General features: G+C 35.8%; 3 protein-coding genes and 1 non-coding gene across 4 annotated transcripts; 1 reads left to right on the top strand and 3 right to left on the bottom strand.

Moving 5' to 3' along the window:
• Positions 1 to 32065: 32065 nt before the first annotated feature.
• Positions 32066 to 34246, bottom strand: LOC121211354 (uncharacterized). The gene is made up of 4 exons (XM_041084106.1): positions 34109 to 34246; positions 32582 to 33585; positions 32396 to 32525; positions 32066 to 32347 (listed from the first exon to the last, which is right to left on the bottom strand). The coding sequence occupies exons 1-4, from the start codon at positions 34244 to 34246 to the stop codon at positions 32066 to 32068; spliced, it is 1554 nt and encodes a 517-aa protein (XP_040940040.1).
• A 338-nt stretch (positions 34247 to 34584) lies between these two features.
• Positions 34585 to 35454, bottom strand: LOC121210836 (uncharacterized). The gene has a single exon (XM_041082541.1). The coding sequence runs from the start codon at positions 35401 to 35403 to the stop codon at positions 34585 to 34587; it is 819 nt and encodes a 272-aa protein (XP_040938475.1). The 5' UTR covers positions 35404 to 35454.
• A 925-nt stretch (positions 35455 to 36379) lies between these two features.
• Positions 36380 to 37216, bottom strand: LOC107887723 (uncharacterized). The gene has a single exon (XM_016811960.2). The coding sequence runs from the start codon at positions 37214 to 37216 to the stop codon at positions 36380 to 36382; it is 837 nt and encodes a 278-aa protein (XP_016667449.2).
• A 10651-nt stretch (positions 37217 to 47867) lies between these two features.
• LOC121211814 (small nucleolar RNA R71) lies at positions 47868 to 47974 on the top strand. Its single transcript, XR_005907032.1, has one exon. It is a non-coding gene; the product is annotated as a small nucleolar RNA R71 (small nucleolar RNA).
• Positions 47975 to 72089: the final 24115 nt, after the last annotated feature.

The following is a 72089-nucleotide window of genomic DNA, read 5'->3' as shown; positions in this document are numbered from 1 at the left end:
AAAATGGTGTAAGTGAAAGAAAGAACAGAAGCTTGATGGATATGGCCAGATGCCTAATGTTTGAAAGAAATTTGCCTAAGACATTTTGGGCAGAAGTAGTTAACGCTGCTATTTCCCTCTAAAATAGGCTCCTAACCAAGGCTTTGGCTCAGAAAACTCCATTCGAGGCCTGGTTTGGGTTCAAACCATCACTAGCTCACCCAAGAGTCTTTGGATGTATATGTTATAGTAATGTTCCAGCAGCAAAAAGAGACAAGCTTGATAAGAAAACTCAACTTGGTATTCTGATGGGCTACAACAGTATCAAGAAGGGTTATAGGATACTTGATCCTTCAACAAACAAAGTCTTTGTAAGTAGAGATGTAGTATTCAATGAGAAGTCAAGCTGGAACTGGGATAAAAATGAACCAGAGGCAGTCTCTGAAAATCTTGTAATAGATTAAGCTGAAGCTGATCAAAATGGTCCTGAAATGGACATTGATGACGAACCAGTCAGAGGCACTAGACCATTGACTGAGATTTATGAAAGAGCTGAAGTAGCCGCTATTGAACCATGCTGTTTTGAAGAAGCTGAAGCTCAAAAAGGATGGAAGCAGGCCATGCTCAATGAGATGAGCATGATTGACAAGAATCAAACTTGGGATTTAGTTCCAAGACCAACCAACAATAAGGTTATTAGAGTGAAGAGGGTGTTTTGAGCCAAGCAAAATGTTGATTCATTTGTTTTATGTGAAAATAACATATTGGGCTTCAATTTCATATTTAATCCCTCACCAAATTCGATTTCTATGATTTTTAGTAAATTTTCAAACTCACGTCAGTGTTGCTACAATGTTCTGTTTATGGCAAATTTCATCTTTTCATGAGTTTTTATGGAGTAGATAACCTATTAACTTTCCATGACATCAAACATGGTCTAAATTAGTCATTTCCATGACCTATCATTATCAAGCATTTTCTCAACCAAATCACTACCATATCACAAAATTATTTACACGAAATAGGTATATTTCTATACATGCCATACTTAAGTTTTACAAGCCATTTACCAAAAAGTGTCCTTCGGATAGTGTGATCGAACCTTCGACCTATCCCGATTCCCGAGCCGGCTTGTTCAAAACTACAGTGAATAAAAAGAAGGGAGTAAGCATAAATGCTTAGTAAGTTCATATGCAAATAACAAGTAACATAACAATACAATTATACCAAACAACCTTACCATAGTATCATCAAAACATATATCACATTTCTAAACATCATTCATCATCTAACCACCTTATCGTTGTTGTATTTATTTTCAACCCGAGGGTTAAGAACATACCTGTCCAAAGTATCCATTTCATAACACTTACCAAAACGTCACTTGCATCTTAAGTGTTCTTCCATTTAACTAGAAATTTTACCCGTTGAACACATCGGAATATAACTCGGATACATGGATAATTTGCACATAAGTGCCATATATATAATCAAGAAATCATGTAACCCGCCCCTAAGTGAACTCGGACTCAACTCAATGAGCCCGGGCGTTCGCATCCATAAGTGAACTCAGACTCAACTCAATGAGTTCAGATGCCTAGTTACATCTCACGAACCCGAACTCAACTCAACGAGTTCGAACATTCGCATCCGTAAGTGAACTCGGACTCAACTCAACGAGTTCGGATGCTCAACCATCCTAGTGACATGTCACTTGTATCCTAATCTATTCCTAAGGTTCAAACAGGATTTTCATCGAACACATATCCTTGCCATCTTTCGTAAAATACCGAACCAATACTCGGTAGCACTTTATATTTAACAAATAATACACATAATTTGCATTTTATTCGAAAATAACCACAAAGCATATATTTCATGATAAAAATCAGCATATCATATAATTAACATCAATAACTTATAAATAACATTTATGCTACATTATTCACACATGAACTTACCTTGGTACCAAAATATAATGATTTTGCAATTTAGTCCACAATCTTTTCTTTTCCTCGATTGGGGTCGATTCCACATCTTTCTTGATCTAAAATAATACCTTTAGCTTATTTAATACTCACATTATCAAATTAGTCTTTAATTCAAATTTTACCAAAATTACAATTTTACCCCTAAACTTTTGCATATTTACACATTTGCCCCAAATCTCGGGAATTAAACTTAATTCCTTATTCTTATGTTTTATAACATGCTGATCACTTTTCCCTTCTATGGCAACATCAAATTCTCACTCTAACATGTACTTATGACTATTAGGTATTTTTGCTGATTAAGCTCTTTTACTCGTTTTCACTCAAAACCGAGTAGCACAGGTTGTCTAACATAATTTAAAACCTCATATTCTATCACAAAACATCAAAATTCACAAATTTCACCTATGGGTATTTTTCCAAATATGAACTCTAACTCAAAATATTACTATTATAAGCTATACCGAGTACCGAGATTTCAAAAACGTAAAAATCATTAAAAACGGGGCTTGGAATCACTTACTAGGAAGCTTGAAAGTTGAAGAAACCCTAACTATGGAAAGAGGGAGCATTCGGCAGCAACTAAGGAAGATGATAACCAATTTTGTATTATTTTTCCCTTTTTATTTCATTTAATATCCAAATGACCAAAATGCCCCTCCTTAATAAACTTTTTAAAAAAGATTCCTTCCATGTCCTAATTTTGTCCATGAACTTAAAATTGGTCAAAGTACCATTTAAGACCTCCTAATTAATATTTTAAAGCAATTTCATACTAAAAACTTCTAGAATGCAAGTTTTGCAACTTATTCGATTTAGTCCCTAACTTTAAATTAAACTCCTTATGCCAAAAATTTATTCACAAAATTTTCACACAATTATGCAATCATATCATAAACCTTAAAATAATTATAAAATAATTATTTCTATCTTGGATTTGTGGTCACGAAACCACTATTCCGATTAGGCCTTAATTCGGGATATTACAACTCTCCCCTCGTTAAAGATTTTCGTCCTCGAAAATCTTACCGGTAAACAAATGTGGGTATTGATTCTTCATAGTTTCTTTGGGTTCCCATGTAGCTTCTTCTATTCCATGCTTTTGCCACAATACTTTCACAAGTGCAATACTTTTGTTCCTTAGTTGTTTGACCTCTCGAGCTAAAATCTTGATCGGTTCTTCTTCATAGGTCATGTCTGGTTGTAGTTCAATTTTCTCGGTGAAACCACATGTGAAGGATCCGAACGATACCGACGTAACATAGACACATGGAATACATTATGAATCTTCTTCAATTGAGATGGCAATGCTAATCAATAGGCTATCGGTCCAACTCTTTCAATTATTTCATACGGCCTGATAAAACGCGGACTTAATTTGCCCTTCCGTCCAAATCTAAGAACTTTCTTCCACGAAGACACTTTTAAAAATACTTTATCACCAACTTGAAATTCAATGTCTTTTCGTTTTAAATCTGCATAAGATTTTTGTCTATCTGAAGCAGCTTTCAAACAATCTCGAATTATCTTCACTTTTTCTTTGGTTTCTTTTATTTGATCAACTCCATAGATCAAATTTTCCTTGAGTTCAGTCCAATACAAAGGCGTTCGACACCTACGACCATACAACGCTTCATAAGGTGCCATCTTCAAACTCGTCTGATAACTATTATTGTAAGCAAATTCTACCAATAGTAAATATCTTTCCCAACTTCCTTGAAATTCCAATACACAACATCTAAGCATATCTTCAAGAATCTGAATTACTCTCTCTGATTGCCCATTAGTTTGTGGATGGAAAGCAGTACTGAAATTTAACTTCGTACCTAACGCGCCTTGCAACTTTTACCAAAATCGCGAGGTAAACCTCGGATCTCTATCCGAAATGATTGACAATGGTATTCCGTGTAGTCTAACAATTTCTCTAACATACAGTTCAGCTAACTTGTTAAGAGAATAATCCATACGTACCGGGATAAAATGAGCCGACTTAGTTAATCTGTCAACTATTACCCAGATTGCATCTTTCTTTCCTAGAGTCAATGGCAACCATGAAACAAAATCCATAGTAATCCGATCCCATTTCCATTCAGGAACCATAATAGGCTGAAGTAATCCCGAAGGTACTTGGTGTTCAGCTTTCACCTGTTGACAAATTAAGCATTTTGATACAAACTCGGAAATATCTCTTTTCATTCCACTCCACCAGTACATTTTCTTCAAGTCATTATACATTTTCGTACTACCCAGATGAACCGCCAAACAGCCATTATGTGCTTCATGCAAAATCTTTTGAATCAATTCATCATTTTTCGGTACACAAATCTGATTTTTAAACATCAAGCAACCATCAGAACCGATTCTGAAATCTGATCCCGTATCAGCTTCACACTCCTTTCTCTTGGCTTGCAAATCTTGATCATTTTTCTAAGCTTCAGAAATCTCTTGTAAAAACATTGGTCTTGCTCTTAACTCTGCTAGAATCTAACCATCATCTGACATTTTCAACTGAGTGTTCATAGCTCTCAAAGTAAACAACAACTTTCTGCTTAAAGCATCGGCAACCACATTCGCTTTTCCCGAATGATAATCAATAACAAGCTCATAATATTTCAATAACTCTAACCATCTTCGCTATCTCAAATTCAAGTCTTTTTGTGACATCAAGTACTTAAGACTTTTGTGGTCGGTATATACCCGGCACTTTTCACCATACAAATAATGTCGCCAAATCTTCAAAGCAAACACCACCGCAGCCAATTCCAAATCATGAGTAGGATAATTCCTCTCATGAGGTTTTAACTGCCTCGAAGTATAAGCCACCACTTTTCCTTCTTGCATAAGTACACACCCCAAACCATTTAGAGAAGCATCACTATACACCACAAATTCTTTACCTGATTCGGGCTGTACTAACACTGGTGCCTCTGTTAATAACTTCAATTCTTCAAAACTCTGTTGACATTCTTCTGTCCATTCAAATTTAACATTCTTTTGGAGTAGTCTAGTCATAGGAGCAGCAATTATAAAAAATCTATTTACAAACCGCCGATAATACCCAGCTAGCCCCAAGAAACTTCTAACTTCAGTTACATTTTTCGGTGGTTTCCAATCAACAATGGCTGAAATTTTACTAGGATCAACCCATATACCATCACCTGAAACAATATGACCCAAAAATACAACTTCCTGGAGCCAAAATTCACTTTTACTAAATTTAGCATACAACTGCTTATTTCTCAAAGTTTGCAAAACTATCCTCAAATGCTCAGCATGCTCTGTCTCATCTTTTGAATAAATTAAAATATCATCTATAAACACCACAACAAATTTGTCCAAGTATGGCCGAAATATACGATTCATTAAATCCATAAACATAGCAGGAGCATTTGTCAACCTGAATGGCATAACTAAAAATTCATAATGATCGTACCTTGTTCTAAAAGCAGTTTTAGACATATCCGACTCTTTTACTCGCAGCTGATAATACCCAGATCTCAAGTCAATCTTTGAAAACCATGTCGGTCCTTTTAGCTGATCAAACAAATCATCAATTCTTGGCAACAGATACTTGTTTTTGATTGTCACCTTGTTTAACTGCCGATAATCAACACACAACCTCATAGAACCATCCTTCTTTTTCACAAATAACACGGGAGCACCCCAAGGTGAAAAACTCGGTCTCACAAAGCCTTTATCAGTCAACTCTTGCAACTGCGACTTAACTCTTTTAACTCTATTGGTGCCATTCTTTATGGAGCAATCGAGATCGGAGTTGTTCCTGGTATCAAATCAATACCAAATTCTACTTCCCTAACTGGAGGCAAACCCGGCAATTCTTCTTGAAATACATTCGCAAATTCACACACAACCGGCACTAATTCAACTTTCTTTTCAACTTCTTTTGTATTAATTACATACGCCAAGTAAGCTTCATAACCCTTTCTCAAATATCTTTGAGCCGACATTGAAGAAATCACACTAGACAATGCCTCTGATTTATCTGATTCAACCCGCAGAGTTTCACCATTTTCACACTTTAATTCTATAACCTTTTATTTGCAATTTATAGCATCATGCAACGTCAACCAATCCATACCCAAAATAACATCAAACTCATCAAACGACAACAACATCAAGTCGGCCGGAAAGTAATGACCCCAATCATTAAAGGACATTTCTTGCATACTTTATCAACTATCACATATTTGCCTAACGGATTCGACACTCTAATCATAAATTCTGTGTTCTCAACAGGTATATTCATGCTAGACACCAGTTTCATGCATACATATGAATGAGTAGAACCGGGATCAATCAAAGCAATAACATTAACATCATAAAGAGAAAATATACGGTAATCACATTGGGTGAGGAAGCATCTTCACGCGCTTTAATAGCATAAGTTCTAGCCGGAGCCCTTCCTTCAGGTCTAACTGCTGCATCTCTGGCTACATTCTTACTGCTTGCTTCACTCCCAGCTTTTCTTGGATACCTTCCCTTCGAATCCGCACCACTTGCTTTTGTATACTGAAAATTTTCTTTCTCAGCTCTCTCTGGGCAGTCTCTAATAAAATGATCCGGAGAACCACATCGAAAACATTCATTTGCTCTGCACGGACCAAAATGATTTCTACCGCACCGCTGGCACTCAGGTTTAACAAATCTCGAGTTCCCTACACTGGCTACCGAAGTAGTCTGGGACTTAGGACTTACATTTTGCTTCTTAAAATTCCCATATGATTGCCCAGCTGAAACTTGGGGACGAGGATTCATATTTATTGACTTTTCGGGTTGCTGTGAGGGTGCATTACTCATTGGTCTTTTCTTCCAATTTCGGGTCTCAGATTCTACCTTTTTCTTTTCCTTAAGTAGTTCTTCAGCCTTGCAAGCTCGATTGACAAGTACCACCATTTCTTTTAGTTCAAGGATCCCAACAAATACCTTGATGTCTTCGTTGAGCCCGTCTTCAAATCGTCGGCACATCTTGGCCTCTGTAGGAACATATTCTCTGACATACTTACTCAATAGAACAAACTCTCTTTCATATTCTGTGGCTGTCATATTACCTTGCTTCAGCTCAAGAAACTCTTTACGTTTCTGATCAATAAGTCTTTCACTAATATATTTCTTCCGAAACTCTTCTTGAAAAAATTCCCAGGTTACCCTCTCTTTCGGTACCACCGTAATCAAAGTCTTCCACCAATTATAGGCTGAATCCCTCAACAAAGATACAGCACATTTCAAACATTCTTCAAGTGTACAAGATAATTCATCAAATACCCAAATAGAATTTTCAAGCCAGAACTCTGCTTTCTCGGTATCATCATCAATATTTGCCCTAAATTCTTCGGCCCCTTGTTTACGAATTTTGTCAACTGGAGTTCTGTGAAATTTTATCATATCCACACCCTGAGGCAACGGGGGTATAGGTTGAGGAATTGGGGGAGGTAGGGAAGGTCGTACATTTGGGTTCGTACGAACGAACTCAGTATACCATGCACTTATCATTTGGAGAAAGGCTTCCCGATCCCTTTCTCCTCCTCCCTGACCAACACTAGGGGGTGGATTTTCAGTCGGCACTGCCCCTTCAGCCGGAGCTGGCGCATTACTCTCTACTTCATCTGCCACAGCTGGATCGGGATCCATTTACTATATAAAAAAATCATTTAAAAAAGTCAGAAGTCGTCACACTATCACAATTTATACATATGGCATGTATAGAAAAATCCGTACATACAACACGTAGTCCGAGAACTGACTAAACCTACTCTGATACCACTAAATGTAATGCCCCCACGCCCGAGACCATCACCGGAGTCGAGCTTGAGGTGTTACTGAACATAATTTATCAAGTTAAGAACTTCGAATCATTAGTTTCTACATTCACAGCTTTATAGTTACCTGCATCACAGTTACAAGAAAAATAATATCTTGAGTTACGAAACTCAAAATCAAGATTCATAAATTTTCCATAAATTTAGACTGATATATCTATTTACTAGTTTTTTTCTAGAATTTTTGATTGGGCCAATTAGTACAGTTTATTAGTTAAAGTTACCCCTGTTTTAGGACTTGGCTGGACTGACCTCTATTTACTACAAACCATATATCTCTCTATGAAAAATTTATATGACTGTGCTATTTGTTTATACTGAAACTAGACTTAGTAAGGATTCCAAGAATATAAAATAAAACACCTAATTATTTTTTTACAATTTATGGTGAATTTCTAAAGTTGGAACAGGGGATCCAGAAATCACTCTGGCCCTGTTTCACAAAAATTCAAATATCTTCTAACATATAATTTTTTTTACCTGTTTCGTTTGTTTTATGTGAAAATAGGCATATTGAGCTTCAATTTCATATTTAATCCATCACTAAATTCGATTTATATGATTTTTAGTAAATTTTCAAACCCACGTCAGTGTTGCTGCAATGTTCTGTTTATGGCAAATTTCATCTTTTCATGAGTTTTTATGGACTAGATAACCTATTAACTTTCCATGACATCAGACATGGTCTATATTAGTCATTTCCATGACCTATCATTATCAAGCATTTTCTCAACCAAATCACCGCCATATCACAAAATTATTTACACGAAATAGGTATATTGCTATACATGCCATACTTAAGTTTTACAAGCCATTTACCAAAAAGTGTCCTTCGGATAGTGTGATCGAACCTTCGACCTGTCCCAATTCCCGAGCCGGCTTGTTCAAAACTACAGTGAATAAAAAGGAGGGAGTAAGCATAAATGCTTAGTAAGTTCATATGCAAATAACAAGTAACATAACAATACAATTATACCAAACAACCTTAGCATAGTATCACCAAAACATATATCACATTTCTAAACATCATTCATCATCTTACCACCTTATCGTTGTTGTATCTATTTTCAACCCGAGGGTTAAGTACATACCTGTCCAAAGTATCCATTTCACAACACTTACCAAAACGTCACTTGCATCTTAAGTGTTCTTCCATTTCACTAGAAATTTTACCCATTGAACACATCGGAATATAACTCGGATATATGGATAATTTGCACATAAGTGCCACATATGTAATCAAGAAATCATGTAACCCGCCCCTAAGTGAACTCGGACTCAACTTAATGAGCTCGGGTGTTCGCATCCATAAGTGAACTCGGACTCAAATCAATGAGTTCGGATGCCTAGTTACATCTCACGAACTCGAACTCAACTCAACGAGTTCGAACATTCGCATCCGTAAGTGAACTCGAACTCAACTCAACGAGTTCGGATGCTCAACCATCCTAGTGACATGTCACTTGAATCCTAATCTATTCCTAAGGTTCAAACGGGATTTTCATCGAACACATATCCTTGCCATCTTCTGTAAAATACCAAAACCAATACTCGGTAGCACTTTATATTTAACAAATAATACACATAATTTGCATTTTATTCGAAAATAACCACAAAGCATATATTTCATGATAAAAATCAGCATATCATATAATTAACATCAATAACTTATAAATAAAAATTATGCTACATTATTCACACATGAACTTACCTTGGTACCAAAATATAATGATTTTGCAATTTAGTCCACAATATTTTCTTTTCCTCGATTGGGGTAGATTCCACGTCTTTCTTGATCTAAAATAACACATTTAGCTTATTTAATACTAACATTATCAAATTAGTCTTTAATTCAAATTTTACCAAAATTACAATTTTACCCCTAAACTTTTGCATATTTACACTTTTACCCCAAATCTCGGGAATTAAACTTAATTCCTTATCCTTATGTTTTATAACATGCTGATCACTTTTCCCTTCTATGGAAACATCAAATTCTCACTCTAACATGTACTTATGACTATTAGGTATTTTTGCTGATTAAGCTCTTTTACTCGTTTTCACTCAAAACCGAGTAGCACAGGTTGTCTAACATAATTTAAAACCTCATATTCTATCATAAAACATCAAAATTCACAAATTTCACCTATGGGTATTTTTCCAAATATGAACTCTAACTCAAAATATTACTATCATAAGCTATACCGAGTTGCCGGGATTTTGAAAACGTAAAAATCATTAAAAACGAGGCTTGGAATCACTTACTATGAAGCTTGAAAGTTGAAGAAACCCTAACTATGGAAAGAGGGAGCATTCGGCAGCAACCAAGGAAGATGATAACCAATTTTGTGTTATTTTTCCCTTTTTATTTCATTTAATATCCAAATGACCAAAATGCCCCTCCTTAATAAACTTTTTAAAAAAGATTCCTTCCATGTCCTAATTTTTTCCATGAACTTAAAATTGGTCAAAGTACCATTTGAGACCTCCCAATTAATATTTTAAAGCAATTTCATACTAAAAACTTCTAGAATGCAAGTTTTGCAACTTATTCGATTTAGTCCCTAACTTTAAATTAAACTCGTCATGCCAAAAATTTCTTCACGAAATTTTCACACAATTATGCAATCATATCATAAACCTCAAAATAATTATAAAATAATTATTTCTATCCTGGATTTGTGGTCACGAAACCACTATTCCGATTAGGCCTTAATTCGGGATATTACAAATCTGTTGTATTATTACCGGATAAAGTATGCATACAACACATGAAGCAGCCAAGGAGCTGACTATGTAGATCAAGTTATGCAGATGAAGTATGAAGAAGCAGATCAAGCCGCACTTACAGCACATAAAGTACATGCAACTATTGAAGTTGATGCTGCTGTTCAATTTCGGTTTCATTTTGTTACTTTATGTAATATTTTGTAACTTAGTTAAATTAGAACTAAGTAGGTAGTGTATTTAATGTAATTGGGTGCTGATAAGATTGATAGATTAGCTAACCTAATTGTGCAAATTATGATTTGCAAGTTGCAATGTGCAAGTTGTGCAAGTTGTGCAAGTTGCAATGAAGCCTAAAAATAGTAAGTGAAACCTGTCAAAGCTGACTAGCTTATGACTGGTATATGTATTGGCATTATGCCATCTTTTTTAATCAATGAATTTCAACAGAAATCATTCAAGAAAATTACTCTCTCAATTTTTGTTTTCTTTCACCAAGTAAAATCCTATTTGTTTATCCTGTAAATATCGAGCGTTTTTTAAGCTCAATCTTCCTTTATTCTTTATCCTGATTTATTACGTTGTTGCTCAAGTTTTACACTGAGCTTCATACTTCCTCCGGATAAATTGTTCAAAAACCCAACAAATTTGATAACCAAGTAAAGAAGGGTCTGAAGTTGAACAAGATCTACTTTCTGATCCTTGCTTCCTTTTCCCGTAACATAAGAAAATTTTATGATTAACATAATATCAAATTAGCATCTTTTCATTGCCATCTTCCATGTGATAAACTGACGGGCGTGGAGTTTTTAATTTTTAGCAAGTCTTCCATTGTCTTCAGTGGGACAACAGGAATGCTGGCAGCTCACATATTGTTGAAGTTAGTTCCCATGCAACATATGCAGCAACAAAGGTGCACATGCAGCTAATGTAGATTCATGCACGTAAGAATGCATGCACATAAATTGTCTGGGTAAAGTACGTGCAATTGAAGATGTTAATGCTACTGTTTCGTCTTAGTTTCATTTTGATATTTTTTAACAATGTTTTTGTAATTTGGTTCATTTTGAATTATGTTTGGATGACAAATTGATGTAACTTGATGGTCAAAGAGCTGGTTACCAGCTTTCTTCAAGTGTGCAAGCAAAATCACCTAGTCCCTATGTAACTAGTGGAGTTAGGTAGTATTTAGGTGATGAATTTGTTGATTTTTGACTAGCCAATGTCTGGTATATATAATGGCTTTGAGCCAAAGTTTCTAATGGATGAAATCATCAGATTTTCTTTCCATATGCACCATCTTTCTTTTCCTTCAAAATTCTGTTTTCCATTCCTGGTAGAAGCTCAAAGTTTGAACTCCAAGCATTTTTCCTTCATTCTTTATCCGGGTATAATACACTACTGTTAAAGTCCAAATTAAAGTTCTTACTTCATCTGGTTAAAGTGTGCCAAATCCTCAACAATTGGTATCAAGAGCTGTTATATTAGAGGACCTGTTTCATATTCAATATAAAACAGAATGGCTTCATCAGTTTTTTCTCCTGCAGCACCACCAGTCTTTAATGGTGAAGGGTTCCACATATGACAGGTTAAGATGAGGACTTACCTGCAGGCCTTTGATTTGTGGGAAGTTGTCAACACAGATGCTGAGCCAGCTCCACTCAGAGCCAACCCCACAGTGGCTCAAATCAGACATCATGCAGATGAGAGGACTAAAAGACACAAAGCCATGTCATGTATTCAGAACTGTGTTTCTGATGTCATCTTTACTAGGATCATGGCTTGTAAGACTCCCAAGCAAGCCTGGGACAAGCTCAAGGAGGAGTTCCAAGGTACTGAGAGGACAAGGCAGCAGCAGTTGTTGAATCTGAGAAGGGAGTTCGAGAACTTGAAGATGAAGAAAGAAGAAACTGTCAAGAAGTATTCTGACAGAATCATGGCTATAGTTAACAACATAAGGCTCCTTGGTGAGCAATTTTATGAGGCAAGGATTGTAGAGAAAGTGCTCTCTACCTTACCAGGAAGGTATGAAGCAAAAATATCCTCCTTAAAGGATTCAAGAGACCTAGCAAGCATCTCCTTAACTGAGCTCATTAATGCCCTCTATGCTCAGGAGCAAAGAAGAGCTAGCAAGATGGAGGAGCACCAAGAAGGTGCTTTCAAAGCTAAGACCAAGTCTGTTTCAAGTTCCTCAGCCTACAAAGGCAAGAAGAAATGGAAAAATAGGCCTAAGCCTGATGTTGCAAAAGGAGGAGATCGACTCTGTAGATTTTGTAAAAGGCCTAGTCATCCAGAGACCAGATGCTGGTTCAGGCCAGATGTTGTGTGTCAACACTACAAGAAGAAGGCCATGTTGAAAGAGTCTACAAAGAAAAAGGCATACCTGGCCAAAACAAAAAACACAAGGGTGAAGAAGCTCGAGTGGCTGAAGACAGCAGTGACCATGAAGAACAGGTCTTTGCTGTGTCATGTCTAGCTGGTCAAAGCAAAGGCTCACAATGGTGGTTGCTGGACAGTGGCTGCACCAACCACATGTCACCAGATGCAACCATTTTTAAAACCTTGTACAGATCTTGCAAAACCAAAGTGAAAGTTGGCAATTGACAGTTCATAAAAGCTGAAGGAAAAGGGGATGTGCTGAGATGCACTCCTATAGGCAATAAAGTCATTCCAAATGTGCTGTTGGTATCTGAGATTGGCAGGAACCTACTTAGCTTCTCAACTGCTAGAAAAGGGTTCTTAGTTGTGTTTAAGGGCCAGGAGTGCCAAATCACTGATCCAAATGGATTAAGCCTCACGACAGTTACCATGAGTGACAAATGCTTTGAAGTCAACTGGTCAAGTGACTCACACTTAGCCCATGTTGCTTCAACTGAAGACACCAAGCTTTGGCATCAAAGACTTGGTTATGCCAACTTCAAATCTATGGCTCAGATGGTCAGCAAAGAAATGGTTGAAAACTTCACCAAGACAGTTCAGATTGAAGATGTTTGTGAGGTTTTTTAGATGGGAAAGCAAGCCAGGATTCCATTTCCTACAAACACTACCTGGAGAGCATCAAACAAGTTAGAATTGGTGTATACTGATGTTTGTGGCCCCATGAGGACTGAATCACTAAGTGGCAACAGGTACTTTATTCTCTTTATTGATGACTATACCAGATATTGTTGGATTTATTTTTTTAAGCATAAGTCTGAGGTTGTTCAAGTATTTATGAAGTTCAAAGCTGCAGTGGAAACAGAAACAGGCAGCAAGATAAAGACATTAGGTCAGATAATGGAACTGAATACACCTCTGCTCAGTTCCAAGCTTTATGCAAAAATGTTGGCATCAAACACCAGCTAACCAATGTTTATACACCTCAGCAGAATGGGGTTAGTGAAAGAAAAAATAGAAGCCTTATGGATATGGCTAGGTGTCTCTTATTTCAGAAGAATCTACCCAAGACAATGTGGGCTGAAGCTGTCAACACTGCTGTTTATATCCAAAATAGATTGGCAACTAAAGCACTTGAGCACAAGATTCCATTTGAAGCCTTGTTTGGGTTCAAGCCATCATTGGCTCATATGAAAGTCCTTGGTTGCCTATGTTACAGCCAAATACCAGCTGTAGACAGGGATAAGTTGTCCAAAAGAGCTCTTCCTGGTATTTTAGCTGGGTATAGTACGGTCAAGAAGGGCTACAGGATTTTGGACCCTGTAACAAATAAAATCCAAGTAAGCAAAGATGTGATCTTTGATGAAAAAGAATACTGGAAGTGGGAAAAAAATGAACCTGAAGCCATTTCTGAAGAACTTATGACAAATCAGTTTGAATATGATCAAAATGATTTAGGCATGGATGTTGATGATGAACCAATCAGGGGTACAAGGACCTTGGTTGATATTTATGAGAGGGCTCATGTTGCACAAGAAGAACCATGCAGTTTTAAAGAAGCTGAAGCTGATAAAGGATGGAAACAGGCCATGGCTGATGAAATTGCCATGATTGAGAAGAACCAGACATGGGAATTGGTTCCTAGACCAGCCAAGAGGAAGGTTATTGGAGTAAAGTGGGTCTATCGAGCTAAGCAAAATGCTGATGGATGCTTGAACAAATTGAAGGCCAGGCTTGTAGTTAAAGGATTCAGCCAGAAATATGGCCTGAACTACCTAGAAACATTTGCACCAGTGGCCAGGTTAGACACCATAAGGTTACTGGTTGCCTTGGCAGCTCAAATGCAGTGGAAAATCCACCAACTTGATGTGAAGTCTGCATTCCTAAATGGCTTCCTTGAAGAAGAGATCTACATTGATCAGCCTCAAGGCTTTGTTGTGTCTGGCAAAGAACAAATGGTGTACAGGCCTAAGAAGGCATTATATGGCCTGAAACAGACTCCTAGAGCCTAGTATGCTAGAATTGACAGTTACTTGGTCAGTTTGGGATTTAACAGAAGTGTTAGTGAGCCAACACTATATGCCAAGAAAAATGAAGCTGAAATACAGCTTATTGTGTCCCTCTATGTCGATGACCTTTTGGTAACTAGAGGAGATCAACACATGTTGGCTGAATTCAAAGCCAAAATGAAGGACATGTTTGAAATGTCTAACTTGGGGCTAATGACATACTTTTTGGGAATGGAGGTGCACCAAGCAGAAGGAAAAATATTCTTGGGACAAAGAACATTTGCCTTGAAGGTTTTGTCTAAGTTCTCAATGGAGAATTGTAAGCCAACAAGCACTCCTATTGCTGTTGGAATGAAGCTATCAAACCAAGGAAATCATGAACCAGTCAATGAGTCTACTTACAGGAGCCTAGTTGGTTGTTTCCTATATTTAACTGCTACTAGGCCAGACATTATGTTTGCTGTCAGTTTGCTCTCAAGATTCATGCATTGTTGCAATGAGAAACACTTTCAAGTTGCCAAACGAGTGCTTAGATATGTTAAGGGTACTTTAAGCCATGGGATGCTATTTAACAAGGCTGAAAGTTTGAAGCTTGTTGGATACACAGATAGTGACTGGGCTGGTTCAAGTGATGATATGAAAAGCACCTCTAGATATGCTTTTACCCTTGGCTCAACCATGTTTTGTTGGAGCTCAAGGAAACAATCAATGGTGGCTCAATCAACAGCAGAAGCTGAATATGTTGCAGCTACCAATGCTGTAAATCAAGCCATATGGCTGAGAAAAATTCTAGCTGATCTTAACCTGCATCAAAGGGAGGCAACAGAGATCTTTTGTGATAACAAGTCTGCTGTTGCAATTGCAAGGAATCCTATCTTTCATGGTAGAACGAAGCACTTCAGCATCAAGTTACATGTGATAAGGGAGATGGAACAAGCTCAAGAAGTGGAGCTGATTCATTGCAATTCAGAAGAACAGGTTACTGATATCTTCACAAAGACCCTTGGTGTATCAAGATTTATAAAACTGAGAAAGCAGCTAGGTGTTACAAGCATGGAAACTAAGGAGGAGTGTTGAAGTTAGTTCCCATGCAACATATGCAGCAACAAAGGTGGACATGCAGCTCATGCAGATTGATGCACGTAAGAATGCATGCACATAAATTGTTCGGGTAAAGTACGTGCAATTGAAGATGTTAATGCTACTATTTTGTCTTAGTTTCATTTTGATATTTTTTAACAATGTTTTTGTAATTTGGTTCATTTTGAATTATGTTTGGATAACAAATATAATGATGTAACTTGATGGTCAAAGAGCTGGTTACCAGCTTTGTTCAAGTGTGCAAGCAAAATCACCTAGTCCCTATGTAACTAGGGGAGTTAGGTAGTATTTAGGTGATGAATTTGTTGATTTTTGACTAGCCAATGTCTGGTATATGTAATGGCTTTGAGCCAAAGTTTCTAATGAATGAAATCATCAGATTTTCTTTCCATATGCTCCATTCCTGGTACAAGTTCAAAGTTTGAACTCCAAGAATTTTTCTTCATTCTTTAGCCGGGTATAATACACTGCTGTTAAAGTCCAGATTAAAGTTCTTACTTCATCTGGTTAAAGTGTGCCAAATCCCCAACACATATTCATAGAAATGTTTTCTGAGATATTCCAAGATACCAGTTGTGATGACGAGGCTCTATAATTCAACTTGGGAAAATTAAAGGTAGGTTTAAGTTACTGGGATTGGGGTGTAAGTTTTGGATACAAACATGTGCTGGATAAAAGTATTTTTCAAGTTTTTTCTTGCTCGTGGTTGAATACATTTGAAGAAAAAATTTACTGCAATCATTTTGGAAATACAACTAACTGATTTCACAAGAGGTAGAATTTTGAGAAAGAAGATTGTATAATCTTTGTATTTCTTTTCTATTATATAACCTCTATAAAATTACAGTATATATGTACAACTGCAATGCTAATATTTAACAGCTGATGATATTAAGAACAGTAACTCTAGTTTTGATCATACGCCTGGAGAGGGTTTCAAGGCCCTCTTCAAGATCTTGGATGCTCAACTCTGAGCTTTGAAGCTCCTTTTGCACGTTCTCGACATGCTTCATGTTTTCAGATTTGATGTAGGAACACACTGCAGCTTCAGCACTCAAAATTTCATTTGCTTTTTATTCTTCCTCGCACATTACTTTCTTCTGGTGCATTAGCTTCGAAACCAGTGACCAACGGCTCGATTTTGATTCTGCCTCTGGCCCTAAAATAAAGGACAATACGGATTCTAGCACGCTGATGGTAACTGCTTCTACATCTCTTAAGACGCTAATCACAGCTCCATTCTCGCCAGGAGTACTGAGTTTATTCTGTATATGCTTCATGTTCTTTAGGGCCTTGCAGATTGCCTTTTTCATGGCTTTCCTAGATGTCAAGTATTTCCTAAACTCATTAGCAAGCCCTTCGGCTCGACGTCTTCTGCGCAAAATTGATTGAAGCTCTTGTGTGCATTCCTTTGTCTGCAACAAGGCATCCTTAGCAGTGGTACATACATTCAAGAGCATGAGAGATCCATCCAAAGCTGTTCAACCATTTCCCTTTGCTTCTCTTAGGCAAGAGCTTGTTGGGTGAGGGGAAATTGAAGCAATACATCAACAAATTCATGCAAATCCTTAAGACCACTTAGATTGTGGCCTATGGATGATGATGTAGAGGCTGATTGAGATGCCCTCAATTAGTTCAAGTTCTCGTCGATTTGAATTGATGGGGTGTTGCCTTGAGGGCAAGCTATTTGATCGAGCATGGTAAGAGGCTGCCATTTTCTTGTTATGCAAAAGCGATATGTGTTTTCAACTCTGCTTAGCTATTTGCTGTAGTCCCCTTACCATCTGCTCAACATATATATTACAGGTAGAGGGCAGACACGAGGAATCTCAACCATTTTAAATATCAATTGGAAGCAAGCAACATGAACTAACATGATCTCGATCCCCATAACTATCGCCAAAATGTTTCTGCTGTGTCTCCTCTCCACAATCACAACAACTCATCACCCTTCGGTAGCAACAAACACTACTAGTTTTCAATGCCATAATATCCATATATACAAATATTATATAATAATGTGCACAGTGGTACTACATTCAATGCCTTGTATTAATGAATCATTTGCTTTTAACTTGTCTCGTCTTCTTCTTGTTATTGTTGTCTTGTTGATTAGGTTCTGCAAGGAGGCAAGATCCGCTTGCTTCTAAAAATTTATTTTTTTTATGTAGCAACACATGTATGGGAATGAAATTATTTCTTTATTATTATTACTACTGTTTTTTAGCCAATATGAGTCCTGTAGCTGGTTTTGCATCTCAACATGATGTGTTCATCTCCTGACCCGCAACCAGCATCAACATTTTCAAATTCATTAATGTCTCTTCCTGTTTGCTATTCGATTATGGAAACTAACAACCATCTGGTCTTCTTTCATTGTTATTTTGGCCCTGAGATAAGGGACAACAAATTCTCAAACATGGAACAAGTCACGGTTTCAATCTCCCTTACCAAGTTAACCATGGCCTTGCTATCATCATCATCTCAACAAGAGAAAAATGTTCTGTTGGCGAGCCCTTTACATTTTCAATGAATTTTGGATATGGATTCTACTAAATTTGGTGCTCCATTGTTGATCTATCTTTTACTATATATACAAGTACCAATTCTTTATATATAAATGTAAGTCCTATTACTGGGAATTCCAAACGTCCCTGACGTGATATCGAGTACGTCATGTGATTCGATTAAAATAATCTGAGATTGGGCTAAGATAGAAGGGCCTGAATGTAAGATGAGATTGTTTAATTTCATGCAAAATTTTGCATGTGGAGGTTGGAAGCCAATGATTTATTTTAATTTAGTAATTTAATTCTATAGCTTTTTTTGAAATTAGGTTTATTTATTATTTTGTCTTTAATATGTGTTATAATTGTGTCATTGTTATTACATGGTTTTAATGTGTCTTAGAGTGGTGAGTCTTAAATATGTCTTTTAATTTTATGTCTTTTTATTGCATATTTATTTAAGCGTGTTTAATGTGTCTTAAAAGTGTGTTAAATTATATCTAAATATACTATAGCTTTATTATTGCATTTATGGTGTCTTAATGCATGTTATAATTGTCCTAGGGGACTCCAATGACCGGCCTATTTTGAGCTTCAAAGGGCTGCTCGTTTTTGCCAAAAGTAATCAAATGTTTTCACACCATGAGGTTGTTCGGTTTGCAAGAGCATCAATTGTGTTCACTTGTAAAGTTGGTTGTTCATATGGGCATTGAGAGTGACCATTCAGTCAACAACAAAATTGAGTTACTGCATCATTAAGTTGGGAGCTGAATGAAGCCATGGAGAAGCCTTCTAGAAGCTGACTTTTTAAACTTCCCATACACAATTAAAGGCCACCGTCCATCATAGGAGGTGAATGTAACTACTAGAGCTTGCTTAACGTTTAAGGATGCATAAATTCGGTGCATACATAAATGAGCAGCCACCAACATTATTTCAAATGCATAGATGAAAGCGTGATCATCTTTGTTCTTAGCTAAGCTTGAATGAACAAATTTATGAAACTCCCTTAGATGTTCAATGAAGAGAACCAATTTAATAACTTTAAGAATATTCTAGAACAATATTAATGGTTGATTTGTGGTCGTTTGTGTTGCCTTTGTTTGCCTATAAGTAGTTTTGTTTAAACTTTGTAATGGTTAGACGTTGTATGATAAAAATTTATTTTAGTAAAGCTCTTTGTTCTTTAAGAACTTACTGAACTTCTCAAGAAATTATTTTCTGGTGGTGTTTACCACCCTAACCTTATCACTTTATTCTCCATCCCAAAGTGTGGTGATCAACCTTATCCACCAAAACTTTTGAGTGTTAACAACAATATAGAAAATGTGTCGCGTTGTTATATAGCGTCAGTTATTTTCTTGCTGTCTATATTCGTAAGTTATATCCAAGTTTATCCTTCATTTATTTATTTTCGTCATATTTTCTACTATTAATCGAGCTAGTATCTATTTAGACGACTGGGACATTAAATTGTGAATCAACTCGTATCTGAGTTCATGTCAGTCCCCACCTTTATTCCTTATTTCGTTTGTAATTTTCTTTCATTATTATTTTATTATGTCTAGTTAAATTTCAATCTAGGCTAAGGCTAACAAAAATTTGGTGTTTGAACTTTGAGACCTGAAACCGCACTTCATCTCATGTTTTCCTTTATATTTGCTTTTTTCTTTAAATTATAAGAAAGATAAAGGTAGTCTCTTAGTATCACTTTTGGCTTCATTTCAAGAAAGGCTCATTGTTTGATTCTTTGAACAATACATGATTGTTAAATTTAACTCGATCCGTAATTGTTATTTCGTTTTATTGAATAACAAATCGTATTGGTCTAATTGGTTATGAAATTGGATGACGTCAAAGGAACTAGCTATCTAATTTAAATGATCTGTGTAATTAAGAGTGTTAATTAGAGTCAGGTTTTTCTCGTTCACAAGGCTGTCGAATAATTTAAATGGTCTTGGCTCCTCAAAAACCTTGACAGAAATGAGAAACAACTATGAACATCTTTTGATTTTTCGATGGAGGAGTGGAAACAATCTGGTCGTACCCCGTTTACCGAAATCTTGAAGTTTCGATTTGGCCTGTTTCTTTTTGTTGCACATGTCATCCATCTTCTATGCTGTTTTAGATAAAACCACAAACATTTTCAATTCAAGTGCTACTACTAACATTCGTATATCTTCGTTCAGACCCCACACGAAATAGGTGCACATTTCAGCTTCTATTGGCACAGTGGAAAATTCGTCTAACTTCATTTTATTTATCAAAACCTTCTTTAAAAATTTTGTATACTTGGACATCTACGAAAGGACTTCAACAAAAGGTAAGTTAGTATGTAATTTTTTCAAAAGTTTAAGAAATTTTCCATATTGTTCATCAATACGGTCTTTTTTCATTTTTTTTTATATGAAATTGGTGGTTTGTACTCTCTAACCACTGGCTTATAGTCTTTCTTATAGCCTTCAACCCTATCATTTTTCTCATCAGCGTCTAGATTCAGCTTCTTTTAAGGCTCGACTAACCCTTTCACGCTTTGTACAGTGATTGTGTGAACTTGCTTTTTTAGGGTGGTTTCAGTATTACCAGGTAAACTAACTTGTTGTCTCTCCGAAATCAACTTAGCATGCTAACTAATCTGATTTTCCAGGCCCTGAATAGATGTTTGTTAATTCCTCAAAGCCGTTTCAATGTTCTGGAATTAGTTTAGAACATTGAAATGAATTTAGTCAACATCTTTTCCAGATTTGGCTTCTTTTCTCGTTGATAAGGTTGTTGAAAACCCGAAGGGGTTGTGACCTTTGATTTTCTTGACCCCCCAAGAAACATTTGGATGATTCCTCTATTCTGGATTATAATTATTGCTATAGGGGTTATTCTAAGTTCTAGAATTGTTACCCATAAAGTCAACTTGCTCAAACTCTATGTTAGAACTAAAGGTAAACATTTTGGATTGATCATCCCCATTCTTGTCGCATCAAATTGCATTGCTGGATTCATCTATTTTTTCTTACTTAAACCATCAATTTTCTTACTCAGGCCTTCCATCTAACTCGCTAACATAGCAACTGCCTCTATATTAAAAACACCAGTTGCCTTAGTAGGCTTCATTCTCATAATTTGCCACTGATAGTTATTCAGTGTCATCTTTTCAATAATGTATTGGGCTACTCAGGTGTCTTGTTATTCAATGTTCTGCCAGCTGTTGCATCAATCATCTGTTTGGTGAGGGGTTCAAACCATTGTAAAAAGTTTTAACTTGGAGCCACAAATGTAGTCCATGATGAGGAAACTTTCTCATCAAATCCTTAAATCTCTCCCATGTATCGTAAAGCGTCTCTATGTCAAATTGAACAAAAGAAAAGATGTCAGTCCTCAACTTAGTTGTTTTAGCCGGTGCAAAATATTTCAACAAAAACATCTTAGTCATCTGAGCCCAAGTAGTGATGAAACCTCGTGGAAGTAAATTCAACCACTAATTTTATCTTCCTCCTCATAGAGAATGGGAACAACCATAAACGTATGACATCACCTTGCAACCAATGAAACTAAGCATACTGTTGCACCATCTGAATTATGTTCAGATTAATATCAAAATTATTTGTAGCAATACTTGATCTAAGAATACTTGATTCAACCTCAATCAGAATGGGTTTAGAATAATCATACATAGTTCGAGGAGTAAGAGCTATAAGAGGTTGCTAATTACTTGGATTATTATCCATCTCAATAGTAATGTAATTTTGCTCTTGATCGTCTATTAAAATCTGTTGACATTGCCTCGCTTCTCTAACTTCTCTCCGAATTCTGTAAATAGTTTTTTCAATCTCATTGTACAAAATTAATGGTTCCAACGGGTTACCTTTAGTCATAATCTGAAAGAACAAAAAATAATAAAATTAAAATAAAATGGCTAGATTAATAGAAACAAAATTTTCCTACTATTCTAGTCCCTCACAACGACGCCAAAATTTGATGTCCACGGTACTAGCTAAAAATTTGACAAAGGCAAGTGCACCTATCAATTAATAGTATAGATACGGTGAGCAAAGATATCGTTCCCACAAAGATTAAAAGTACTAGTTAAAATTAACTAAATTAATTAACTAACAAACACATCAAAGAACAAATCAAGAAAATAATCGATTAACAACCAAGAAGTGAAGTAATACCTAGGAAAGAATCTGCATAGATTTCATCAGTCTCTATCAATCTAAATTATGCAATTTCTGTACTTAACACCTTGATCCGTAGAAATCTCTAAATTATGCAAATATCACTAGAAATATCAAACTAAATCTTAAGCACACATAATTGAGAACAAGAAACTAAGTATTTATTACATAAAATAAAAATCAAAGGTTAAAATCCATCATAGGGTTCATCTCCCTAGGTTTTTAGAAAATTAGATCATTTTTTAAAATAAAAATATCCAAGAGATAGTATAACTGAAAGAAATAAAGAAACTCATCATAATCTCCTAAGAAATCAAATGAGAATCTTCAATCTTGATAGAAACCTGCTTCAGAATTGACTTCAATGATGTTTTTCAAGTTGTTTTCTTGAATATTCTATGACAATTCACTCTTATCTTCTTATTTTGGTCAACCATACGTCTTAGAATGCCCGAAAAACCTAAAAATAATGATTTTTTGAAGTTAGGTGTGAAATCCCGTGAAAACAAGACGACTTACCACATGTCTGTGTGGGTCACAAGACCGGGTGGTCGGGTTGTGTGTAATGGGTCAGCCCGTGTGACTCTTGTAGCGTGCTCCAATTTTTTGATATTTGCTCATTTTTTCGCTCCCAAGTGCTCTATTAAGCATCAAAACATGTATTTAAAGGATTAGAAGCATAAAATTCACAATTAACAGCGAATAATCACCCAAAAATGCATTAAGAATGAGGTTAAAATATGTTACTTTTAGCATTTATCAATAATCAAATTGCAAACATGTATAATTCCGATCATAAGAATTCTTTTCAATCATTTCGTTACCATTTAATAACATTTTCATTTTGATAAACCATAAATGTAACATATTTTAATCCCATTCTTAATGCGTTTATGGATGATTAATGATGTAACTTAGTGAATTTGATGCTCCTAATCCCTTAAATTCATGTTTCTATACTTAAGAGAGCATTTGGGAGCAAAAGGAGCGAAAAAGGGGCAAAAATCGGAGTTTTCAGGATCCACATGGGCAGGCCACACGCCCATGTGCCAGCCCGTGTCAATATCACTCTCGGTTTCCCAAACACGCAGAAAATGCCAATTTTTAGGGTTTCTGAGCATTCAAAAGTCTATAATACATACTAAAAGAAGACTTAAAAGGACACGCAGAGCAGAAAAGCAGAAATTACTCGAAGGAAGCTGTTGGAATCGTCTCAAAAGCAGATCCATGTCAAGATTAAAGATCTCCATTCAAATTTCTCTCGAAATTTATTTGGGTTTTTCATGTCTTTTTTTTTCTAAATTTGAGATGTCTTCCTTTTATATTATGAACTAAATTCCTTAGATACCTAGGGAAGATGAAACCTAAGGCGGATCTTATTATTTAATGTTCTGAATTTAATGGTAAATACTTGTTCTTGTTCTTAATTATGTGTTCTTAATTCTTAATCTAATATTTTCAGGATGTTAATTCAAGTTGATGTGCTTATTCAGAGGAGCAAAAGTTCCTGTTTAAGAGTAGATATACCATAATTAAGCGGAGTTGCATGCAACCCTAGAAATAGGGCGACATAAATCTGTCGGATTAGAGTCAAATCTAATAAGGGAATCTATAGATCGAGTTAATGTGATGATAGGGGTTTTAATTAGAAAGAAATTTCAATTAATCAACCTAGAGTCAATTGTTCTTAGTCTCGAAAGAGATATTAACATAATTTAGGGATTCCTACGGATCAAGACAAGTGAATAAATCGTTTAATTCAGAGTCAGAATAATAAGTGAAGTTTAGGTGGATTCTTCCTTGGGTATTGTCTTCATTATTGGTTTATTCGATTATTTTCTTCACTCTCTGTCATGTTCAATAGTTAATTAGTTAAGTTAATTTTTAGATTAAAACAAATCCCTTATATTTTAGGCTAAATAATAAAGAGACAGTTAATACTAGTACTTTTAGTCCTTGTGGATATGATATTCTAGACTCACCATAACTATACTACCATTCGATAAGTACGCTTGCCTTAGTCATAATCGTAGTTTAGTTTAGTGGTTATAAAACGATCATCACATTTCTATGTTTGTCTAGAGAATTGATGATGATTCACTTAACTAACTAAAATCATGACAAAGGGAAGTGCACCTATTGAGTAGTAGCATAGCTATGGTGAGTCAGGGATATGGTACCCACGAGGACTAAAAGTAGTAGCAATTACCTTTTTTTTTATTATTTAGCCTATAAATTGAAGGGTTGTTTTTAATCTAAAATTAAACTACTTACTAAGGACTCGACAGAGAATGAATTGGGAAAAATTCGAAGAAAACCAATGATAAAGACAATACCTAGGAAACAATCCACCTAGACTTCATTTATTATTCTGAACCTGAGTTAAATGGTTTATTCACTTGCCTTGATTCGTAGAAATCCCTAAATTATATTAATATCTCTTTCGAGAGTAAAAATAACTGACTCTAGGTTGATTAATTGAAATCTTTCTCTAATTAAAACATCTATTGTGGCATTAACTCGATCTATGGATTCCCCTATTAGATTTGACTCTAATCCGGTAGATTTATGTCATCCTATTTCTAGGATTGCATTCAACTCCACTCAATTATGTCAGATCTACTCTTAAACAGGAACTTTTGCTCCATTGAAATAAGCACATCAATCATGAGTTAATATCCTTAAAATATTAATACATGAAGTAAGTACACATAATTGAGATCAAGAACAAATATTTATCATGTAACTCAGAATAATCAAATAATAATATTCATCATAAGTTTCATCTTTCCTCGGTATCTAGGGAATTTAGTTCATAATTTGGGGAGAAAACATTTCAAAATTAGGAAAACAACAAGACATAAAGAACCCAAAAACTTCTAGAGAAATTGATTGGAGATATTCAATCTTGAAGGAGATCTTGCTTCTGAGTTGATTCTGACAACGTTCTTCAAGTAATTTCTTCGTTCTACTCTGCGTGCTCCTTTAGGTCTTCTTCTAGTGTGTATTTATAGACTTCAGAAAGCTCAGAAACCCTAAAAATTGGCTTTTTCTATGTATTAGGGAAACAGGGTTTGAAATCAACATGGGCTGGCACATGGGCGTGTGGGTAGCCCGTGTGTCTCACACGAGCATGTGCTCAGCCTATATGGGAAAAGGCTTGGCCATGTGGATCCTTAAAATATTCCGTTTTGAATGATTTTGGCCTGTTTTCTGCTCCTTTTGTTCCCCTATGCACTCCTAAGTATAAAACATGAAATTAAAGGATTAGGAGCATCAAATTCACTAAATTAAATAATAAATCATCCAAAAACGCATCAAGAATGGGATTAAAATATGTTACTTTTATGGCTTATCAAGAATTATCATAAATTGAAATCAGATACATGAGACTGATTTGCTCACACAAGCTTCAAACTAAAGTTGCTCTCACAAGCTTCAGAGAATCCGTAATAGATGTTGGATCCCAAGTCATATTATTAATCCTTGATCAAACACCTATTTTCCTTTTTGGGACCTTAATGGTATGTTATTCATATCCTAATTGATTACTAAGTTCATACGGGCACCATTACCATTTTTGTATCATCCCAATCCTTGTAGCATCGTAATATACATATCATCTAATCATATAACATTTCACATCCATTCCATACTATGTACCTATTCGTATTTGTCATATATTTCATATTTTAAGATTTAGTCCATTAGATGCCAAAAGACATTATATTCATAATAATTCAAACTAGAAAGCAAAAAAATAAAAAAAATAAAAAATCATGAATTAATAAAGTAAGTCCCTTATGAACTGACTTGGCAGAAACAACAACAAATAAGATGTCGAGAACTAATCCATAATTTTGTGTTTTCCTCGATTATCCTTTGATTGATTCAATTCCCGATCTATACGATAATCCATTTCAATTTATCAATTCCAAATACCTTATTTCATCTTATTATAAAAATAAGTCACTTCAATTTCACTTTTCAAGTATTTCTTAAAGTTTTGAATTTGATTCAATTTAGTCCCTAAAATTGAAATTGCCATAACTTTCAAATTTGAACTTTGATTTTGAAACCGGTCTCAGTTTCATCCTTTTATAACCTTATATTAAACAAAATTGTAGAAATATTATACCATTTTCTAAATTAATGCATTTTAGTCCTTATTTTCAAAAACTAGCAATTAAACTTTATAAATTTGTCATTTTTAACTTCTAACTTAAAACCAAACAATTTAGAACCAAAAACTTCAAGAAATCAAAAATGAAAATTTTTTAAAACTATAAAGGTTTTACAAATTGGTACACAAGTTAGCTAAATCAAGCTCCCGGGACCTCAGAAATATAAAAATTACAATAAACAGACTTAAAGACACTTACCAACGAAGTTTGAAAGCTTTGAAACCCTTTTTCTTCTTCTTAGATACGATGGGGAGAAGATGAACATGAAAAGTGACTATTTTTTTCTTTAATTTATCTTTTATACTAATATTAAACTTTAATTAATTATAATTGACTTAATTAATTAATAATTAACTAATGTTAACCTTAATTAGCCAATTAGGTGGATGACAGTTGTCCATCACCACCATTCACTATATTAAAAAGGGCCCAATTGATCAAGTGATCTTCAATTAATTAAAAATTTATAGCGATAAAACTTTACCACTTTTAGAATTTAGTTCTTATACCATAATTAACTGTCCAATTGACAAATTAAGGGATCAAATTTTAATTAAATTTTATACTAACCTCATAAATGTTAAATAATAATACTGAAGGACTCGAATATCGAAAATGGGGTTCCAAAACCACCGTTTCTTACACCACTGAAAAACGGGTTGTTATAGGCTCTGCCACCAGTTGCATGCTTTCGCTTTCATTCACCATCTCTCGCGGGTCTTGGCCTTGTAAGTACGACGTTATACATGTATACCAAGTGTTGTAGTTCTGATTATTGAGTTTCTTAACTCCACCAATGGCATGAAGGCCGCTAATTTTACCAAGAGGAGACACAACAAACAATATAAAAACCTGGTTCAGATACAAAAATGAGGAACACATAGCAGATAATAGAGGAAAACAATAAAAACAAGGGAAACTGAACTAAATTGATAGATAATTTCTGAAATCAACTGAGTGCCTTATATAGGCTTACACCCCATTACACACCACTACCCTTAAAACTAAGGACACACCCCACGACAACCCACCGTGCTAGAAAATAAGAACAACTGATTAAATTAAACATTGACTAAAGAATCAATTAGCAAATCAACTGAAAATAATTAATCAGACCAATAGACCAAACATAAGTAACATAAACAATGTTGGTGTTGCTACTTTAACACGATATAATGATTCAAAGCCATCATTGTTAGGCCACTCAAGATGATAAAATATGCAAATATTCAAAGCCATCATTGTTGGGCCACTTGGGATGGTAGAACATGCAAACAGTAAAAGTCATCATTTTTGGGTCATCCGAGATGGTTGAATGTACAAGTTCTACATGGAATGTTGATGAAATTGGTATGTTGTGATAATTAGTTGTGTATAAATTTACATCTAGAAGTTAAGTTCTTTTTTTGATTTGAGTTGCTTAGGTGTTTAGATCTTACTTAAATTTGATAAAATTTAGGCCCTCTATATTTATTTATTTTTTAGGTTTTAATTAGAATTTTAGGTATTTAGCAAATTTAAATTTAACTTTAGACTAAGTTTTATATATTTTTTTTGGTTTATTGATTTCGTAATTTAGGTTTTTAACTTTTACGGTAGAAATGAGAACTTTACCATCTAGTCACTTTATTTACCATTTTTGAAGAGATCTAGTCTCTATAGACTAGAAGACCAAGTGGTGCATAATTTCAGTTGCATATTCTACTGTTGCGACAACTGTTTCACCATGCTTCTGCATATTTTAACAACAGTGAAGTTCTTGCGTTTTGCTACGTGATTTTACTCAGATGTATAAGGTGTTGTGAACTCTTTGTTTGTTCCATTTGCTTCACGAAAGGTGTTGAATTCAGTTGACATAAACTCACTTCCCTTATCTGTTTGGAGAGTTGTTTTGTTCCTACTACAATTCAACTATTTGTTAAAACAAGGGATTTGCACGCAATATGTGCATGTTCCAGATGTTGGCAACAAACAGAAAAATGGGTGGAGTTTATTATACGATTATCTTGTTGTGGAAGAGGGAGGCAATATCTACATGCAAACTTAATAATTTCTACACATATTGCCAACAAATAGAAAAAAAGAGTGGAGTTTAATGGTTGATATTTGGCAACAAGCTGGCCTCACCATTTTTCATCAATTGAAACTTGTGATAGATTTGAATATAAGCTTGCTTGTAGAGTTTTTCACACTGGAAGAGAAACAGATCTATTTTACCCGGATAAAATATGAACCTCTTGTTGAAACTAGAGCAGTAAAGTAATAAACCCGAATAAAGTATGTGTTAAGTTTCAATCAAATATCAATGAAACAAATCAAAGAAATATTGTGTTTGAAAGCTCAAAACAGAAGCAAAATCGGATGAACAAATTAAGAGAACAAGTTGGCTATGCTTGTTACTTGAAAAGTTAAAAATTACATGTACATAAGTAGATGGATTACATTAGTAAAAAACAAAGTTTGCTTGTGCAAGTAAATAACTTGTCAAATTAGCATAATGACTTCCTAAACAGCTACTAAAACAGCTAAGTATCTAACTAAACCTTAGCAAATACAAAAGGTTACATTAAAACAACAAAATTCAATTGTCACATTGACATGCCAATCGAATTACTCCTTGGAAAATAGCATGCTTTAGCTGTGATGCTTGGTCACTTGCATGCTCGTGCATGATTGCATGGTTGCATACATGTTGCTGCTGTAGTTGCCACCTTTGAACACTCTTCCTTGGCTACAAGGCAGTAAACTCCAATCTCTTTCCTTAAACACTCGAACCTTCCAGCAGCCAATGGTTTGGTCAGAACATCAGCAAGCTGATCCCTCGAACAACAATGTACCAAGTAGATTTCCTTACCAAGTTTAGCTTCTCTTACAAAGTGATATCTGATCTTGAAATGTTTTGTTTTGCCATGGAATATAGGCTTCTTGGCAATAGCAACAGCAGACTGGTTGTCAACCTTAATTTCAGTTGCTTCCATCTGTCTAGCATTTAAGTCATCCAATAACTTTCTAAGCCAAATGGCTTGGTTAACAGCAGTAGCAGCTGCAATATACTCAGCCTCTGCAGTGGATTGAGCTACTGTTTGTTGCTTCTTTGAACTCCAACTGAAAACACTTGAACCTAGACTAAAGAAGTAGCCTGATGTGCTCTTCATGTCATCAACTAAACCAGCCCAGTCACTATCTGAATAACCAACAAGTTTCAGCTCCTTTGACCTTCCAAACTTCACACCAAAATTCAAAGTCCCTTTGACATATCTTAGGACCCTCTTTGCTGCTTTAAAATGTGAAACATTGCAGCAGTGCATGAACCTTGAGAGTAAGCCAACAGCATATAGGATGTCTGGCCTTGTTGCTATTAGGTAGAGCAAGCAACCAACCAACCAAACTTCTGTACCCCCTTTCATCAACTCGATCGTGCTCACTTGTGCTTGACAGCTTTTCTCCTAGTGCAACTGGTGTGCTAGCAGGTTTGCACTTTGACATGCAGAATTTGCTTAAAACTTTTAGTGCAAAGGCTTGCTGGCTTATAAAAATCCCTTGTTCTTCCTGATTTACCTCCATTCCAAGGAAGTATGTCATCAAACCAAGATCAGTCATCTCAAAAATGTCTTATATTTTCTTTTTAAAGTTTTCAATCAGTTCATATTTGCTGCCAGTGACTAGCAGGTCATCAACATACAATGACACAATCAACAGGGTCTTCTTTTCATCCTTCTTGACATAAAGAGTGGGCTCACTTATGCTTTTTGTAAACCCGAGCCTTGACAAGTAGGCATCAATTCTATCATACTAGGCTCTTGGAGCCTGTTTCAGGCCATACAGGGCCTTTTTGAGCTTGAAGACCTTGTGTTCTTCACCTAGGACCTCAAATCCTTCAGGTTGCTCAATGAAGATTTCTTCCTTGAGAAGTCCATTTAGAAAAGTTGATTTCACATCTAATTGGTGCACTTTCCACTGTTTCTGATCTACTAAGGCAAATAGCAGCCTTATGGTATCCAACCTTGCAACAGGTGCAAAGGTTTCAAAGAAATCGACCCCTTGCTGCTGACTGTAGCCCCTCACAACCAACCTGGCCTTGTGTTTGTTCAGAGACCCATCTAAATTTGTCTTGGTCCTAAACACCCATTTACACCAATGACTTTTCTATTTTCTGGCCTATTAACCAGCTCCCAAGTATCATTCTTTTGAATCATCTTCAGTTCAGCATCCATAGCCTCTTGCCAGCATTTCTCTTTTATAGCTTCAGCATAGTAGGATGGCTCAACTATGGTCATAGCACACCTTTCATAGATATCTGCCAGAGTTCTAGTGCCTCGAATAGGTGCATCATCATAGTCATCTTCACCTTTAGCTTCAATTTCAGTAGGCTGCATGTAAGGACTATTCTGATCTTCCTCAAGTGGGCTTGCATTAGTTCCATCCCATTTCTAATACCCTTCTTCATTAAACTTTATATCTCTGCTCACAATGATCTTCTTGGTCAATGGATCAAAGATCCTATAACCTTTCTTCACATGCTGTAGCCTACAAACACCCCTGGCATGGACCTTTTTTCAAGCTTAGTCCTTTTCTCTACTGGAACCAGTGCATAGCACAAACAACCAAATACCCTCAAGTGTGACTCTGATGGTTTTTGTCCAAACCAAGCTTCAAAGGGTGTTTTTACTTTCACTGCATTAGTTGGAAGTGTGTTCAGCAAGTAAACTGAAGTGTTTACTACCTCAGCCCAAAAATTGTTAGGCATTTTAGCCTTAAACAAAAGGCACCTGGCCATATCAAGAACTGTTATGTTCTTCCTCTCACAGACACCATTTTGCTGTGGTGTGTAGATGGTTGTTAGCTGATGAAGAGTTCCAGCATCATCACATATCTTTTGGAACCTTTGAGACACATACTCAGTCCCATTATCTGACCTTAAGCATTTCAGCTTACAGTTGGCTTGCTTTTCAGCCAAAGCCTTGAATTTGCAAAAGAAGTCAGCAACATCTGACTTTTGCTTCAAAAAAGTTACCCAACAGAACCTAGTGCAACCATCAATAAAGAGTGCAAAGTACCTGTTCCCATTTGCGGAAGTGGTCTTCATGGGTCCATAGATGTCTGTATGAACCAACTGGAGCCTCTCTTGAGCTCTCCATGCTTTGTTGGCAGGAAAGGGTAGTCTAGTCTGCTTGCCAAGCTGTCAGACTTCACACACATCCTTCTTTGGCTCAATGCAGGACATGTCTTCTACCAGGCTCATTTTGTGCAGTAAGCCAAGTGACTTGTAGTTCACATGGCCTAGCCTCCTATGCCACAAACTTGACTCATCAGCCTGAGCCATATGTGTCTTTGGCTCTAGCTGATTTACATCCAAAGTGAAACTTCGATCACTCATGGCTACTGTTGCTAACACTTGGTCGACAGCATCTTTGATTACACACACCTTGCCTTCAAAAATGAGAGAGTAACCCTTCTCAAGTAACTAACCAACACTTAGCAGATTTTGGTCAATGTCAGGTACATAGAAAACCTCAGAGATAGTTTTGTTTCCTGACTTTGTGCCTATTACAGCCTTGCCTTTGCCTTTGGCCTCTATGAGCTCACCATTCCTTATTCTGACTTTGGTCACAAATGTGGTGTCTAGCTCCTTGAACATGCTTCTGTTTGAAGCCATGTGATGAGTACACCCATTATCAATCAACCACGTCTTGCTAACCTTGCTCGAGCTTGCAACACAAGAAGCTTTGAAGATATGCTCTTCCTGTGCTTTAACATCTTCAGCAGTCTGAGCTTGAATCTGATGGTGTAACTGTGGTTTTGTTTTGTTTTTACACACCTTTTCAATGTGTCCAAGCTGTTTGCACCCTCTACACTGAATGTCAGGCTTGTACCAGCAGTATTTTTCAAGGTGATTGGTCTTCTTGCAATGAGCACAAGGTGGAAACTTTCTTTTGGTGGCTTCTTTCTTGCCTTTGTCCTTCTTTTTTGTCCAAGGCTTCTTGCCATTGAAGCTGGAGCTCGAGTTTGAGCCTTCTCTGCCTCTGGCTTGAAAGGCTCCCTCAGAATACTCTCCATTCTGTTTGCTCTTCTTTGCTCTTGTGCATAGAGAGCATTTATCAAATCTGTCAATGGAATAGTTGATAGGTCCCTCGAGTCCTCCAAGGAAGAGATCTTTGATTCATACTTCTCTGGCAGGGTTGTTATGACTTTTTCAACTACCTTTTGGTCACTGAAATCATCCCCAAGCAATCTTATGTTGTTGACAGTGGCCATTATCCTGTCAGCATACTGCTTGACAGTCTCTGACTCCTTCATCCTCAGATTCTCAAAGTCTCTTCTCAGGTTTATTAGTTGCTGTTGCCTAGTCTTCTCAGATCCTTGAAACTCCTCCTTGAGTTTGTCCCATGCCTGCTTTGGACTGTCACAGGCCATTATCCTTGTGAAGATCACATCTAAAACTCCACTTTGAAGGCATGACATGGCCTTGTACTTCTTTGAACAATCTTCATTATACTGCCTAATCTGAGCAATGGTTGGGTTTGCTCTTAGGGGAGGTGGCTCAGTGTCATTTTGGACCATGTTCCACAGGTCACGTGCCTGTAGGTATGTCCTCATTTTCACAGCCCAGATGTTGTAATTTTCACCAGCAAAAATAGGTAGTGGTGGTAGTGAGAAGCTCATACTTGCAGCAACTAAAAAACCGGCCAACAACAACAGCTCCTGCTTCTTTCTTTCAAACAAGAGTCAGCCACAAACTGTGCACAACCAAGGCCCTCAAAGATAACAGGCTCTTGATACCATTTGTAGAGTTTTTGACACAGGAAGAGAAATAGATCTATTTTACCCGGATAAAATATGAACCTTTAGTTGAAACTAGAGCAGCAAAGTAATAAACCCGGATAAAGTATGTGTTAAGTTTCAATCAAATGATCAATGAAACAAAGTAAAGAAATTTTGTGTTTGAAAGCTCAAAACAGAAGCAAAATCGGATGAACAAATTGAGAGAACAAGTTGGCTATGCTTGTTACTTGAAAAGTTCAAAATTATATGTACATAAGTAGATGGATTACATTGGTAAAAAACAAAGTTTGCTTGTGCAAGTGAATAACCTGTTAAATCAGCATAATGACTTCCTAAATAGCTACTAAAACAACTAAGTATCTAACTAAACCTTAGCAGATACAAAAAGGTTACATTGAAACAACAAAAGTCAATTGTCACATGGACATGCCAATCGAATTACTCCTTGGACAATAGCATGCTTCAGCTGTGATGCTCGGTCACTTGCATGCTTGTGCATGATTGCATGGTTGTATGCAAGTTGCTGCTGTAGTTGCCACCTTTGAACATTGCTGTTATCATTATTAATGCATACATCCATGTGAATGGATTGATTGTTGTTTAATTTAGAGACAAAAGGAATCCTACCAGCCTCAAACTTGATAAATTAATTGCATCATATTTAAGAAGAAAGTAAAATACAAAAATCCAAGGTTAACTTTGTTTCATTACTATCTATTTATTGTTTTATGTAACTTTTTTGTTTTCTCTAGAAGAAAAGAAGGTTAAAACAAATGCTATTGAGAGAGGAAAAATAACAGGGAGCTTTTGTCGTATGGAAATGGAAAAGAGTATTTCATTTATATGTATGTATGTATGTATGTATGTATGTATATTTGATTTCTATACATGATGTAATCCAAAATTGGGTTTGGGCTGTTACAGGGTAAGGATGTTAAGAAGCGAGACTCTTGCTTTGATCATACACCTGAAGAGGCATTCAAGTCCATCTTCAAGATCTTGAATAAATAGCTCCAAGTCTTTTAGCTGGTTTTGCATCTCAAGATTTATGATCTCAGACTTGGTTATTCCGAAGGATTTCAAAGCAACATCAGCCTTTTCGAATCCATTCACGTTTCTTCCAGCATCTTCGCACGCTATTCTTCTTTGATGCAATAGTTTCGAAACTGATAACCAACTTCCAGGCTTTGGTCCGGAGATGAGAGATAACAAATCCTCAAACATAGAACAAGTCACTGTTTCAATCTCCTTCAGCATGCTAACAGTTTCTGAAGGTGAGACTGTGTTTTTCCTTTGTATGACCTTCAAGTTTCCCAATGCCTTGTGGATAGTCTTTTTGGAAACTTTCTTGGAGCTCATGTATTTCCTCACTTCACTTACGATCTTGGCTTCACCGATTTTCCTTCGACGCAAAGTCGATTGAAGTTCACTTGCGCTTTCTTTTGTTTGCAGCACAATATCTTTAGTAGTGCTGCAAAGGTCGAGGAGTCTAAGAGAACCATCCAACAACTCATCAGCACATTCGTGGGCTAAAGCATGGCGGGACAGAGGCAACTGAAGGAACTTAACAACACAATCATACAAATCTTGAAAGCCATTTAGTTTATGGCTTATTGATGATGATGAAGTAGATGCCTCTTTAGAAGCCCTCAATCTATTCAAATGCTCATTAACTTCTGTTGCTAGTGGGTGTTGTCTAGATGAGCGGGGGAAACTGTTGGATCGAGTGGCTGCCATTTTTTTTTGTTCTGAGCAAAGAAGCCTATTTGTTGAATCAACGTTTCTTGCAATTTTCACTGAAATACTAGGCATCTACTCCCAAGTTATATATATATATTCATATCAATCCATGGAGACAAAGGGAATCTCAAATGCTTCTTCTATCTGCTAATATTGACATGATTAATTAAGATCTCGATCAAAGGGTGGCAGCAATAATCATGAAATGTCTCCCCTCTACCATCTCTCCAGCTCACTATCCAAGCACTTTAATATATATATCCTTGCCATTTCTTTGCACACGTTGAAACCATCCTAGTTGCCAATGCACGGGAGTTGGTGACATTTTTCAAATATATTAAGGAAAAACAGACAACCAATTCATTATTTCAACGTGTGTGTTAGCACTTACCATTATTTTTCATGCAATTTGATAACCAAGTAAAGAAGGGTCTGAAGTTGAACAAGATCCACTTTCTGATCCTTGCTTCCTTTTCCCCTAACATAAGAAAATTTTATGATTAACATAATATCAAATTAGTATCTTTTCATTGCCATCTTCCATGTGATAAACTGACGGCCATGGAGTTTTTAATTTTTAGCAAGTCTTCCATTGTCTTCAGTGGGACAAGAGGAATCCTGGCAGCTCACATATTCATAGAAATGTTTCCTGGGATATTCCAAGATACCAGTTGTGATGACGAGGCTCTATAATTCAACTTGGGAAAATTAAAGGTAGGTTTAAGTTACTGGGATTGGGGTGTAAGTTTTGGATATTAGCATGTACTGGATAAAAGTATTTTTCAAGTTTTTTCTTGCTCGTGGTTGAATAGGTTTGAAGTAAAAAATTACTGCAACCATTTTGGAAATATAACTAAATGATTTCACAAGAGGTAGAATTTTGAGAAAGAAGATTGTATAATCTTTGTATTTCTTTTCTATTGTATAACCTCTGTAAAATTACAGTATATATGTACAACTGCGATGCCAATATTTAACAGCTGATGATATTAAGAACAGTAACTCTAGTTTTGATCATACGCCTGGAGAGGGTTTCAAGGCCCTCTTCAAGATCTTGGATGCTCAACTCTGAGCTTTGAAGCTCCTTTTGCACGTTCTCGACACGCTTCACGGATTTGATGCAGGAACGCACTGCAGCTTCAGCACTCAAAATTTCATTTGCTTTCTGTTCTTCCTCGCACATTACTTTCTTCTGGTGCATTAGCTTCGAAACCAGCGGCCAACGGCTCGATTTTGATTCTGCCGCTGGCCCTGAAATAAAGGACAATATGGATTCTAGCACGCTGATGGTAATTGCTTCTACATCTCTTAAGATGCTAATCACAGCTCCATTCTCGCCAGGAGTACTGAGTTTATTCTGTATATGCTTCAAGTTCTTTAAGGCCTTGCAGATTGCCCTTTTCATGGCTTTCCTAGATGTCAAGTATTTCCTAAACTCATTAGCAAGCCCTTCGGCTCCACGTCTTCTGCGCAAAATTGATTGAAGCTCTTGTGTGCATTCCTTTGTCTGCAACAAGGCATCCTTAGCAGTGGTACATACATCCAAGAGCAGGAGAGATCCATCCAAAATCTCTTCAACCATTTCCCTTTGCTTATCTTGGGCGAGAGCTTGTTGGGTGAGGGGAAATTGAAGCAATACATCAACACATTCATGCAAATCCTGAAGACCACTTAGATTGGGGCCTATGGATGATGATGTAGAGGCTGATTGAGATGCCCTCAATCGGTTCAAGTTCTCGTCGATTTGTGAAACGATGGGGTGTTGCCTTGAGGGTAAGCTGTTTGATCGAGCATGGTAAGAGGCTGCCATTTTCTTGTTATGCAAAAGCGATATGTGTTTTCAACTCTGCTTAGCTATTTGCTGTAGTCCCCTTACCATCTGCTCAACATATATATTATAGGTTGAGGGCAGACACGAGGAATCTCAACCATTTTAAATATCAACTGGAAGCAAGCAACATGAACTAACTCGATCTCGATCCCCACAACTAATAGCCAAAATGTTTCTGCTGTGTCTCCTCTCCACAATCACAACAACTCATCACCCTTCGGTAGCAACAAACACTACTAGTTTTCAATGCCATAATATCCATATATACAAATATTATACAATAATGCGCAGGGTGGTAGTACATTCAATGCCTTGTATTAATGAATCAGTTGCTTTTAACTTGTCTCGTCTTCTTCTTGTTATTGCTGTCTTGTTGATTAGGTTCTGCAAGGAGGCAAGATCCGCTTGCTTCTAACAATTTGTTTTTTTTATGCAGCAACACATGTATGGGAATGAAATTATTTATTTATTATTTTTACTACTGTTTTTTTAGCCAATACGAGTCCTTTAGCTGGTTTTGCATCTCAACATGATGTGTTCATCTCCTGACCCACAACCAGCATCAACATTTTCAAATTCATTAATGTCTCTTCCTGTTTGCTATTCGACTCTGGAAACTAACAACCAGCTGGTCTTCTTTCATTGTTCTTTTGGCCCTGAGAGAAGGGACAACAAATTCTCAAACATGTAACAAGTCACGGTTTCAATCTCCCTTACCAAGTTAACCATTGCCTTGCTATCATCATCATCTCAACAAGAGAAAAACTTTTTCTGTTTCCAAGCTCTTTACATTTTTCAATGAATTTTGGATATGGATTCTACTAAATTTGGTCTTCCATCGTTTATCTATCTTTAACTATATATACAAGTACCAACTCTCTATATATAAATGTAAGCCCCATTACTGGGAATTTCAAACGTCCTTGAAGTGATATCGGGCACATCATGTGACTCAATTAAAAGAATCCGAGATTGGGCCATGATCGAAGGGCCTAAATGCAAGATGAGAATGTTTAATTTCATGCAAAATTTTGCATGTGGAGGTTGGAAGCCAATGAATCATTTGAATTTAGTAATTTAATTCTACAGCTTTTTTTGAAATTAAGTTTATTTATTACTTTGTCTTTAATATGTGTTATATGTGACACTCTTAACCCACATCCGTCATTGGAACAGGGTTACAAGATGTTGCCGAAGTTTACGGAATAATTACACAAAAATTCCATTATTTACTTATATTCACATCAAAGCTATCCACTGGAGTCATAGTCACTAAATTATTTATATCTGGAGATACAGAACTCCAAATTAAAATCCATCAAAATCATTTGAAACTAGACTCGTATATCTTTCTACCATAAAATTTTTAGAGTTTCTGGATTAGCCAGAAAGTATAGTTTATTCTTAAAATTTACCCCTGTTCTGCTATTTGACAATTTCGACATTTCTTTACTAAAAATCAATTATCTCATAGTACAGATTTCAGGTGATGTTTTTGTTTGTTTCTTTTCAAACTAGACTCATTGAGGATTTTAAGAATATAAATTATAACCCACAAATATTGTTTTACAATTTTTAATGATTTTCCAAAGTCAGAATAGGGGAGCTCGAAATCACTCTGACCTTGCCTCACAAAAATTCAAATATCTTCTAATATGGAAGTCTTTTGCTTACACTGTTTCTTCTATATGAAACTAGATTCAATAGGATTTAATTTCATATCTTATTCAACTTATAATTAAACTTCCATAATTTATGGTGAATTTTCAAAATCAAACTACTGCTACTAACCAAAAACTGTTTTAGTACAAAATATTGTTAACTAGTTTATAACATCTTTACTTCATTTCATTTAAACTCTTTACATGTCATATAAATCTTTAAACATAAAACAAAAGCTACTGGAATTGATCTGAATAATGTGCCTTGTTGTGTTGATCCGATCTACCAACTTCACTTCAATTCAATCTACATAAAAATATCAAACACACACAAGTAAGCTTATTGAAGCTTAGTAAGTTCATAGGTTTAAAAGGAATGCTTACCAATCATAATATTTCCAAACAATAACAAAACATTTACTATAGTTCCCTGCCATCCACAACCATTGTTATAATACTTCACATAGTTGAGCTAAACATTAACAACTACTCAATCTGTTTCATTTGGTTCACTCCTCTTGTATTACTTATTATCAAATTAGGAAACGGCTTACGAAATTGAGTACGTCGTTACTCAGTGCTGTGATGCACAACTCAGTGTGGTTTTCCTTATTGAAATACCACACCTGCATTTCACAACTCGGTATGGGAAATGTCATACCTACGTTTCTTAACTCAGTATGGATAATACCATACCTACGTTTCACAACTCAGTATGGTTAATACCATACCTATGTTTCACAAATCAGTATGGATGATACCATACCTACGTTTCACAGCTTTTCTATGGATAAACCATGATCTTATCTATCAATTCATCACATGTCACAATACGAACGTACTCAATCCTTCATTTTTCCCAATTTGAATTTCCACCTTTATTCTTTCATTTTAACATAATTTTCACAATCCCACAGCATGTTCATATATGCTAACACATTATATCATTCAATCATTCACAAATAAACATGTAAATTCAACCATATGAACTTACCCGGCAGATTTGTAGAAGATTTTAAAATCTAGGAACTATTCTGTAACTTTTTCTTTTCCTCGTTCGCCTTTGGATTCTTGATCTATAATATAAAATATTTTCACTCATTAGAATTTATTTCATTTCTATTTCACTTCACAATTTATGCTTTTCAACTTTTGAAATTACACATTTACCCCAAAATTTACAATTTTTACAATTTAGTCCCTGCTCAATTCACCCATCAATTGAACTAATTTTTCTCAATTAACACTTTATTTTATCATTATAAACTATTTCACAACCTTTTATATTCTGAATTTCAACACCAACCTCTAATTCACAACTTTTTCACAATTAGGTCCTAAATACCATTTTCTATCAAAATTACTTAATAAAACCACCTTAATATGAAATTAGAACTTAAATTTCATAATAATTCATCATAAAATTCCCTTAATCAGCCAGGGTAACTTCCAATTTCACCCACTGATGGTCGTAAAACTAACTAAAAATTCGACTAAGGCAAGTGCATTTATCGAACAGTAGTATAGTTGAGGTGAGACCAAAAATATCGTATCCATAAGGACTAAAAGTACTAGTAATTACTATCTTTTATTATCTAGCCTGAGAATCGAAGGGATGTTTTAAAAACTAAAATTAACTATCTAATTAAATAAGATTACAATAGAGATAAAAGTTGGAAAATACTTTAGGAAAACCGATGGAGAAGACAATACATAAAGAAGAATCCACCTAGAATTCATACTTTTGAATTAGACGATTTATTCATTTGAGTTAAACTGTAGAAATCCCTGATTTATGTTAATATCCCTTTCGAAACTAAAAACAACTGACTCTAGGTTGATTAATCGAAATCTCTTTCTGATTAAAACCCCTATTTTTGCATTAACTCGATCTATGGATTCCCTTATTAGATTTGATTCTAATTTGGCAGATTTATGTCATCCTATCTCTAGGATTGCATGCAACTCCGCTTAATTATGAATGATCTACTCTTAAACAGGGACTTTTGCTCCACTGAATAAGCACATCAAAAACCTTAATTAATATCCTGGAATATTAAAGCAAGGGTTAAATTCACAATTAGGAATAAAAACAAGTATTTTTCATATAATTCAAATAGTAATAAGATTCATCTTAGGTTTCATCTCTCTTAGGTATTTAGGGAGTTTAGTTCATAACAATAGAGGAAAACATCTCAAAATTGGCAAAACAACAAAACATAAAGAAACCCAAAAAATTCAGTTGAAATTGAATGGAGATCTTCAGTCTTGAAGGAATCCTGCTTCCGAGATGATTCTGATGGCTGTCCTACAGTATTTTCTGCCTTCGACTCTCCGTGTCCCCTCTAATCCTCTTCTAGGGTGTTTATATAGACTTTTGAATTCCCAAAATAGCCAAAAATTAACCTTTTTCGAGTAGAACTAGACTTGAGCTCGACAGAGACACGTCCGTGTGCAAGTACTCAGGCCGTGTACACTTCTGACTTGGATTAATGTCAACATAGCTATGACACACGGGCGTGTGGTCTTCCCGTGTGTCACACACAGGCGTGTGGATCACCCGTGTGGAAGTTTCAGCCCGTGTGAAACACTGATTTAGGCCCAATTTGTCTATTTTTGGCCCGTTTCTTGCTCTTTTCGCCATCCTGAGCACTCCTGAGTATAAAACATGAAATTAAAGGATTAGGAGCATCAAATTCAATGAAACCAAGGAAAAATCATCCATAAATATGTCAATAATGGGGTAAAAATATGTATATATTATGGTTTATCAAATATCCCCACACTTAAGCATTTGCTTGTCCTCAAGCAAAATCCTCAACTCACAATTAAAATAAATCCTTCTCAACTTATAATTCTCATCAATAATGTTCGAAATAATTCATAAGTAATCATACATTAAGAGCTTAACTAAAAGAACATTAAAGTTTCAAACAATCCAAATTGAGCATTTCAATCATAAAATCATAAGTATCCCCTTTATCTAAGTAATCACCCTTTAGTTTCAAATTGACAAAGTTGACATCCTCACTAATGATTCACTCAAATCACTCAAAGTGTTTAAGGTTCAATAATTAAACACCCAATAGTCAAACATGAAAAGTTATTACCATAGGCTTGCATGAAAATCAAATCTCCACCACTACAATGAAATGACACACAAATCAAAAGGTCTTTAACAAGGTTGTAATAGGGCTTGGGTTAAAGCTGTGGATAAAGGCTGTAAAAGAGGGTTAGACTGGAGATTAATTTGATAAATTACCAAACTTAGAAAAATTAAAGCTAATCACAAAATTATAAAAAAAAATGCTAGGATTCGAACTATCTGAGACTAAAGATGTGAGCTTTTTCTCAATATACTGACTTTAACTTATACAAGCTCTTTTAAAACAATATGTAATTGGAAGAATATGACTATATGGTTTTTTTTAAGAACAAGAACAGGAATGGAAAATACATATTAAGAAATAATTCAGCAACTGGAATGAATGAACATAATTAGGTAACTAATCAAATTAAATCTCGATAAAAAAGGAGAAATTATTAATGAAACAAAAAGGGTTAAGTTGTGGGTTAATATTAAGGGGAAAAATCAAGAAATAATAGTTAAGGCTCAAAGGGGTTCACGAGGGGTCAATTATGTGGGTAGGCTTTTTATGGGGTAAATGGGTTAAAACCTAAGTGCCTTTATCATTTTAGTATATCAAATCAAAGATGTGGTCTCGACATGTATAATCGATGCAAGTTCTAGAATAGCAAATCAATGTTGATGCACTCATAAAAACAATCAGTGAGCAAGAAAGATATATGCTCTAAAAGGCTCAAAATCTCACGAAATTTATGGGTATTTGATGTCAATCCTGTAAATTCAAAACTTCAAGCTAATACCTCAATTCAGGGAAACAACCTAGCAATTTTAATTCTAAAAAATCAACTTATCATGCTTGATCCTTTAAAGTTTAAACAATCAACGCACAGTTATCTATGATTTAATTCAAAACATATCAACAAAAATCATAAATCAATCAGAATTCACTCTAATAATGATATGAGAAAATTATTTGAGAACAAGATGCAAAATTTAGGGATTTTCTGATAATCACCTAAATAACCTCCCCACACTTAAAATGTACATTGTCCTCAATGTACAAATATAGATAATAGCAATAGAAGCATAATATCAGAAAAGAGAGAGAGAAGCGAAACTGCCCTGAATTTTTGGATGAAATCCTTGGAAGAGCGAAAGCAAAAATTGTAGAGAAAGCCTAATGAAAGGCATGATTCTGGGTACTAATAAGAAAATAAACACCACTGTGGAAGAGAATTAAGGGATCACTTAATAATAATTATAAAGATAAACGTAGTTCAAAAAAACATAAGTCTTCAAAAATAAATAAGAGACAAAATAGAGTTGTAATAAAAATAAAAATAAAATAAAGGGACTCAAAGGTCCTCATCATCGGATGCCTCGTGGGTGGATGATGCCGAAGGAGAGATGTGGAGGTGGTGACAAATTTGTTGAAGAGTGGCATCGATGTTGTCGAATCGCTCAAAACACTGATGCTCAAAGCGAGTGAATCGCTCAGATAAATCTGTCAAAGTGGTAGCAGGAGGTCAGTGACTTGGTGGTGGTGGTGGTGGGGGGTGGCTCCTCGTGATGGGGAGGGACATCATCAGTAATATCCTCTGGCTCATCCTAGTCATCGGACTGAACGAGTCTGTATTGAGGTGGGTCGAATCCATAGCATTGCTCTATCATCCTCATGTGGATCATGCTAGATATTCCTTAAGAAGACATCTGGTCGACTAGTGTGAGTGTCGATGACATTTATGGAGTGTCGAAGAAGCCAAAGTGTCAAGTGAGATGAGTCACGTAGGGTTCAAGGCAAACGGGACCCTTCCTATGGCAATTCGTCTGGTAGCGAAAAGCGAGGGCGATAAAATATGCCAAGTCAAAGACATGACCAGTCGCCATGCTCCATAAGAAGTAAGCATCGGTGGTGCTAACGACGTCGGTGCTCTCTCTCTTCCCAGTTAAGGTATAAGCCAAGTTAGAATGGATGTAACGTAGTGCTGGTGGAAGAAAAGTCACCTTTGAGCGACTTGCGTCATAAGGAACAGTACTCGCCGTAAGGTCGGTCCAACAGCAAGAGGGTGAGTAGTGTATGTACTGGTGAAGTTGTAAAAAATTCTCAAAAGCCATGAACTCCTCCATGTAAAAGCCCAAAGCAGCTCCAAACTCTGGTACACCCATGTGCCTTAGAGTCCACCGAGTCTAAAAATGATAGTACCAGCTTCGTCATGTGTATTAATCACATGTTGTAGATGGAACGTAGTGCAAAACTCCAAGGTCAGCTCCGAATAGGCGGGTTTGATAATTGCAAAGAACCAATCCCGCGGTGCAGTATCGAGATGGAATCGAACAAGGTGAGCAAGGTGAACCTGCTCTAAAGTGGCCTAATCAATACAACAGCCCACTCCTAATGGTCGTACTCGAAGAAGCTGAAACAGGTAGTCCTGTGGGCCTGACGAAAATCGAAGCAGAGGGTGACGAGCTTCGGTCGAGGTGCTTGAGGAGGTTGGCCCGAGGCCCTTCCGCTTTTTCAAAGTGGGGACGGCAATCTTCTTGCCTCGTGTGTTCGTCATAATGTAGCTGCAAAAGTAAAAGAGTTCGTCAGTAAATAAGGAAATGATCACAAATTATTTAAATGAAGCTTATAACACAAAGTGTAAGTAATCCTAAATAATAATTTATTCCTAAAAAATGTGTACTAAAATCCAATCATGCAAAAATAAACTAATTATAAAATAAGTAACAATATCTAAATGAGAGACTAAACCTAATGCTAGGAGCAAATTGTAATAGAATGAGAAATAATGAAGTCAGCCAGTGAATATTTGGTAAACTACTGTAAATAGTACCCAAACTAATCAAAAGGGTAAATCTATAATGTTAAAACTGATTAAATAAAAATAATAATAATAATGCAGTAAATAAAGGATAATGAAGTTAAAAATGAAATAAATAATTAATAGGAATAAAATAATAATGAGTATTAAGGGAAACCCGATGATGATGGATGGTGACCGGATATTGGACGGACGGCAGTGTCGACGGGTGACGGGGTCGGACAGCTGGGTCAGGCGATGGCGAGAGGGGGAATGGGTTGGTGATTAAGAGAAAAATGGCGAAGAAAGATGAGGGAAGAAGAAAGGGAAATAAGGAGGAAAGAAGGAAAGAAGAGACCAAGAAAGAAAAAGAACAGAAAAGAGAGAAAGGGAGGGGGCGACCGGTGGTGGGCGGTGGTGCCCGGAGGAGGGGGTTGCGGCGGCTAGGGTTAGGAGAGTTGGGGAAGAAGATAAAAGTAAAAGTTAGGGTTTGGGGGGTTTAAAAAGGCATACAGTCATGTGAAGCCCGTGTTGGGCCACACGGTCGTGTCACACGCTCGTGTGGATCGAGTTCAGCCCCTGTTTGTCAGGAAAATTTAATGTCCCTTCGTCACACAGCCTAGGGGCACGCCCGTGTGCCCAAGCCGTGTTCTTCGTTGTTCGCTTCTCTCATGCCCGTGTGGTATCCCACACGCCTGTGTGTCTGAACACACGGCCGTGTGCCTGGCCCGTGTACCTCTCTGACTTGTTAAAAATTTAAAAAAATTTGCTCCAGTTTTCACACGGCCTAGGACACGCCCGTGTGCCCAGGCTGTGTGCTTTACACAACCGTGTCGTACCCCCGTGTGGATATATCGCAGGCCGTGTGGCTCGATACTTGGGGATTTTTTAGCCCCGTTTCCACACGGCCAAGGACACGCCCGTGTGTCCAGGCTGTGTGGGTCACTGTTCCTGCATAAAAGAAATACGAAAAATAGCTAAAATAAACTAGTTAGTAATGTTAGTGCTCGGGTTGCCTCCCAAGGAGCGCTTATTTAAAGTCTAAGCTCGACTTTCCTCTTATTTGCATGGTCATGGTGGATCACAGGGTCGAGACTCTTTTTTCTCATTATCGATTCTATTATCCACATAAAGTCTAAGTCGAGTAATATTTACCTTAAAAGTGCCGAATTGAGAATGATTTACCTCGATTGTACCGTATAGGAAAACATTCAATACCGTGAAAAGAGTCGCTCCGTTTGCATTAAGCTCTGAAGTAGCAATTCGGGGGTCCTTTTCATCTAACAATACTTTATCCTCAACCTTAAATTGTGTTGTTTCATCCCTACACCTATTGTGGTGCCACTTTGATTCATCGTATGCTTTTGGTTTCTCCTTGACATGTGTTCGCCATTCGTCTATTTCATCGAGCTGAAGCCTTCGTTCTTCGTGAGTCACTCTGTTTTTTTTTGAATGGATTAGAATAAGGCTCTATCACGTTCTTCCTAGGTGACTCCTGCAAAGGAGTTTGAGTTGCAACATTATTCAAATTAACCGAACCTAAACAATCATCTCGACTACTAGATATTTTAGTATAATCACGAGCTTGAAGTTTAATCGTGTCATCTATTACACGAAGTATCAATTCACCTATGCCAACGTCAATGACAGTTCTAGCAGTTGCTAAAAAGGGCATTCCTAAAATTAAAGGTACGTCACTATCCTCATCCATGTCTAGAACAACAAAGTCAACTGGGAATATAAATTTGTCAATTTTTATAAGCACGTATTCAATAATACCCCTAGGAAATCTAATTGTTTTATCTGCCAATTGAATGCTCATCCTAGTTTGTTTGGGTTTCCCAAGACCTAGTTGTTTAAACATTTTATAGGGCATGACATTAATACTTGCCTTTAGATCAGCCAATGCATTCTTAATATTTAAACTACCAATTAAACAAGGAATAGTAAAACTCCCTGGATCTTTCAGTTTGTTGGATAGCCTATCTTGTAAGACAGCTAAGCAAACTGCGTTTAATTCCACGTGCGACGCATCATTTAACTTTCATTTATTAGCCAAGAGCTCCTTTAAAAATTTCATTGCGTTTGGCATCTACGAAAGAGCTTTAATAAACGGTAAGTTAATATGTAATTTTTTTAATAATTTAAGGAATTTACCGAATTATTTGTCTGTTTGGTCTTTCCTTATCACATTGGGGTGTGGCATACGAGGTTTATACTCTTTGCTTACCAGTTTCTGCTTATTGCGATTCACCTCATCCTTACCGTTACTTACCACAAGTCATTGATTCGGTTCTGCTTCAGGTTCAAGTTCAACTAACCCTTCTTCATCTCCGATAGTAATCGCATGAAGTTGTTCCCTTGGGTTAGTTTCAGTGTTATTTTGTAGGCTACCTTGTGGTTATTCAGAAATCAACTTAGCAAGCTGTCTTATTTGAGTTTCGAGCCCTTGAATCGACGCTTGTTGATTCTTAAGTGATGTTTCAGTATTCTGAAAATGAGTTTTCGACACCAAGATGAATTTTTTGAGCATCTCTTCAAGGTTCGGTTTCTTATCTTGTTGGTAAGGTGGTTGTTGAAAACCTGGAGGATGTTGTGGTCTTTGATTTCCTTGACCACCCCATGAAAAATTGGGATGGTTCCTCGAACTTGCATTATAAGTGTTGCTATATGGATTATTTTTGAGGTCTAGAATTATTACCCATATAGTGGACTTGTTCCTCCTCAGTGCTAGGGCTGAAGGATGGATAATCTACGTTGTGTGCTCCTCCTCCATTTGAATCACACCTCATCACTAGATGTACCTGAGTAGAACCATACAGACCATCAATCTTTTTATTTAAAAGTTCTACCTGGTTAGATAGCATAGTGACCGCGTCGAGGTTGAAAACACCGGCTGCTTTTGTCGGCTTTGGTCTCATAACTTGCTATTGATAGTTATTTAGTGACATCTTTTTAATAAATTCGTAAGCCTTTTCAGGTGTTTTATTGTTTAAAGTTCCACCGGCGGCTGCATCGATCAGTTGCCTTGTTGAGGGGTTTCACTGTTGTAAAAAGCTTGAACCTGCAACCATAGAGGTAACCCATGGTAAGGGCACCTTCTCAACAAGTCTTTGTATCTCTCCCATGCGTCATAAAGAGTTTCTAAATCTATCTGCATAAAAGAAGAGATATCATTCCTCAGTTTAGCCGTTTTAGCCGGCAGGAAATATTTAAGCAAAACTTTTTCGGTCATTTGTTCCCAAGTAGTGATTGACCCCCGTGGTAACGAGTTTAACCACTATTTAGCTTTGTTCCTCAATGAGAATGGAAACAACCGAAGTTAAATGACATCGTTAAAAACTCTATTGATCTTAAAGATGTCGCAGAATTCTACAAAATTTGCTAAATGAGTGTTTGGATCCTCGTCCTGCAAACCATCAAACTGAACAAACTGTTGTATCATTTGAATAGTGTTAGGTTTCAGTTCAAAATTATTTACAGCAACAGCAGGCCTAACTATACTCGATTCAATTCCTGTTAAAGTAGGTTTAGCATAATCATACATAGTACGAGGAGCAGGATTCTGATCTACTGGATTTGCACCAACCACAGGAGGTAGCAAACAACCACAGGAGGTAGCGAATTATTCTGGTTTTCAGCCATCTCCTCTGTTGTGGTATGAATCTCGTCCTCTTGCCCTTCCTCTATGTATTGAAGGCTTCGCCTTATTTCTCTTTGATTTCTGCGAGCTGTTCTTTCGATCTCATTGTCGAAAAGTAGAGGTCTTGACGGGTTTCTTCTAGTCATAAACTATAAAAACCTGTCAGATGTAGATAAAAGAAAATTTAGAAATTTAAGCAAAATTAAAATTAAAATTAAATTGCAACAAAAATAAAAAAAAGGGCTAAAGTAATAAAAATTAAGCATTCCTAATATCTTAGTCCCCGGTAACGGCGCCAAAAACTTGATGGTCGTAAAACTAACTAAAAATTCGACTAAGGCAAGCACACCTATCGAGCAGTAGTATAGTTGAGGTGAGATTGGAAATATCGTATCCACGATGACTAAAAGTACTAGTAATTACTATCTTTTTATTGTCTAGCCTGAGAATCGAAGGGATGTTTTAAAAATTAAAATTAACTATCTAATTAACTAAGATTATGACAGAGATAAAAGTTGGAAAATTCTTTAGGAAAACCGATGGAGAAGACAATACCTAAAGAAGAATCCACCTAGACTTCACTTATTACTTTTGAATTAGACGATCTATTCACTTGAGTTAAACCGTAGAAATCCCTGATTTATGTTAATATCCCTTTCGAGACTAAAAACAACTGACTCTAGGTTGATTAATCGAAATCTCTTTCTGATTAAAACCCCTATAGTCGCATTAACTCGATCTATGGATTCCCTTCTTAGTTTTGACTCTAATTCAGCAGATTTATGTTGTCCTATCTCTAAGATTGCATGCAAACTCCGCTTAATTATGAATGATCTACTCTTAAACAGGGACTTTTGCTTCACTGAATAAGCACATCAAAAACCTTAATTAATATCCTGGAATATTAAATCAAGGGTTAAATTCACAATTAAGAATAAGAAAAAAATATTTATCATACAATTCAAATAGTAATAAGATTCGTTTTAGGTTTCATCTCTCTTAGGTATTTAGGGAGTTTAGTTCATAATAATAGAGGGAAACATCTCAAAATTGGGAAAACAACAAAACATAAAGAAACCCAAAAACTTCGGTAGAAATTGAATGGAAATCTTCAGTCTTGAAGGAGATCCTGCTTCCGAGATGATTTCGATGGCTGTCCTATAGTATTTTCTGCCTTCGGTACTTCATGTCCCCTCTAATCCTCTTCTAGGGTGTTTATATAGGCTTTTGAATGCCTAAAATTAGCCTTTTCTGGGTAGAACTAGACTTGGGCTCGACAGGGACACATCCGTGTGCAAGTGCTGAGGTTGTGTGCAATCTGACTTGGATTAATGTCAACGTAGCCATGACACACGGGCGTGTGGTCTACCCATGTGTCACACACGGGCGTGTGGATCACCCGTGTGAAAGTGCCCAGGCCGAGTGAAACACTGATTTAGGCCCAATTTGTCTATTTTTGGCCCGTTTCTTACTCTTTTCGCCATCCTGAGCTCTCCTATGTATAAAACATGAAATTAAAGTATTAGGAGCATCAAATTCAATGAAACCAAGGAAAAATCATCCATAAATATGGCAATCATGGGGTAAAAATATACATATATTATGGTTTATCACCCACCAAATCAAAAACTAATGAATTCTATAAGTAGACCTAATTGTAAAATTCATAAAAATATAAAAATTATCAAGAAAAAACAAGAATTAAACTCACATGATGTAAAAATATGAAAAACCAGCTTTCCCCAAACCTCCTATGGCGTTTTGCTAATAAAATATGAAGAGATCTCTAGATTTTTCAATTTTTTCCTTATTTTATATGTTAAGTTGTAGACTTTCCAATGTTTCCCTTATTTCCCTTATTTTTCTACTGATTTTCTTGCCCTTGCCATCCAACCTATTCACTTTTAGGCTTAATTGCCCTTTAAATCCTCTTTCTTTTAACACTTGAGCTATTTAATCCTTCTAGAAAATTTTGCTTTTGTTACAATTTTGTCTTTTTTATTTAAATGACTACCCAAATGTTAAAATTTCCCAACCAAACTTTAATACTAACTTAATGCTATGCCATAAATATTTCTAAAAATATTTTTAAAAATATTTATGGTTCGATTTTCAAATTCGAGGTCTCAATACCTCGCTTTTGACCCGTTTGACCTAATAAATTCTTTTAATTCACCCAATTCACAAATTCTTCTAAATTCTTACTTGACTCATAAATATTAAATGACTATCTTGTTCAATCTTACTTGTCGAATTTAGTGATCTCAAATCACCATTTTCGACACCATTGAAAATTAGGCCGTTATAACTCTCCCCCCTTTAAAAATTTCGTCCTCGAAATTTGTTACCCGAAAATAGATTTGGATACTGTGATCTCATTGACTCCTCTGTTTCCCAGGTTGCCTCCTCCATACCATGTCAATGCCATGATAATTTAACCAATGGTACTCTTTTGTTCCACAATTCTTTAACTTCACAAGCCAAAATCTTCACTGGTTCTTCTGAATAAATCATATCTGGTTAAAGCTCAATTTCAGTATGAGGAATTACGTGTGAAGGATCTGACCTATACCGTCTTAGCATAGGCACATGAAACACATTGTGAATCTTCTCAAGTTCTGGAGGTAAAGCCAACCGATAAGCTACAGGACCAACCCTTTCCACAATTTCATATGGCCCTATAAATCTCAGACTCTATTTTCCTTTTCTGCCAAACCGTAACACCTTCTTCCACGGTGAAACTTTTAAAAATACTCAATCACCCACTGCATATTCTATGTCTCTTCGTTTCAAATCTGTATATGACTTCTAACGGTCTGAAGCAGCTTTTAGACTGTCTCGAACAATCTAGACTTTCTCTTCGGTTTCCCAAATCAAATCAACCCCAACTATTTTTTATTCACTCAATTCAGACCAACACAATGGAGTCTTGCATTTCCTACCATAAAGAACCTCAAATGGTGCCATTTTTATACTAGACTGATAGCTATTGTTGTAAGAAAGCTCAGCCAAAGGTAAATACCTTTCCCAACTGTCACCAAACTCGAGTATACAACATCTTAACATATCTTCTGGAATTTGAATCACTCGCTCTAACTGTCCATCTGTTTGAGGATGAAATGTTGTACTAAAATTCAATCTGGTACCTAAAGCTTCTTGCATTTTATTCCAAAATCTCGAAGTAAACCTTGAATCTCAGTCTGAAATAATAGATACTGGAACTCCATGTAGTCTCACAATCTCTGAAACATACAATTCTGCTAACTTCTTAAGTGAAAAATCTGTTTTGGCTGGAATAAAATGTGCTAACTTTGTTAATCTATCAATAATCACCCATATCGAATCTTTCTTTCTTGGAGTCATAGGCAATCCTAACACAAAATCCATTGTAACATGCTTCCACTTCCATTCAGGAATCATAATGGATTGTAATAAACCCGTTGGCACTTGATGCTCTGCTTTAACTTGCTGAAAAATCAGACATTTTACAATAAATTCTTAAATTTCTCTTTTCATACCAGGACACCAATATATCTTTTTCAGATCACCATAAATTTTTGCACTGCCCAAATGAATAGAATACATACTATTATGTGCTTCAGAAAGAATATTATTCTTCAAATCTGAATTATTTGGAACACATATACTGTTATGATAAAGCAATATACCTTCATCATCAATACTGAACTTTGAATCTAAATTATCTCGAACCGTTTGTCTTTTAAGTACCAATTTCAGATCTTCATCCTATAGTTTCTGAATTTGTTGAAGAAACATGGGTTGCACTTTCAATTCTACTAATACAACACCTTATTCATTAAGAGCCAAATGAGCATTCATTGCCCAAAGTGCAAACAAAGATGACTTTCGACTAAGTGCATCAGCAACTATATTAGCTTTCCCTAGATGATAGTCAATAACCAAATCATAATCTTTTAGCAACTCTAACCATCATCTCTGTCTTAAGTTTAGTTCCTTCTGAGTCATCGAGTATTTCAAACATTTTTGATCCGTATAAATATAACACTTCTCACCATATAAATAGTGTCTCCAAATTTTTAAAGCAAAAATAATTGCAACTAACTCAAGATCATGTGTAAGGTAATTCTTTTCATGTGGTTTTAACTGCCTTGAAGCATAAGCCACCACCTTTCCCGACTGCATTAACACACAACCCAAACCATTTAAATATGCATTACTGTACACAACATACGGTATACCTAATTCTGGTTGAGTCAAGATTGGAGCTTCTGTTAACATTTTCTTTAATTGATCAAAGCTCTATTGAGATTCATCAGACCATACAAATTCAACATTCTTCTGTAATAAATGAGTCATTGGTGAAGCAATAATGGAAAAATTCTTTACAAAAAGGTGATAATACCCTGCTAGTCCCAAAAAACTTCGCACTTCAGTTACATTCTTCGGTGTTTTCCAATTCACCACTGTTGAAACTTTACTTGGATCCATACGAATTCCTTCAGCTGATACAATATGACCCAGAAATCCAACCTCATGAAGCCAAAAATCACATATACTAAATTTTGCATATAACTACTTTTCTCTCAAAGTCTGTAATAGAATTCTCAAGTGCTGTGCATGTTCGGATTCTGTCTTTGAATAAACCAATATGTCATCAATAAATACCACCACAAATCTATCCAAATAAGGCTGAAAAATTCAATTCATTAAATTCATAAATGCAGCAGGTGCATTTGTTAAACCAAAAGGCATTACCAGAAATTCGTAGTGACCATACCGAGTTCAAAAAGCAGTCTTTGGCACATCACACTCTTTAACCTTTAATTGATAATACCCAGATCTAAGGTCTATCTTTGAGAACACTGCAGCACCTTTCAGTTGATCAAACAAATCATCGAAACGAGGTAATGGATATTTATTTTTAATTGTTACCTTGTTCAACTGTCTGTAATCAATACACAATCGCAACAAACCATCTTCCTTTTTCACAAATAAGACAGGTGCGCCCCAAGGTGATGTACTCGATCTGATGAACCTTTTATCCAATAACTCTTGCAACTGCATTTTCAACTCTTTTAACTCAGCCGGTGCCATTCTATATGGTGTTATTGATATTGGAGCTGTACCCGGAATCACATCAATTACGAATTCAACCTCACGATCTGGGGGTAAACTAGGTAATTCCTCAAGAAACACATTAGTAAACTCATTAACAACTGGCAATTTTTCCATCTTCAATTTAGAACCCTGAGTATCAATAATATAAGTTAAAAATGCTTCATTACCCTTCCTAATCAATTTCCGACCTATAAAGGTAGAAATAATTCTGACATCATTCTTTTTATCTCTAAACTCAGCTAAAACTAATTCCCCTGTCTGAAATTTTAAATCAGTCCGTTTTTCTCTACAATTCACTATGGCATCGTGTTTAATCAACCAATCCATTCCAAGAATAACGTCAAATTCTCGGAAAGGTAACAACATTAAATTAGCAGAGAATTCATAGCCTTGTATTTTCAGTGGACAATTTTGACATATTAAATTAACTAACACACTTTGCCCTAGCGGATTAATGACTTGAACATCAGTAGACTCAACAGTCATTTTTTTTCTGCAGATTAGTGACTTGAACATCAAGTTTAGTAGACTCAATAGTCATTTTTTTTCTAACACTAATACAGTGCAAATATATGAATGCGTAGATCCAGGATCAATTAAAGCATACACAGAATCATCAAAAAGATAGAAATTACCAGCTATCACATCTGGAGTAGAAGCTTCTTCCCTTGCCCGGATAGCATATGTACGTGCAGGTGCCCTTGTTTCTGATCGAGCTACAGTATCTCTTATTCCCGAACGAGCAGTCCCAGCAGTACTGCTTTGACCCGAATGTTTACTTTTCTGAGGAGTATTTACTTGCTTCTCACCTTGTTCTTTATCTTCTTTTAACAATTGAGGATAGTCCTGAATAAAATGATCAATTCCACCACATCTATAATGAGCTTAGGTTCTTCCCCAACATTTACCAATATGAAATTTACCACAATTTTTGCATCTAGGTCTCAAAATATTTTGTACACTACTAGCACTAGCTGCTGGGTTATTAGTTACTCCGACATTTTTTTGAGTTATTTTACTTTTATTCGATCATTCTGGAACTGTAGCAGGTCGACTAAAATCATCTCTGAACTTTTTAGCTGGAAAAGTCAAAATTGGTCTAGAGAAACTTCTTTTGTATACCTATTTACCTCTTATTTCTCTTTGCATCTTTCTATTATACACTTCTTCCATCTTTTGAGCTCGATCAAATAGAACCACAAATTCTCGAATCTCTATGCCTCCTATCATCATTCTTATTTCATCATTAAGCCCTTCTTCGAATCTAATGAACATTTCTTCCTCTGTTGGTACAACATCTCAAGCATATCTACTGAGATACACAAATTCTCTTTCATATTCTGCCACTGTTTTATTCCCTTGTCAAAGATCAAGAAATTCCCTCTTCTTCTTATCTGAATATCTCTTTCCCATATACTTCTTTTTAAACTCGTTTTGGAAGAATTCCCAAGTAAGTTTATCTGCAGGTACCACTGCCTCAATGGTTTCCCACCAATTATACGCTTCTTCTTTCAATAGTGAAACCACACACCTTAAATAGTCCTCTGGAAAACACATCATCTATTTAAAAGCTCTCTCCAAACTCTTTAACCAATACTCTACTTTAAGTGGATCATCGTCTGATCTCCCTCGAAATTCTTCAGCTCTGAACTTTTTGAGTTTCTCAATCAGTGTTCTTTTGCTAGATTCATCTATTAAAAGAGGAGCAACCGGGGTTGTAATTGGTGGTACAGTAGAGAGAGGAGGAGATTGTTGTGCCTGACTTCTTCCTTGTATTGTTTCACGATACAACTGATTCATTAACCCGTAAATCATATTTTTAAGTTCTTCCTCTCAAATTAAAGAAATCGAAACATTACTACTTGTTCCCTGCTCAGAAGTCTGTATTCTACTATTAACTTCCTTTTTTTGACCAGCACACTCGGGTCTATCAGACGTCTTTACAATCTATAACAAAAATTAGTACTTAGATCGGATCATTCACATCACACTATTACTGATTTATATGGAATGTATTTCTAAACACTTTACACATCACATTCGTTCCGAGAATCGACTAAACCAAAGCTCTGATATCAATAAATGTAATGCCCCTAACTCATATCCATCACCAGAACTAGATTACAAGATGTTACCGAAGTTTATGGAATAATTACACAAAAATTCCATTATTTACTTATATTCATATCAAAGCTGTCCACTCGAGTCATAGTCACTAAGTTATTTATATCTGGAACTATAGAACACTAAATTAAGACCAATAAAAATCATTTGAAACTATACTCATATATCTTTTTACCATAAAATTTTCAGAATTTATGGATTATAACAAAAAGCACATTTTATTCTTCAAAGTTACCCATGTTCTACTATTTGACAATTTCGACCTTTCTTTACTAAAAATTAATTATCTCATAGTACAGAATTCAGGTGATGTTCTCATTTGTTTATTTTGGAACTAGACTCATTAATTATTTTAAGCATATAAATTACAACCATAATTATTTTTTAAAAATTTGTAATGATTTACCAAAGTCAGAATAGGGGAGCTCAAAATCACTCTGACCTTGTCTCACAAAAATTAAAACATCTCCTAATATGAAGTCTTTTGCTTACACCGTTTCTTCTATGTGAACTAGATTCAATATGATTTAATTTCGTATCTTATTCAACTTCTAATTTGATTTCCATAATTTATGGTGAATTTTCAAAGTGGAACTACTGCTACTAACCAAAAACTGTTTTAGTACAAAATATTGTTAACTAGATTATAACATATTTACTTCATTTAATTTAAACTCTATACATGCCGTATAAATATTTAAACATAAAACAAAAGCTACCAAAATTGATCTAGATAGTGTGCCTTGTTGTGTTGATCCGATCTACCAACTTCACTTCAATTCAATCTACATAAAAATATCAAACACACATAAGTAAGCTTATTGAAGCTTAGTAAGTTCATAGGTTTAAAAGTAATGCTTACCAATCATAATATTTCCAAAACAATAACAAAACATTTACTATAGTTCACTGCCATCCACAACCATTGTTATAATACTTCGCATAGTTGAGCTCAACATTAAAAACTACTCAATCTCTTTCATTTGGTTTACTCCTCTTGTATTACTTATTATCAAATTAGGAAATGGCTTACGAAATTGAGTACGTCGTTGCTCACTGCCACAATCACAACTCAGTATGGTTTTCCTCATTGACATACCATACCTACATTTCACAACTCGGTATGGGAAATGCGGTACCTACGTTTCTTAACTCAGTATGGATAATACCATACCTACGTTCCACAACTCAGTATGGTTAATACCATACCTACGTTTCACAACTCAGCATGGTTAATACCATACCTACGTTTCACAACTCAGTATGGATGATACCATACCTAAGTTTCACAACTTTTCCATGGATCAACCATGGTCTTATCTGTCAATCCATCACATGTCACGATACGAACGTACTCAATCCTGCATTTTTTCTAATTTGAATTTCCACTTTTATTCTTTCATTTTAGCATAATTTTCACAATCCCACAACAAATTCATATATAATAACACATTATATCATTCAATCATTCACAAATAAACATGTAAATTCAACTATATGAACTTACCTAGCTGATTTGTAGAAGATTTCAAAATCTAGGAACTATTCCGTAACTTTTTCTTTTCCTCGTTCGTCTTTCGATTCTTGATCTATAATATAAAATATTTCCACTCATTAGCATTTATTTAATTTCTATTTCACTTCACAATTTATGCTCTTCAACTTTTGAAATTGCACTTTTACCCCAAAATTTATAGTTTTGACAATTTAGTCCCTGCTCAATTCACCCATCAATTGAACTAATTTTTCTCAATTAATACTTTATTTTATAATTATAAAATATTCCATAACCTTTGATATTCTGAATTTCAACACCAACCTCTAATTCATAACTTTTTCACAATTAGGTCCTAAATACCATTTTCTATCAAAATTACTTAATAAAACCACCTTAATATGAAATTAGAACTTAAATTTCATAATAAATCATCATAAACTTCCCTTAATCAGCCAAGGTAACTTCAAATTTCACCCACCAAATAAAAAACTAATGAATTCTATAAGTGGACCTAATTGTAAAAGTTATAAAAACATAAATATTATCAAGAAAAAGCAAGAATTAAACTCAAATGATGTAAAATATGAAAAACCAGCTTTCTCTAGACCTTCTATGGCATTTTGGCTGAGAAAATATGAAGTGATCTCTAGATTTTTCAAATTTGTCCTTATTTTATATGTTAAAGTTGTAAAATTTCCAATTTTGCCCTTATTTCCCTTTTTTTTTCTGCTGATTTTCTTGCCCTTGCCATCCAAACTATTCACTTTTAGGGTTAACTTCCCTTTAAATCCTCTTTATTTTAACACTTGAGCTATTTAATCCTTGTAGCAAATTTTGCTTTTGTTAGAATTTAGTCATTTTTATTTAATTGACTACCCAAACGTTAAAATTTCTCAACCAAACTTTAATACTAACTTAATGATACGTCATAAATATTTCTAAAAATATTTATGGCTTGGTTTTCAAATTTGAGGTCTCGATACCTCGTTTTTTACCCGTTTGACCTGATAAATTCTTTTAATTCACCAAATTCACCAATTCACAAATTCTTCTAAATTATTACTTGACTCATAAATATTAAATTACTATCTTGTTCAATCTTACTTGTTAGATTTAGTGATCTCAAATCACCATTTTTGACACCACTGAAAATTAGGTCATTACATTATAATTGTGTCATTGTTATTACATGGTTTTAATGTGTCTTAGAGTGGTGAGTCTTAAATATGTCTTTTAATTTTATGTCTTTTTATTGCATGTTTATTTAAGTGTGTTTAATGTGTCTTAAAAGTTTGTTAAATTATGTCCAAATATACTATAGCTTTATTGTTGCATTTATGGTGTCCTAATACATGCTATAATTATCCTAGGGGACTCCAATGGCCGGCCTATTTAGAGCTTCAAAGGGCTGCTCATTTTTCCCAAAAGGAATCAAGTGTTTTCACACCATGAGGTTATTTGGTTTGTAAGAGCATCAATTATGTTCACTTGTAAATTTGGTCACTCATTTAGGCATTGAAAGTGACCATTCAGTCAACACCAAAATTGAGCTAATGCATCATTAAGTTGGGGGCTGAATGAAGCCATGGAGAAGCCTTGTAGAAGTTGACTTTTTAAACTTCTAATACACAATTAAAGGCCACCATCTACCATAGGAGGTGAATGTGACTACTAGAGCTTCTTTAGCCTTTAAGCATGCATAAATTCGGTGCATACATTAATAAGAAGCCACCATCATTATTTCAAGTGAATAGATGGAAGCTTGAACATCTTTATTCTTAGTTAAGCATGAATGAACGAATTTATGGAACTCCCTTAGATGTTCGATGAAGAGAACCAATTTAATAGCTTTAAGAATATTCTAGAACAATATTAATGGTTGATTTGTGGTCGTTCGTGTTACTTTTGTTTGCCTATAAATAGTTTAGTTTAAACTTTGTAATAGTTAGACGTTGTATGATAAAAAATCATTTGAGTAAAGCTCTTCATTCTTTAAGAACTTACTGAACTTATCAAGAAATTCCTTTCCTTGGCGTTCACCAACTCGATCTTATCACTTTGTTCTCCATCCCAAAGTGTGGCGATCAACCTTATCCACCAAAACTTTTGAGTGTTAACAAAAATATAGAAAACGGGTCGCGTTGTTAAACAGTGTCAGTTCTTTTCTTGTTGTCTATATTCGTAAGTTATATCCAAGTTTATCCTTCGTTTATTTATTTTCATCATATTTTCTATTATTAACCGAGCAAGTATCTATTTAGACGAATGGGACACTTAAATCACGAATCAACTCGTATCCGAGTTCATGTCAGTCCCCACCTTTATTACTTATTTTGTTTGTAATTTTCTTTCGTTATTTTTCATTATGTCTAGTTAAATTTCAATCTAGACTAAGGCCAACAAAAATTTGGTGTTTGAACTTTGAGACTTGAAACCATACTTCATCTCATGTTTTCCTTTATATTCACTTTTTTCTCTAAACTACGAGAAATATAAAGATCGTCTCTTAGTATTACTTTTGGCTTCATTTTGAGAAAGGCTCATTGTTCGATGCTTTGAACAATACACGATTGTTAAATTTAACTTGATTCATAATTGTTATTTTTGTTTTATTGAATAAAAAATTGTCTTGGTCTAATTGGATGTGAAATTGGATGATGTCAAGGGAACTAGCTATCTAATTTAAATGATCGGGGCAATTGATAGTGTTAATTAGAGCCAGGTTTTTCTTGTTCGCAAGGCTGTCGAATAATTTAAATGGTCTTGGCGCATCAAAAACCTTGACAGAAACGAGAAACGACTGTGAACATTTGATTTTTTTCGATGGAGGAGTGGAAACGATCTTGTAACACCCCTCACCCGTATTTAACACCGAAATAGGGTTACAGAGCATTACCGAACTTACAAAACAATTAAACATTTATTTCACATACATTTTCAAATTTCAAGTAATCATCATTCAATATCATTCACATCGTCCTTAATACGAGCCTACGAGGCCCAAAACATGCTTAAAGTGTGGTTCGAGACTAAACTGGCAACTCAAGAAATTTTACGAAACTTAGAAAATTTTCCAAATTACAGGGGACAAAAACTTGTGTGGCCAGGCCGTGTGTCTCATACGGCCAAAGAAACGCCCGTGTCACAGGCCATGTGGACATTTGAAATGGGAATACATGGTCATGTCCCAGCCCGTGTCCTACACTGTGTAACTCCCTGACTTGGGTCACACAACCAACCACACGCCCGTGTGACCACCTAGTGTGCCCTTTCGAAATGGCCTCACACGTCTGTGTGTTAGGCAATGCCAAACCTATAGGGTATACTGACTTATGCCACACGGCCAAGTCATACGCCCATGTGCTAAGCCATATGGAGCATACTGACTTGATCTTTAATTCGACACTAGGGGACAAACGGCCATATAACTTGACCGTATGTCACACACGGCTGAGACACACACCCATGTCTCTGCCGGTGTTGACAAAAATAGGCTATTTACCAATCCATTTTGCAACTCAAACTTGCTTACACCTACATCAACCCAATTGACACTAAAACATGTCATATAATAGGTATTCCAAATCAACTCCAATGAAGCTCATTTCATGATAATCTCATACCATTAATGATTGTAGCTAAAACTAACTAAAAATTTGACTAAGGCAAGCGCACCTATCGAACAGTAGTATAGTTATGGTGAGACCAAAAATATCGTATCCACGAGGACTAAAAGTACTAGTAATTACTACCTTTTTATTATCTAGCCTAACAATTAAGATAATTTTTAACCTAAAACTAATTATCTAATTAACTAAGATTGCGACAGAGATTAAAGTTGGAAATTACTTTTGGAAAACTGATGGAAAAGACAATACCCAAGGAAGAATTCACCTAGACTTCACTTATTACCTCTGAATTAGATGATTTATTCACTTGACTTAATCTGTAGGAATCCCTGATTTATGTTAATATCTCTCTCGAAACTAAAAACAACTGACTCTAGGTTGATTAATCGAAATCTCTTTCTAATTAAAACCCTTATTGTCGCATTAACTCGATCTATGGATTCCCTTATTAGATTTGACTTTAATCCGGTAGATTTATGTCTTCCTATCTCTAGGATTGCATGCAAATCCGCTTAATTATGAACGATTTACTCTTAAATAGGGACTTTTGCTCCACTGAATAAGCACATCAAAAACCTAAATTAATATCCTGGAATATTAAAGCAAGGGTTAAATCTCACAATTAAGAATAAGAACAAGTATTCATCATATAATTCAAAGAATAATAAGATTCGTCTTAGGTTTCATCTTCCTTAGGTATTTAGGGAGTTTAGTTCATAATAATGGAAAACATATCAAAAATTGGAAAACAATAAAACATAAAGAAACCCAAAGAACTTCTAGGAAATTGGATGGAAATCTTCAGTCTTGATGTAGATCCTTCTTCTGAGCTGATTCCGATGGCTGTTCTCGAGTATTTTCTGCCTTCTATTCTCTGTGGCCCCCTTCAATCCCCTTCTAGCATGTTTATATAGGACTTTATAACACCTCAAAACCCTCAAAATTAGCCTTTTCCAAGTAGAATTAGACTTGGGCTCGACAGGGACACGGCCGTGTGCCACGCCCGTGTAAAGGTGCTCAGGCCATTTGCAATTCTGACTTGGTTTAATGTCGACACGACCATGACACATGGGCGTGTGGTCTACCAGTGTGTCACACACGGGCGTGTAGATCACCCGTGTGGAAGTACCTAAGCCGTGTGAAACACTGAACTAGGCCAAATTTGTCCATTTTTGGCCCTTTTCTCGCACGTTTTGCTATCCTAAGCTCTCCTGAGTATAAAACATGAAATTAAAGGATTAGGAGCATCAAATTCACTAAAACCAAGGAAAAATCATTCATAAATATGCCAAGCATGGGGTAAAAATATGTACATTGTAACAGCCCGATCGAAACGGTGGTTTCGAGACCACGAATTTGAGTCAGAAAAATATTTAAAAATTAACCCCTAGTTTCGTTTTCATCTTTTGTCTTCTTCTTCACTCAAAATTAACCTTAATCGTCGCTCCCCTTTCCCCTACTCCGGCCACTGTCATCCACCACCGATCGCCCCATTTTCTCTTTCCCCTTATCCTCTTTCTTTCCTTCCTTTTTTCTTTCTTTCTTTCCCCTTTCTTTCCCTTTCTCCCCTCTCCTCTTTCTCCCCATTTTCCTCTTACCCGCACGGCCACCAGCCCGCCCCCTCCCTACCGCAGCCCCCGCATTACACCTTCTACCCCTCCATTCTGGCCACCGTCGTCCCCCCATCACCTTCATCGTTTCCTTTTTCCCTTCCTTTCCTCTAACTTCACATACATCCCACACACCCCGACGTACCATCTGAACCCCTTGACCGTTGATCTCACGCCACTCCGACCACCACCCATCATCTGTTTTCCCTTTTTCCTATTTTCAAATTTATTATTATTATTACCCTTGTTCTTTATTGCTATTCTATTTTATTTTGTTTTATTTCTATTAGTTTCACTCTTAATCTTTTGTTGATTATTATTATTGCTTTACTGATTTGATGATTCTTATTTTATGTTTAATTTAGTTTTGGACTAGCAATTTTTGCATATATTTTCAGGTCATTGCCTTGTTGGTTTCATTCGTATTTTACTTACTTATATATAGTGATCATTTAGTTAGTTTTTATTGTATATTAACATTTTTCTTTTAATTCCATTTTCTATTATCATTTAATTGATTGCTTGAACTTGAATGATTATTCTTTATCTGCTTGTCAATTATGTTCATTCGTCAAATTGAATTATATTATTGCTTTCTTGCAAATATATTATGATAAACACACGAGGCAAGAAAACTACCGTCCTCACTTTGAAAAAGTGGAAGGGCCCTGGATCGACCTCTTCTTCGAGCGCATCTGTCAAGGCTCGCCATCCCTATCTCTAATTTTTGGCGGGTCCTCAAGAGGAACGATACCAGCTTTATCGACAACGACCACTTGGATTAGGGCGCTGTATTGATTGGGTTGCGTTAGAGTGGGTCCATTTGGCTGATGATGTGCGTGCGATCATTGTTATAGCCCCATGGGATAGATTTTTCACGATCATCGAGCCCACCTACTCGGAGCTCACCTTAGAGTTCAGCGCCACATTTTCGGTTCAACAGGTCATGTCAGTCCATGACGAGCCCGGCACCATCACTTTTTGCCTTGACGGGCTGGTGCGACACATGAGCGTCCTAGAGTTCGGTGCTGCTTTAGGACTCTACATAGAGGAATTCATGAGCACCAAGGACTTTCTTCAGCTCCATCGGTATATTCATCACTCACCTTCGCGCTGTAGGAATGCTCTTACGGGCAGCCTGACTACCTATGACGCGAGTCACTCGAAGGCGACGCATCTCCCTCCGGCCCTACTGTATATTCACGCCGTCCTAGCTCGCACTTTGATAGGACGGAGAGAGAGCATCGAAATGGTTAGTACCTATGACGCATACTTTCTGTGGAGCATGACTATTGGACATGTGTTTGATTTGGCGTATTTCATTGCACTCGCTTGCCGCAATCAGACTGAACGCCATAAGAAGGGTCCCATCTATCTCGACCCTTACGTGACTCACCTCGCTCGACACTTCGGTCTTCTTGACACACCGGAGCAGTCCTCCACCCTTACCCTAGTAGGTCAGATGTCCCCTTAGGGCATCTCGGCCATGATCCATATGAGGATGATCGAGCGGCGACATGGAGTGGACCCCCTCAGTACAGACTAGTCCAATTTGACAGTCAGCATGACCTAGAGGACTTCACTGATGATGTTCCTCCCTATCACAAGGACCCACCATAGCCTCCACCATCGAGTCACCGACATGCTCCCTCTGCTGCTAGCTCTCTAGGAGTATCCTCCGAGGAGTTTGCTAGGTTCCGTCAGTACTGTGCTCAGAGGTTCGACAGTATTGATGCGACTTTACAGTAGATCTGTCAGTATCTTCATATTGCTTCTCCAGCGCCACCGACTCGTGACACTAATCAGTCTAATGATGAGGACCATTGAGTACATTTATCTTTATGTTTATTTTTATTTTTAGGTTTATTTTTATTTTTCTCTTTATGTTTATTTTTAGGTTTATTTTTATTTTTCTTTTTATGTTTATTTTGTTTTTATATTTTGAACTTTATTTCAATTATTATGGTTGTTTCTTAACGAGTAACCCTTTAATCTTCTTCAAGAATTGTGTTTATTTTCTTATCAGTTACTCAGAATTTTGCAGTACCCCTACATTTATCTACAACTCCACTTTTCACTAGTATGGGAAATTCATCCACCATTTAGGGCAGTTTCAATCATCTCCCTACCTTATGATATTTTGTCTCTATTATGATTTATATTTGTTTATACATTGAGGACAATGTACATCTTAAATGTGGGGAGGTTATTTATATGATTATTTGAAAATCCCTGACTTATGCCTTATGTTTAAGTGTGGGGAGGTTATTTATATGATTATTTGAAAATCCCTGACTTATGCCTTGTGTTTAAGTAATTTGCTCATATTATTTTTAGAATGAACTCCTATTAATTTGTGATTTTCATTGATATGTTTTAGATTAAATTCATAGATACTTGTACATTGATGGTTTAAACTTTAAGATACTAGAGAATCAAGCTTGACAAGTCTATTTTTTAGAATAAAAATTTTAGGTTGTTTCCCTAAATTGAGGTATTACCTTGAAGTTTGAAAATTGCAAGATTGACATCAAAATCCATATTTCTTGTGAGAGTTTGAGCCTTTAGCGCATACATTTTTTGTGCTCACTTTATTATTGGTTATGAGTGTGTCAATATTGAATTGTTATTCTAGAACTTGCTTCGATTATACATGTCGAGACCACACCTTTGATTTGATATACTGAGATGATAAAGGCACCTAGGTTTTAACCCACTTACCCCACAAAAAGCCTACCTTCATAATTAACCCTTAGTGAACCCCTTTGAGCTTCACAAACTATTTCTTAATTTACCCTAAATTTTAACCCCTGCATCATACTTTTTGATTCGTTGAGAATTTTTCCTATTTTATTAATCCCCTTTTTGTCGAGATTTGATTTGGTTAATTTCCTAACTATGTTCTTTTATTTTAATTGTATAATTTTCTCTTATTATTCACTCATTCATTCAAAAAAAAGTGAAGTGAAAAAAAATATACATTTATGTTGATTATTATTAGTTCTTTGTTTTGAGCTTAAGTATTTAATTCCATTTTCTGAGAAGAAGCTCATGTTTATCTTTAATAAATACGATTGATGTAATTATTTAGTGTTAGTTTATTTTTCTAGTTAGGTAATTTATCAATTCGATCTCGATTCTAACCTTCTTTTTCAGCCTTTTTCCACGCCTTTAACCCAAGCTCCGTTACAACTCTGTAAAGACCTTTTGATTTGTGTATCATCTCATTTATAGTGGTGGAGATTTGATTTTCATGCAAGCCTATGGTAATAACTTTTCATGCTTGACTCTTGAGTGCTTAATTTTTGAACCTTAAACACTTTGAGTGATTTGAGTGATCCTTTAGTGAGGATGTCAATTCTTGTCAGTCTTGGATTAAAGGTAATTATTTAGATAAGGGGAAATACCTATGTTTTCATGCTTTAAAAATGCTAGAGTTTGATTGCTTATGTATTTAGTGCTCTTTTAGTTGAATTATCAATGTATGATTATCTATGAAATTATGATAAAATATTATTGATGAGAATTATGAATTAAGAAAGTTTAATTTTAATTGTGAGTTGAGAATTTTGCTTGAGGACAAGCAAATGCTTAAGTGTGGGGATATTTGATCAACCATAAAAGTAACACTTTTTAATCCCATACTTAGCAAACTTTTGGATGATTTATTATATAATTGAGTGAATTAGATGCTCTTAATCCTTTAATTTCATGTTTATTACTCAGGAGAGCATACGGGAATAAAAGGAGCAGAAAACAGGCCAAAAATAAACAAAACGTGCTGATTAAAGGACCAACACGGCCAAGAAAAATTCCACAAGGGTGGAGTACACGCCCGTGTGAGCCACATGGGCTAGCCACATGCCCATGTGGCAGCCCATGTTGATATCACTCCAGGTTTCCCAAATACACGGAAAAAGCCAATTTTTAGGGTTTCTAAGCAGTCTAAAGTCTATAAATACATACCAGAGGAAGACCTAAGGGGGACACGTAGAGTAGAACACAAGAATTACTCGAATAACGCCAACAAATTCAGCTCGGAAGCAGGATTGCCTTCAAGACTAAAGATCTCCATCCAATTTCTCTCTCGAAGTTCTTGGGTTTCTTTATGTTTTGTTGTTTTCCTATTGTTGAGATGTTTTCCTACTACAATATGAACTAAACTCCCTAAATACCTAGGGAGGATGAAACCTAAGATGGATCTTATTATTTAATATTTCAAATTTAATGATAAATACTTGTTCTTTTTATTAATTATGTTTTCTTAATTCTTGTTTTAATATTTTTAGGATATTAATTCAAGTTAATGTGCTTATCCAGTGGAGAAAAAGTCCCTGTTTAAGAGTAGATCCACCATAATTAAGCGGAGTTGCATGCAACCCTAGAAATAAGGCGACATAGATATTCCAGATTAGAGTCAAATCTAATAAAGGAATCCATAGATCGAGTTAATGCGACAATAGGGGTTTTAATTAGAAAGAAATTTCAAGTAATCAACCTAGAGTCAGTTGTTCTTAGTCTCGAAAGAGATATTAACATAATTTAGGGATTTCTACAAATCAAGACAAGTGAATAAATCGTTAGATTCAGAATTAGAATAATAAGTGAAGTCTACCTGGATTCTTCCTTGGGTATTATCTTTATTATTGGTTTATTCGATTACTTTCTTCACTCTCTGTCGTGTTCAGTAGATAATTAGTTAGTTAAATTTAGATTAAATCAAATCCCTCATATTTTAAGCTAAATAATAGAAAGAAAGTCAATACTAGTACTTTTAGTCCTTCTGGATATGACATTCTGAATTCAACATAACTATATTACCATTCGATAGGTGCTCTTTCCTTAGTTGTGATCGTAGTCTAGTTTAGTGTTCATAAAGCGACCATCAAGCATCCTAACAGTTTCTGAAGGTGAGTGTTGAAAAAATAATATTCAAAATGTTATTTACTGCTATAATTAGTATATGTTTTTATCTTTATTAGTTAGTGGGTATTAAGAAAATCTTATTTTGATTTGGTTGGTTAGTTGTTAGTTTTATCTAGCACCAAAAATCTGATCATTGGTTAGTGTTATTAATTTTTAGATCTTTTTAGTTACCTCTAGCATTATTTAAACCATGTATTCTGTTATTTTTCATAAAAAAATAAACAGTGCATTTTATATTCTGTCATTTACTCTTCTCTGTGCGTTCTTTCTTGATTGTTTTACCAACATTTGTGGTATCAGAGCTTTATGCTTTTGGATGGTTCCATCTGCATTATACTTTGTTTGAAATACCTACTTCAGTCCTACAACATTCTTGCCTTCGGGAACATCAACCAACTCCCATTTGAATTTCTTTTAATGGCATGCATCTCCTCCTTCATAGCAATCTGCAATTCAGGTTGTTTTGCAGCTTCTTCAAAAGAAGTTGGGTCAGTAACCAATAAGGTGAAGTCACATAACGCATTAATTTCTCTAAGATACCTAAACCTTCTTGGTGGTGTTTCGCTTTCGCTACTACTGCTAGAGGCATGGGTTGCTATAAAATCAGAACTAGAACTTGTAGTAGCATTAGGAGAGGAAGGAGCTGAATTTACAGGTGATGAAGGAACTAAATTTGCAAGCTGTTCGACTCAAAATCTACTGGTGCTGGAATTTCATTCATCATGTCTCCCTTGTCACAATTTAGATTTACATCCATCTCTTCATTAAATACAACATCCTTGTTAATTATCACTTTGCCACTTATAAGATTATATAAACGATATGCTTTGGATTGAGAACTATAGCCAATGAAAATGCATTTTTGGGATTTTTCATCAAGTTTAGATCGAGAAGTAACTAAACCATACGCTATATAACCAAAGACTTTTAAGTGGCTTGCCCAAGGTTTCTTACCCATCCAAGCTTCAAAAGGTATCTGATTAAGAATAGCCCTTGTTGGCGAGATATTCAAAAGGTACACTGTTGTTGCAACTGCTTTTTCCCAAAACTGATCTGGAGTTTTTTGCTTTCAAGAAGCTTCTGGCAATTTCTACAACAGTACGATTTTTTGTTCCTCAACTCCATTCTGTTCTGGTGTGTATGGTGCCATAAGTTTCCTGTGGATCCCATTTGTATCATAAAAAACATTGAAATCACTAGGTAAAAATTCACCACCACGATCACTTCGAAGTGCTTTTATGCTTCTCCCACTTTGCTTCTCTACTAACGCCTTAAATTTCTTGAAATTCTCAAAGGTTTCAGACTTGAATTTCAAAGAATGCACCCAACTCATGCTACTGTAGTCATATGTAAACAACAAAAAATAGTAATTGCCACCAAGTGACTCTGTTTTCATAGGACCATATAAGTCAGTATGCACAAGTTCAAGACAATTAGATGCCCTCCAAGATTTTCCAATGGGAAATGACTTCCTATCTGCTTCCCATAAACACACCCTTCACAAAAATCAAGTTCACCAATGTTTGGTAAGCCAATAACCATTTCCTTTTTTTTTTAAAAAAAGTTTCAAGCCATTCAAATGCAAATGTCCATAATATAAATGTCACAAATTAGCCTCATTATCCATCCTAGCAATTAGGGCCTTATTCACTACATTTGAGACATCAAGAGGAAACATCCTATTTTGAGTCATATAGACGGTCTCTATGATCTGACCAGATTTTTTTTATCACGAATAGCACATGAATAACCATCAAATACAATAGAATACCAACTAGTCATTAACTGTCCAATACTCAATAAGTTATGAGCTAAACTAGGCACAAATTGCATATTAAAAAAAGTTTGACATCACCTTGCACAGTTTTAATGGCAACTGTACCTTTTTCCTTCAACTTTCATCTGCTTGTTGTCTCCAAGTCGGACTTCACTTTTCTGTGATTCGTCAAGCTCTTTGAATAATGATTTGATTCTAGACATATGATTAGAGCAACCACTGTCTAAAAACCATACATGGTTGCTATTGTTGTCATATTGAATTGGAGAACGAACCATGAATAATAAGGTTTCCTCTTCTACATTCTAGGCAAAATAAGCCTGCTTCTGTTCTTCTCTTTGTTTGGCCTAACAATCAGCTTCTATGTGTCCCATTTTGCTACAATATCTGCATTGAATTGAGCTTTTGTAAGGTTTATTGTACTGGCCTATACCTCTACCACCGCCATGACTACGTCCATGAAAGTCATGCCTGCCTTTAGAGGATTCTTCCTTCACTTGAAAAGCTTTTTCCTCAGAAATTTCATGAGACCTGTTAAGTCTAGCTTCATGGGCTATCAAAGAACTCATCAATTCATCAAAAGTATAAGTGGACAAGTCCTTCGTTTCTTCAATTTCAGTAGTAGACCAAAAGTATAAGTGGACAATTTCTTTTGTATGACCTTTAAGTTTCTGAATGCCTTGTGAATAGTCTTTTTTGGCAACTTTCTTAGAGCTCATGTATTTCTTCACTTCACGTACGATCTCGACTTCATTGATTTTCCTTCAACGCAAAGCCGATTGAAGTTTACTTGCGCTTTCTTTTATTTCCAGCATAATATCTTTAGCAGTGCTGCAAAGGTCGAGGAGTCTAAGAGAACCATCCAACAACTCATCAGCACATTCGTGGGCTAAAGATGGTGGGACAAAGGCAACTGAAGAAACTTAACAACACAATCATACAAATCTTAAAAGCCATTTAGCTTATGGCTTATTGATGATGATGAAATAGATGCCTCTTTAGAAGCCCTCAATCTATTCAAATGCACATTAACTTCTGTTGCTAGTGGGTGTTTTCTAGATGAGCGGGAGAAACTGTTAATCGAGTGGCTGCCATTTTTTTTGTTCTGAGCAAAGAAGCCTATTTGTTGAATCAACGTTTCTTGCAATTTTCACTGAAATACTAGGCATCTGCTCCCAAGTTATATATATGTATATGCATATCAATCCATGGAGACAAAGGGAATCTCAAATGCTTCTTCTATCTGCTAATGTTGACATGATTAATTAAGATCTCGATCAAAGGGTGGCAACAATGTTCATGTAATGTCTCCCCTCTACCATCTCTCCAGCTCACTATCCAAGCACTTTAATATATATATCCTTGCCATTTTTTTACACACGTTGAAACCATCCTAGTCGCCAATGCACGGGAGTTGGTGACATTTTTCAAATATATTAAGGAAAAATAGACAACCAATTCATTATTTCAACGTGTGTGTTAGCACTTACCATTATTTTTCATGCAATTTGATAACCAAGTAAAGAAGGGTCTGAAAATGAACATAATCCACTTTCTGATCCTTACTTCCTTTTCCCCTAACATAATAAAATTTTATGATTAACATAATATCAAATTAGCATCTTTTCATTGACATCTTCCATGTGATAAACTGACAGGCATGTAGTTTTTAATTTTTAGCAAGTCTTCCATTGTCTTCAGTGGGACAAGGGGAATCGTGGCAGCTCACATATTCATAGAAATGTTTCATGAGATATTCCAAGATACCAGTTGTGATGATGAGGCTCTATAATTCAACTTGGGAAAATTAAAGTTAGGTTTAAGTTACTGGGATTTGGGTGTAACTTTTGGATATTAGCATGTGCTGGATAAAATTATTTTTCAAGTTTTGTTAAACTTTGGCCTGCAATGAAACATCAAACCAGCATTGGAGCTGAACCAAATAAAGCAGAATTATTTTGTTTATTTGTAATTTGATTTGGTTGCTTTGTAATCTAACTTTTAAGTTAGTAGGATTTGGTCAAGATTTGAATGTGATAGCTGGTATGTCAGCTACATTTTGTTTGTAATTTTACCTAAGCTTTTGACAAGCATTTATGGGAGTAGTTATGTTAGGTAACTGTCAATTTTATCGTAACACATATATATTTTATCCGGATGAAATAGAAAGTAAGAAAAATTCATTTCTTCCAAAAATTTCTGCTTTGTTGGTAGTTTCTCTGCAAGTCTCAAGTCTTTGAAGTTCAAACTTCTTTCATGTTTTATCCGGGTTAATTACGTTGTTGTTCTATTTCTAGACAGAGCTTTATACTTCACTCGAATTACTTGCTTTTGTTTTCCTTCTCTATTGTTAGAACTCGACAAATGGTATCAAGAGCCTAAGTCTTTGAGGGCCTTGTTTTGTGTGTTGTTTGTGAGTGACTTGTGTTTGAGGGCAAAGAAGCAGAAGTTGTTTTTGTTGGTTAGTTTTGTTACTGCAAAGATGAGTTTTACACCACCACCACCACTTATATTTGCTGGAGAGAACTACCACATTTGGGTAGTGAAGATGAAGACATATCTCCAAGCGCATGATTTGTAGAATGTGGTCGAGAATGATGTTGACCCACCTCCATTGAGGGCTAGTCCAACCATTGCACAGATTTGGCAACACAGTGAAGAGTGTGCCAAAAAGTATAAAGCAATGGCCTGCTTACAGAATAGGGTATCTGATGTGATTTTCACAAGGATAACGGCTTATGACTCACAAAAGCAAGCATGGGAGAAGCTAAAGAAGGAGTTCATGGGGTCAGACAAGACAAGGCAGCAACAACTGATCAACCTTAAAAGAGACTTTCAGAACTTGAAGATGAAAGAGTCAGAGACCATCAAGTAGTACTCTGATAGGATAATTGCCATAGTCAACAACATTAGGCTCATTGGTGATGATTTCAGTGAGAGCAGAGTTGTTGAAAAGGTAATTACAACTCTCCTTGAGAAATTTGAGTCAAATACT

The sequence above is a fragment of the Gossypium hirsutum genome, chromosome A12 (genome assembly GCF_007990345.1).
Source record: "Gossypium hirsutum isolate 1008001.06 chromosome A12, Gossypium_hirsutum_v2.1, whole genome shotgun sequence".
NCBI classification, from domain to species: Eukaryota; Viridiplantae; Streptophyta; class Magnoliopsida; order Malvales; family Malvaceae; genus Gossypium; species Gossypium hirsutum.
Note: the sequence above shows the minus strand (reverse complement) of the source record. Positions and strands in the feature narration are given on the sequence as shown.

Excerpts from the sequence above, each read along its gene's own strand:
- LOC121211354 (XM_041084106.1), bottom strand. The coding sequence starts at position 34,246 with ATGGATGTATGCATTAATAATGATAACAGCAATGTTCAAAGGTGGCAA. Across the intron at positions 32,526-32,581 it reads GTGTTGCAAGCTCGAGCAAG|AAGCATGTTCAAGGAGCTAG; the intron begins GTTAGCAAGACG and ends GGCTTCAAACAG. Across the intron at positions 32,348-32,395 it reads GAAACAAAACTATCTCTGAG|TTACTTGAGAAGGGTTACTC; the intron begins GTTTTCTATGTA and ends AGTGTTGGTTAG.
- LOC121210836 (XM_041082541.1), bottom strand. The coding sequence starts at position 35,403 with ATGGCAGCCACTCGATCCAACAGTTTCCCCCGCTCATCTAGACAACAC.
- LOC107887723 (XM_016811960.2), bottom strand. The coding sequence starts at position 37,216 with ATGGCAGCCTCTTACCATGCTCGATCAAACAGCTTACCCTCAAGGCAA.